Genomic DNA, 72089 nt, shown 5'->3' on the forward strand with positions numbered 1-72089 from the left:
TTCCCTCATCTTTACTTCCTGGCTTAAAAGCCTTCATTGGCTTCCCATTACCTTCAGGATAAGGATTCTAAATGTCTTCCCTCCTCTGTGCCCTGCCCAGGTCTGTCCAGCACTTAATACGCAATTCCAAACTTCTGGCATTTTTCCCACCTGCATTTTCTCTCCTGTCTTCCTATGTGTTACACAAGTAGGTACCATTTTTTGGATAGCTTTTTGCCATGTGTTGTGGCTCAGCCTTCTCTTGAGCCCAACTTCTTACCAGTTCCTGATACTTCTTCTTCTACCTTTCACAGCAGTCTAGGTATCCCTCTTGTGAGATCCTCTCTCAGAATTGGCTCTCACTCGTCCCGTCTGTCCCATTTAACAGGGAAGGCTTTGAGGATAGGGACTGCCTTTCATTTGTAAACGCTCAAAGCTCCAAGGATTGCCAGGCATATATGAGGCTCTCAGCATCTTTTCTGAATGAATAGAAGGAACATATGAATTGTTCTAACGAAGTGTGTAGATGTTCACAAGTGAAAAGACATTCATCTTTTAGAGAGGGGAGGGAACTGTCTGTCTCCTTACTTTTGGAGAAATCTTCAAGTCATCAAGCTTCAAATATTTCAGTGTAAGAGCTTTTAGGAGGAAATCTCTTATTGGAGCCCAGAAAGCTGCAAATGGTGATAGGGCTGCAAGAGAAAGATTGTCTTTTCAGATGATCATATGGGATGACCACTGCTCCTGGTAGAGGGGCACAAAATTACTGTCACTTTGATTCTTTTTCAGAGAAAATTCATTAATTTAATATATAATATTTTATATTTAAAATTTTTTAAACATTTATTCATTTTTGAGAGATGGAGAGACAGAGCACGAGCAGGGAAGGGGCAGAGAGGCAGAGGAAGACACAGAATCCGAAGCAGACTCCAGGCTCTGAGCTGTCAGCACAGAGCCTGATGCAGGGCTCGAACCCACGGACCGTGAGATCATGACCTGAGCCAAAGTCAGACACTTAACAGACTGAGCCCACCCAGGAGCCCCAACATATAATTTTCTGAGCACTGACTATGTGCTTGGCACCAGGGATTCGAGAATGAACAAGATATGTGTGATCTATTCTCACCAAATTAAAATGGGTCATAGGAGACAAACATAAACAAATCCACAAACAGGTGACGACTAAATCCCAGTCAGCTGAGCTAAAGACCATGAAGGGGACGCAGAGTGCTTTATGAGGCTGCACATTTTAGATTTTGTGGAAACATTAGCCACATTTGTTCATTCAAGGAAATGTTCGATGCAATTTAACTTGATCTGTGGAGGCAGTAAAAGCTTCCCCAGGAAGTCTAAGAGTTTAGGGATAGTGGGTAGGCAAAATGAATTCAGGAACTGCATGCACAGAAGCCTTGCAAGAGAGAAAAATGGAAAGAAGGCGATTATCGTCAGTCTGCGGTGAACAAGGAGTACTAGTAGCCGGAGGAGAGGGGGGCATGGTCTGGATGACACTCCTTGTAACCCCTTGCTGAACGAGTTCTGCTCTTTTGAACTTTTGTTGTCTTTGCAACAAAGTCTTACAAATTTAATCCATAGAGGAAATAGAAAGCCTCTGAAGATACCAGACAGGTGAGTTTGAAGTTCATATTTATGTTCATTTAGTAGTATCATTCTGTTGTGTGGAGAATAGTTTGAAATGGAGAAGCTGTGGATATGGGCAAGTCATGAGAGAAAATTTATCTAGGCAAAACCTGTGAACACTGCCATGGGCAAACAATGACAAACTTTCTGTCCTGGCTTCCTCAGTGATTTTCTGTATGGTTCTTACACTAGAGGCAATTCAATAGCTGGGTGCCAAACACCAGAGCCCTGTGGGGGCAGGTGGATACATCTTACAGTTGGGTTTTTTCGCTACATCCTTTATCTGCCAGGCCCTGGTATTGTTCAGAAGGGAGGATATCACAGGAGCAAGGGCCATGTCAGTGAGCTGACTCAGCCACACATAAACAGCCATTTGGAGATTCTTGAATTGATGGTATCTACAAATAAAAAGGTGTTAATAATCAAGTCAAATTCTACCTTGGACAATTAGATTGCGAGACAGGGAAACCAAAGGCACCCCATGAAATAAAAACATGTAAGGAGTGATTGGGCAGGGCTGTCATGAATGTTCTCCAAGACCACTGACTCCAAACACGTTAATGCCAAGCCCCTCATTCCAGGACACGAGTGACTTATGGAGGACACTGAGTGCTCGTCCTTGTTCAGCCAGTTCCTGATGCCTGAGAGGACATGGACAGCGGATCATCATCCTCAATTAAAACTCCAGATCCCAAGCAAAGATGAGACCCATGCTCCTTTTCCTTTCCAAGTCTCCCAGATGCTCTGTCTATGTCTGTTATCTCTAGTCTTCAATAAACTCTGTTCTCACTTCCTCCTGGCTCGCATTTGATTTACTTCCTGTGCAAAGCTAAGGGCCCTCCTGGCTGGTCCTGTGGGATCCCCTCTGGGTCCTTGGTCCTGGCTTGCCTACCGCAGTTTGACTTAAATAGCTCTCCTTACATTTAAGTGGCTGTCCCATCCTGCTAAAACCTTGGCAACTGAGTGGAAAGGAGTATCACTGAATGACCCCTGCTCATTGCAAACATCTAAGAGAGGAGTATAAGCTTTTTAATTTCCTGAATGACAGGGTCCTTATTCATCTTTGTGTTCCCAGCACCTAGAAATGCCTGGCACTTAGTAAGTCCTTAATAAATAGAAAGCCTTATAACATAGTTAAGAGCTTGGGTTTTACAGTCAAATGAGGGTTCAAGTCCTGAATCCACTGCTTCTCAGTAGTTTCTGGGGCAGGTTAATTAACCTTTCCAAACCTCAAATTTGTATCAGCAAGATAATAATTAAATGTTATATTCTTAGCTCATCACCTAGCAAATATGAAGGACCTAATATCTATTAGCTCTTGTTATTAATGTTTATTGAATGTAGGAATGAATTCATGATGAAACAATTAAACCATTCATGAACCTGATGATGTAAAGAGCAAAACGTGCTAAACTTAGGGGCTGACCATATTTACTAGGTTTTTCAATGTCCGCAGTTGTTCTGTTTCTGGAATAATATTTGATGTTTTTAACACGTTAATTTATATAATAATATCTTTTTTGTGGGCATCAGGATAGAGCATGGATGGAAACTCAAGCATGTGTCTACAGCCTTCTATAGTCTGGTTGAGGAGCCAAACTTCTGCTGCTTCAATCCAGATATGGGTTACTGGTGCAGCCCTGGCTTTGAGGCAATGGAGTGAGACCTAACCTGGTCTTGGTGGTCCAATCAGGTAGGAAAGGCATTCAGCCAGCATAAATTATGAATTGGGAGAGACACTGATGATGGGTCTGAGTGCACGTCTACCAGAAATGAAAGTATTTCAAAATTACATACAAATAGACTTATGTAACCTGGGTTATTTTCTACTTTGCAGAGAAGCAATTAAAGCTTAGAGTTCCTAAGAGATGAGCAAGCATTAAGTTAGAGATTACTACAAAATTTTTTACATCTAAATAGTTTCCAAGGATGGATTTTAGAGCACCTGTGTACATTGCATTATATTTTGTGTCTGATTTTCTATAGGTTTCTAAAACTGTACATTTTTAACAGACTAATGTAAATAAAATAAAGTGACCCATAATCCCATCATTTTAACATAACCTTGGCCAATATTGGCATTTTGGTATATTTCTCTTTTAAGTTTGTTTTCTAGCTACTCTTTTTATTTACTTGTAGGCAAGGCACACATAAATGTTTATATCCTATCTTTCTACTTAGCATTTATTACAAAGATTTCTCACACTATTTCACAGTAATAAGCATCATTTGATTTTGATTTTTATAAAAACTATTCCCACTAAAAATGTATATGGTGTCAAATAATTTTATTTATTTTTTCATTTTACTTATTTATTTTAGAGAGAGCGTGTGTAAGGAAAAGAGGCAGAAGGAAAGAGAGAGAGAGTCCCAAGCAGGCTCCGCACTGTCAGCACAGAGCCCAATGTGGGGCTTGATCCCATGACCCTGGGATCATGACCTGAGCTGAAATCAAGGGTCCGATCCTCAACCAACTGAGCCACCCAGGGGCCCACCAAGTATTTTTTAATTAGATTTATAGCTTACACAAGTTTAAGTTCTAAAGCCAGTATACAAGTAAAAAACTACGTTTAGATGAATTATTCTTGGAACTTACTTACAGGACTTCAAAGTGAGCATACTAAACACTAACTCTTCCTCAGTCAATACTTTTCAACAACCCTCAATTAATTCTTCAATTTCTTCCCCAAGGATGTTGACAAAATCACACCTCTTATTTATCTAATTATGGAAATATTTTAAGTTATATTCACAGGGAAAATCTTAAAAACATGCACATGTATTTTCCATAAGTTTCCATGCAACAACATTGATTATTTCAGGTGTGATTACATATATCGCCAGAAGCAAAGGATCACTGAGAGAAATGGCTGGTAAAACTTCCAGTGTTATTCAAATATCTTTGCCCTACCCCCTGCCCCTGGAAAGTTGCAGTCGATTTTATGTGACTTAAACAGAAGTAACTATGCAACTCCGTCATGGAAAATACTTCCTACCTTGCCACCTCCTCTCCCTATCCAAATCCCAGTAGTGACCTTCATTGAATCTTTTTTAATGTGTAGGCCTGTTATTTAAGGCCCCAACATTCATTTAATAGATATTCAAGGGTCTAACAACGAATTGAACAATTCAGTATGCCTTTCACATAGCATTTTCTGTACATGCAATGAATGGCTTCCATAATGAATAATAATAATGACTATAATAATAACACAAAACTCCTGAGGCATTATTCTGCATCAGGTTCTGGATTGATCACTTTACATGCATTATTTTCCACCTTCTTCACAATGACCACGTGAGGTAAATACTGTTATGAGAGGTTAGTAACTTGTTAAGTCAATACCATGGAGCTAATAGCTGATAGAGATGAGTTGATAATTCTGGGTCTGTATAACTTCCAAGAGCAGTATGCTGACCATTGTTATTAATATCACTTTACACTTTGATAATATGCTAATACTTCTAGTTCTTTTTAAAATCTTTTTTATTTTTTAGTGAGATATAATTGACATGTAATATAGTATTAATTTTAGTTGTACGATGTAATGATTGGACATATGTATATATTGTGAAATAATCACACAAGTTTAGTTAACATCCATAACCAAACCTAATTACAATTGTTTTCAGTTTTTTCCATGTGATGGGAACTTTTAAGATCTACTCTCTCAGCAACTTTCAAATATACAGTACAGTATTTTAACTCTAGTCCTCATTCTGCACATGATATCTCCAGAACTTCTTTGTCTTGTAACTGGAAGTTTGTACTTTTGACCACCTTCGCCCTTTTGCCCACCCATCTGGCGCCCACCTTTGGCAACCAACAATTTGCTCTATGTATGTATGAGTTCGTTTTTTTTAGATTCCACATATAAATGAGCTCACACAGTATTTGTCCTTCTCTGACTTATTTCACTTAGCATGATTGATCCATCCAATAGATACCTCCATTTCTTGATTCATTTTTTTTCTTTTTTTTTTGGTATGGACTCCTTGCTATTGAATCTGAAAAATTTAACTTGTTTATATTTCTAGGGTACCCAACTTGCCCAGGTTTGTCTGGGACTTTTTCATCATTCCAGGAAACTCATCAGTCCAGGGCAAACTGCCTCTTGGAATTATCTGGTCCACACTCTAAGTTATTTGAATAGTTCTTCTAATTGTAAACTTATGGTTACTAATTATTAACTAATAATTGTTTGGGTAAGAACTTAAAATATGCTTACCACCCTATTTTTCCATAAACATCAGACTGTACTTCTTGCTTTCTATGCAACATGAAAAAATTAGTACTCCTGCATTCCCCTTCTCTTTTCTTCTTCCCATCCATTTCCAGATTGCTGCCAGCTGTGTGGCATGTACTTTCTGTATCAGAGACCTGAAATTCAGTATATGTTCTTCATCCAGAAATTGAGTCAAAAAATTCAAAACTTGTAAAATGGCATTCGAGACCTTATGATTAAGTAAATAATACTCATTTTTATTCAAGTAGGTCATTGGACACCTAGAAAAGGAAATACCACTCCTGCTAAGTCTGTGTCATAACTGCTAAGTTATGGGAGTTTTTCCTTAAAGTGGTTTGTTTCTTGAAGCATCAAAATCAAGTGAAAAGTCATCTTCTCTGTGCGTCAATTTCTCAGTTTGAGCTACATTTCCATTTGTTTCATTTGGAAAATTATTTTATTGCTCAAAGTTTTGTTTTCGTTTTGTGTGGAATTCCTACATGTCTTTCTTGTTCTTTATTGGAAAAAGAAGCACAGACCTTTGTCCGGTTATCCCTAGTATCTTGCAGCTTCTCAAACAATCCATCTGCTGAACTGAATCCATCCTGTTCTTCCTTCCTGCGGGATCCTGCCGCCCCCCCCCTTCCTGTTCCCGTTGTGCCGGTTGTGCCCCTGGTGTGCCATCAGCTTCCTGGAAGCGTGTTTTGAAGTTCTTCTAGATTGGTTCCCACTGTTTGTTTCTTTACTTTGCATTTTGTCTGTACCATTTCATCTTTCATTTTGCTAAACTTTATCTTTAGGTAATATTTCAGAACATGTACACAGAGGTAAAAATCTCTCATTTCTTGACTAGCTTCAAATGTTTATTTTCACCCCTCCCTGTACTTGACAGTTTGAATAAGAATGAAATCTAAATTCAAAAACATTTTCCCCAAGATCTTCAAAGACTGTACTTCATCACTGCTGATATCATCAATATAATCATTCCTTTTAGAAGAGCTTTGTTTCTGCTGCCTTCTCACCCCGCCACCTGATCTTATTTTCATCTAATGTAATTTTCCTGTTTTATCTCACGATGTTTATGTTTTTTAATATTTTTAAATGTCACTTTGCTTAAAGAGCTTGAAGAGGATATACATACACACAGACATGCACACATGCTCACACATGTATGATTTCTTTCTGTCAACTAGGATAAAATGTTCGGTGAAGTTTTCCTTTAGCGAGATCTAGTTTCAGAAGACTATTCTCATGCATGGCTTCAGACAGTGTTCTAAATTTAATCTATGCCTCCATCTTCTATTCTCTCATCTATGCACCCTGTGGGTTTATCATATACTCGTATTTCAACACATATTTTATGACTGTAACACTACAACTGGCAAGGTGCTCTATTTTTCTTCCCTTTATGTACCATACTTTTTAAAAGCATTTGGAAGGATACTAATCATTCAACTTCTCATGACATTTTTGATGAGTGATATAAAGCAAGTAAAAAGAGATGTCTTTCAAATGGAGAGGTAGGAGATGTGTGTGTGTGTGTGTGTGTGTGTGTGTGTGAATGTTTTAATACGATTTCTCCCACACCCTTCCCCACAGCCTCACAATTTTCCTAGAGTAATGACATGGATATAAAGGCTCTCCTAGATGTAGCAATTTTAAGAGAATACTTACATTGTGAGATTGGAATGGCCTGGAGCAATGCCTTTATTTCCTTGTCAAATCTCATAAACTGAAAAGGTATTAAAGAAATGGTGTTGGGGACTTTGAGAGAAGAGTGTCTTCTTTTTTGATTCTCTTTCTTCCTATTCCCACAACGCTGTCCTGGTGGGCATGAGACTGCCAAAGGGATTGGTCTTTGAAGAGCCAAATAAGTGATATTCCCCTTGCAAAGACACGCTTGAGGTAGATGCTCTGAGAGAGTACACGGCTTTCTCACGGTCAGGAGGCTTGGCCATTCTGCTCTCTTAGAATTCAGGGTTAGCACACAATTTCTCTGAGAGAATGGGATAGAAAATGTGGCGGTAGCTCTCCTGATGTGAGGAGAAATCTGATACATTAAACAATGATAATAATAATAATAACTAACAGAAATAATAATAGTAATAATAATAATCCTTAACTCCATGGAACACTTCCTGTGTGCCAGAAACAATGCTAAGTACTTCACAGCTATCATTTTACATAACTTTTATAAGAATATTATGGGGTTAATGGCCATTATGGTCCCCACAGAAAAAATGTAGTTTAGAGACGTCAACTACTTGCCCAGGGCCACAGATAACAAGTAAGGTAGCAGTGATTCAAATGGAGTCACTGAACCACAGAACCTGAGCTCATAAGCCTACTGTGTCATTCACAAATACTTACTACTAATTATCCAATTAGTTCACAGGACACTTATGTTAGAAAAATATTTTTAATAAAAAGATTTACGCCAGGAATTAGAGGTCCAAGTCATAAGATTATGATCACTACTTTCCTCAGAAAGCCAACAAAACAAAACTTTCCTCAGAGTCATTTTGATGTAAAATCTAGCAATATCTGTTACTCCTCCAACCTTTGAATATCTTAAAAAGCAAGAGTGCTTTTAGGCATTTTTACTTTTGGAGATCTCCCCCCCACCCCCAATCATATTAAATGTATTCTAATGTATTCACATCCTAGGCTCAATTTAACTTCTATATAAAAAATAAGAAGTGAATCAAGGAAAAGTTGAACAACAAGCTGAGTAGTTGACATGTTACATTTCATAGACATTTAATTAATTTTCATTTTCTTCAGAGGGTTGTTTGGTTTTTTTTTTTTTTTAGCTATAATTTCCAACCAGTACATGGGTTTTTTTTAGATGCAAATACTTTTAGACACCTTTGCATAGCTCACAGGATTGAATCAATGAGAAGAGGCAAAAGCAAGCACTTTTATTGGAGCAGGGGACAGGGTTTGGGATTGAGCGGGACAGGTGATAGCCTGCTATCCTTACAAGGGCACCAGGCCTGTCCATTCCTAGCTAGAGCTTTAAGAAAGTCAACTTAATCTCTTAGGGGCTCAGTTCCTGTGCTTAAAGAAAAAGGCAGATACAGCACTCAGATTATTACAATGATAGTTACATTGATAATGTAAAAGTATTTTCCTATGCAAAAAAGTATGTAATGAGGGCTTATTATAACGCATCAGGTGCTGCTCTAATGTTGGGATGCACCAGCTCTCCATGGTGGCGAGTGGATGAGGACTACAAAGAGCCTGCCCTCTTGGACATTATCTTTGAGGGGAGGAAACATCAGTCAGCACTGTATGCACACTCAGGCGGTAATAAGGCTGAGGAATAAAAGTGAAGTCAATGAAAGGGATAGAGAATGAATGAATGAAGTCTTTCTTTCAGAGAGATGGTCATAGAAGTCTTCTTTAAGAAGGTGACATTTGAGTAGAGAATAGTTCGTCAAACCATGTGTGCCTGACATTTCCTAGAGGACAGGGAAGGACATTAAGATTGGAAGTAGTAAGAGGGGTATTGTGGCAGCATGACACAGACATGACACAGATGTTTCTAGAACTTCATGCCATTTTTCTAACTCCCCAGGCTGGCTCTGTTCTGAGTGCTTAGGAACTAAAATAGCACAGAATCCCATTTGGTGTCCATATTCTCCTCAAGAAATGTGTTAGAAAATTACAGAATTACAGTCCTGTGCAAAAGAGTTTTTTTTTTTAAAAGTTTACCTGATGCAAATTCAAGTCTGTGAATTTACAGTAAATGCCAATCTAAGTTTGCAGTAAATTATTACGGAAGCCATAAAGTAGCACATAATAAGACTAAAAAAAGACACGAAGCGATGATTTAATTTACCTCTACCATACAGTGGTGTCGTAGATAAGTGTCACCAACCCTATTTCATGGATGACGCCCAAGGCCACATGGATATTAACTGAAAGACACTGAGTTGTGATCTTGGCCCTACCCCAGCACAGAGTGTTCAACCTTGCACCTTAACTGCTTTTCAAAGCATACACTTTGGTTTTATATGCAGACTTTTAAAAAATTGAACACCATTATGAGTGTGGGTCACTTATCCCTAGAGGCAACCAGGATAAGGTTCCCTAAGAGAATCTAAAAAATGCGTCGGCTAATAAATGTCTGTGTGACAGCTCCAGCCAGTGAATGAACAGAGGGGCCAGAGATACAGGAAGAAAGGGCCTAGGTCCTTAAGGAGCCAAGAGAAGATGGAAAATCCAGCAACAACAAAAAGTCACACATGAATAAATATCCAGAGGATTTCTCTTCTCATGCCCCTTAGGGAAATTCTAGCTTTAACTCCTGAACTTTATCATGAGCTTTGGCACGGAAAGAAAAAGAGAAGCTAGATGGTTTACCCTGGAGAGAGGAGGGGAAGGGATAACCCGTGGTTCTTAACCCATGAGAATTACCCCGGGAACTGTGAAGGATCCTGATGTTCCTGCAACACTGTAGGCACGTCAGGACATCTGTGTGGGTCTAAGGAACCCGTATTTTTAAAGTACCTCCATATATTTCCAATTTGCAGCTATGTTGGGGAAAAACTGGACAAACAAAAGAAAAACAAACAGTATAAGAAAAGGGAAAGAGGGCAGATAGGTAGAGTGAAAGACCTTGTGGGTTAGGCTTAGGAAATTTTAAGGATTCAGCAAATACAGTGACCAAAAGAAAGAATTTAGGAAAGCATCTGTCATCCGTAAGGATGATCTTGAGAATTGCAGAGCTGGAGAGGAAGGAATTTGGAGATGTTTGGCTCTTCAGTAATAACATATTCCCTCTCCTGAATCCAAAACCTCCAGTAGTTTTTCAAGAATCTAAGTAAAAATCAAAATGGTTTTCAAGGTTTTTTTTTTCCCTAAAAGATTGCTTTTTTTTTTTCACACCATGCAGTATTAGAATACATGATGCCTCACTTATTTGGGGGTCTCAGTAGTTTGAGGGGGTGAATAACAATGCACTAAAAATAGTTATGTAGAGGTCCATTTGCCTCTGATTATATGAATATAAATGATTAAGAAGAAGAATGATAATCACAGATAGAATGATTGAGCAGTAAGCTTGCCAATATTCTTCTATTAAACGTATTAATATGTCCCGATAATGATATTATTTCTGCTTTCAAATGAGAAAATGAAGCAGAGAGAGATTAAAAAAAAATCTCCAGGTTATACAATTAGAAAGCAGTAGAGCCTAAATTCAAGTCCAGACAGTTTTATTCCCAGGAACTGCTTTTAAACACCAAGCTCTCTGCCATGAAAGAAAGAGAACCATGGTAACTCAGGAAGAGAGCATTATTGAGGGTGGATAGGAGCCATTTAAAAAAAACAAAGTTCAGAGGCCTGCAAGGGAATGGGTTTGAAGAGTAGGAGAATCAGGAGCTAGAAGGCAGCAAGGATCAGCAGAACAGAGAAGGGCAATACAACGGAAGGCTACATGCAGTGGCTGGGTCTCAGTCGTTTATAAATCAGGAGGAATTCATACACCAAACAAAGAAATTGAAAGTTGCTTTGCCACTATCATGAGTCATTCATTCCATCAATTTCTGATAATGAAATAGTGACCTCGGATCCAAGGAGTTTAGTAATTTAAAAAGAGAACATGGGAGGCCCCTGGGTGGCTCAGTCGGTTGAGCTCCTGACTCTTGATTTCGGCTCAGGTCATGATCTCACGGTTTGTGAGTTTGAGCCCCGTGTCCGACTCTACCCTGACAGCTTGGGTCCTGCTTGGTTTTCTCTCTCTTCCTCTCTCTCTGCCCCTCTCTTGATCATGTTCTCTCCCTCTCTCTCAAAAGAAATAAACAAAACAAAAATAAGTGAAAAAAAAAAAAAGAGAACATGAACTATAACATACTATAGAAATGAAGTGAGAGAGAAGTTTAGAGAATGCTGCTCAGGCTTCTTTAATAAAATGAACACAGCAGATAAAACCAGATGTGCCATATTATATTATCAGTAACACTCTTAGTTTATTAAAAAAGAAGATAAATGCTTTATTACAATCTTGAAATTATTTATAGGATAATTAAAAGTGTGCATTACATTGAGTTCCTTTTGAAATTAACTTAGGTATCATCTTATTTCCAAGTGGGTTAAGTCTCCAAATAAAATGAATAAAAAAATATATATTCATGTATATAATGAGCAATGAAAAATGAATAATGAAGTAAATTCTGACTCACGATATCAGTTACCGTGTTTGTAAAATCATGTGGCTGATAGTTCTTTTTCTGCTCTCAAATGCTATTAGTTTATGTTTGTTTTATCAGTATCTTTTCTCTTCATTATATACAACTTGAAATATCATGAGCCACAGATAAACAAAACATGAGCCAATAAGCAATCAGATGCCTTTTTATTTTAAGGAGGCAATGTTTGATTTCCAAATTTTATTCCAGGTGCTTCTGAGGTTTTGCACATTTTATATTTCATTTTCATTGTTTTAACACATAAGTACAAAATGCAATGAATAGCAACATGTGTACTTCAATAGCAACAAACTAACTTGCTCACCAGGTTAACCAGACAGTCGGCTGTCCTTGGCTAAATTGCCTCACCGCATTCTTGCACATGTATTTGAACTATTTGTTGAGTCACCGGTAGGCTGCTTACACTTCTGCCGGCCTCTGTCTCCTCAGGTAACGCTGTCCACAGGAGGGCGCCATTCAGCACTGTTCATCCCTGCTCTCAGAAATGCTCACGGGGCTCAGGTGCTTGGCCTCCATGCTGGTGCCTCTCCTCGCATGTGGCCTGGGCACAGTAAAAGTGAGAGCGCTGACCACCACAACACCACAATGCTGCCCTGTGGAGAGTTTCAGCACTTGTTCTTGTTTTAAGGGCTTCCTGTATGATTTTTATTGTACTAAACACAGGAGTCCATAAAGAATATTTGTTGTGACTGGGCGTTAGGAGCAGCGAGACCTGTAATTGAATTCCCACCTTCCTACAAATAGATTCTGTGACCTTGGGGAGCTTACATAACCTCTTCTGCACAACAGGGATAACAGCAATGTTTCAATATTTCCAAAGGCAGTTAAAGTACCTAGCACAGGGCTTGGCACATAGGGGGCATTGGAGAAATACAGTAAACAGCTGCATGTACTATTATTATGACTTAGGAGGTTAAATGGAGAGGTGAAAAATTAGGTATGATATCCTCATTATCCCCAAATCGAGTCAGAGGTGGCATTAGCTTCTAATGGTTGAGGAAGCTGTAAGATCAAGACTGTTTCCTTCTATGAGAAGGTACGACCATAAGGAGCCTCTTCTGTGATCAGCATTCATCAGGTTTTTATGGGAGCACAGGGTCCAATTTGAGGCCCTTTGTTGGAGGCAGGATGGAGAAAATTTGGGGAGAGCTCAAAAGAGAGTGACTAAAAATGATTAGTTTAGAAAATGGGTCCTTTGAGGAAAAGCTAAAGAGATTTTGGTTATTTCTCATGAAGAAAAGTATCATGGGAGGTGGGGAGAGGGGTGGGGAAAATATGAACACAGTGAATTTTATTTAAATTTTTATTTAAATCATTAGGCACAAAAACTGCACTTTAAAATGTAGTTCTTATGAAAAGCCAACTCCTGTAAACTCATGTTGTTTACAACGCAGAGAGATGCCTAAATGCCGAGTTTTTTTCTCAGAAGATATGCGTTATACATTTTAAAGCAGTAATTTTTTTTCACATTCCTCTTGCAGTTACAAAGAAAATGGGGTGGGTTTTTTTTTTCTTTTTTGAGAAATTATTAAAATCAACTGAAACAGAGACTTTTAAATTCTTTGGGAGGAAAGGCAAGTTATGTCTTAATTCAGAGGTAGTTTTCCCCTGGTATATTAAGATGTATTAACAGCCGTCTCCCAAAATAAGGCATCCAAAATATTTACTTAACCAAAAACAACAAGCTTTATATATTAGGTGTACATTTGTTTTTGTCAGCAAATGACTTCTTTAATTACTTTTTAGCAAAATAAGTTATGTATATTTATTATTTAAGTCACACTTGGGAATTATGCTTTTTAAGAAACAAAATAAAATAGACATCATTTAGTCAGGTCAGTGGAGAAAAAGTTGAAATATTCAGCTGCATGTTGTATTCTTGATTTCCTTTTTGTTTTTATTCCTGTCCTGGGAAAACAGGAGCCTCTTTGTTTTTTTAGTTCCTAAATGTTTTCTCAATTTAGAACAAATTAGTTCAATGAAAGTAAACATTCTTCCTACACCTGTGAAAGAGCTACTGCTGCTAAAAATTAGATCATTGCTTTAAAGATCTGGATTGAATTCAGGTGTTTAAACACCTTTTCCTAGTCGACTGTATAAGTTCCTTTCAAATCTGATCAACAAATGCTCGTCTCAAATGGTTCATTCTCAGTCGTGAGGCGCATTCTTCTTGATTTCGGAGACGTGTGTTCCATTTTCCTCTCCCAGTCAGTTCTGCTCACAAGAGAGCGTTAGCAAGAAAGAAAGGAGCTGGGGGTAGTGGGAGGCGCCTGAATACATATTAGAGTATTTTTCGTAAAAGGTATATAAATAAATGATACTTTGTAATTCCAGGTAGAAGAGAATAATCTGTTTTGACTCCTCTTACATAGAAACTGGTTTTGCATGGGTCTCAGTTATTTTTAAAGAAGAAAAATGGGGCACCTGGGTGGCTCAGTCAGTTAAGTGTCCCACTTTGGCTCAGGTCATGATTTCGCGGTTCATGAGTTGGAGCCCGGTGTCGGGCTCTGTGATAACACTTCAGAGCCTGGAGTCTGCTTAGGATTCTGTGTTTCCCTCTCTCTCTGCCCCTCCCCATCTACTGCTCTCTTTCTCAAAAGTAAATAAACATGAAAAAAATTTAAGAAATTAACAAGAAAAATCAACACAATCTCAAATCATTATATGATTTTTTAAAATCAACATTTTAATTCACCCCAAGCTTTAACAATATGATAGTAAGTTTTTGTTGAGTGGATTCCAGTGAAAATAAGAAAAATGGAAACTTACAATCAAAAGCTTAACTAGATCTTAGAGTCATCTTTTCATACCCTATAACATGTTAGAGGGAGGGACTGCCCTAAGCTCTCTGTGAGCAAGTGATCTGGCAAAGGTAAGGGTTCACAGTCTGTTGCAGCTACTTAGTGGGTAGGGCAGGTGTGATAGCTCAGAGTGGTGGCAATTCACTGAGCGTTATTATTCCTACACCCAACACCATTGCCCCGGAACAGACTGCAAGCTGTGTAATCATTTTCTCATTAGATTTGAAAGAAAATAAGGGATGCACTACCTTGTCTGCGACACCGGTAATGAATTTTTGTGGTTGACCAAAGGAGGCTTATACAAGCCCCTTGGTATTAACTTCTAAAAAGCTTAGGTGGTACTTTCTCCCAGAGACCCAAGATAGGGTCTAATTTGGGCCTGAATGTTCTGGTACTTTCGTCTCATCTCTGTGTTGGGGAGCTGAAACTGCTCTTTGAAGAACAAGCCTTAACTTCTTGTTAATGCTGCAAATGCCCATGGAGCTTTAAAACCACCTGCCACTGTAGATTCTTTTAGCAATTGAGTCAGGTGTTAAAAAAAAAAAGCAATTGAAGTCTGCCATTTCTGGTATCTACCCACACAGTGGAAGCTATTATAAATTCATAGAAACATAAATAAAACCATCCCCTTGAAGTAAATAATTAAAGGTGGATTATGATTTGAAACCTCCTAAACCATACAGGTGGCACATTTGCAAATTAATATATTGGGCTGACTATGGTAAATTCCACAAAATAAATGAGAACCAGATTTCCAATGAGGCAAGGCTGTGTAGTGTATTAGTTGGGGTTCCCCAGAGAAACAGAACCAGTAGGAGATTATAGATATAGATAGATATGGATATAGATAGATAGATACATGACATAGATTAGATATGTAGATATATAGATACAGAAAGATATAGATATAGGTTAGATATAGATACAGATATAGGTACATGTAGATATGGATAGATATAGATATAGATATAGATATAGATATAGATATAGATATAAAGAGAATTATGAGGAATTGGCTCACACAATCATGGGGATTGAGAAGTCCTACAATCTGCCATCTGCATGCTGGAGACCTAGGAAAGCAAGTGATGTCATTTAGTCCAAATTCAGAGGCCTGAGAACTAAGGAGACCAATGGTATGAATCCCAGTATAAGGACGAGAGACAGATGCCCCAGCTCGACAGGCAGAGAGGAAGCGAAAGGAGTAAATTCTTCCTTTCTCTGCTTTTTTGTTCTATTGAAGCCTTTGGCAGATTGGAATATGCCCACCCACACTGGGGGGGGGGGGGCAATCTACTTCACTGAGCCCACTTGTTCAAATGCTAATCTCATCAGGAAACACTGTCACAGACACACCCAGAAATAATGTTTACTATGGGCACCCGTTGGCTCAGTTGAGTTGACACCCCATATAGTAGGAAAATTAGTCACCTCATGTAGTAGGAAAACTGATGTTAAGGATGGAATCTTCAACAGGAGAGAAAAGAAGATTCCTACCTTAGTGTTTACAAGTGTTTCATAAAAATGTAGAGAATCTTCAAGGCAACTGAGTAAAGTCTCTAAGTGCAATGAGTGTTAATTATATTTTTTGCCATGTTAAATGTGGTTACATTTAAAATTAGAGTATTTATTATTAGGATAATTTATTATTAGCCTTATTTGATTTTACTGTCAGCCCTTCCCTTCCCCTAATTTCTCTCCTCACATGTACTATCCAATCAACGAACCTGTATTTACTGAATACTTGTACCTCTGCACATAAGGAATTTCTCATTTAAGTATTTGACGTTTAAGTCCATAAAAAGACCATTAAAAGTTCACCAATATTGTGATGTATTTGTGAGGCATATATTGTGGAGCACTTATCAGTAGTACATACATGTTTCCTCTAATTTCTCACAAATGAGTTATCATAGCCACGCAAAAGGAAGAAGATTCTTGAGTGTAAGGTTTTAGAAACTTTATCCTTTCCCAATGTTAATGAAGAAGACTGCTCTATAAGACAGGATCAAAATATGACAAATTTCTATTAGATTTTTATTTTAAAATTCTTTATATTTTTATTATACTTCAGATGATTTGAAAGAAATATTCCCCTTTCATACTTTTGTTTTCTTATTTGACGTTAAAGAATTTTTTCATCATTGATTCTATTGTTTCAAGCCTGGAGCCATTTAAATTAATTTTTATATACTGTACTCAGTTTAGTAAAATATTTAGTGTTTTTATAATGATGTAAACCATTAGGCTGTAATTACACTAACCTGGTACAGAGACTAATAGTTCCGTTGGAATACAACAGTGATGCATGATGGCCTTATTAATATAATAGTCCTGAAACACTAAGAATATTAAAAAAATTAATCATTGTTACAGTCTGTATTTAGTTACAGCTTATAAAGAAAACTACTTAGAATTTTACTGCTGTTCTTACAGCCTCTTGGAGAGGCCCTAAACAATTTCAGTAAAGGTTCAGAAAGTTTTGAGCATGGCTTCAAAACACCTTGATGATTGGGCTGCAATTTAGTGAATTTTAAAGCATCAATAATGTTACAAATAGGAGCCAGGCTACTTGAGAAATGACTTAGTGTTGATCTATTCATTCAAATATATCACCTCACGGCTGCTAGATGGCTATAATAAGGCAGATGGATATCAGTAGGAGCTGAAATCTACACCCTACCTTGTTCACTATCTCCCATTAGATTCTAAGCTTTGATGAGGTCAGGCTACTTTCTATGTCTCCCTTACCGGGAGCATGAAATACATGGAAGGGGCTTAATGAAACACGGGTTATATGAATAAATGTTCAGAATCCAATACATTAATCAGGCCATGCTTTTAGTATGAACACTGTATACTCACTGTCTTCCACTCCCTTTCTTGCTTCCTACCTCTTTGGCTCTGCTGACCCAGACACCTTAATTTTCCCCTTTCTCTTGACATCTTCCAAGCCAGAGGGTGAAAATGGTAAAACTCTGAGACTTACATTTTGGATATTGAGGGAGGTATGCACATCCATTTTACTTTATTAGAACTCTGTGCTGGAGTGCTAACATTCTTGAAGCTATTAATAAAGTGGAACTTTGGTTCTTAGTAGTAATTTTAAGTAGTTTTTGCAGGTGGCCAAATTCGACTCACTAGATAGCCTGCTATCTTGCTAAACTATCTGTCAATTGCATAGTTTTGGACTTGTTAGCACCAACACCTCAGTGCAGATGACCCACCTGCTTCTCTCAAAGTCTCCTTCTTCTTATCTAACCCTCTTGTCCTGCCTTCCTATTTGTGACTGAACTCACTATGTTTTAGTTTTGACAATTTTAGCCCACACGATTAGGGAGGATCTATTTTTCTTATTTCTCCCCTTTGCACTATTGTATACAGCAACTAGTGCCTTTTCTGATTTTAGCTCTTAGTGCTCAAAAATTTTGACTGACTGTGTCTCTGAGTTTTGACTAGGGTTCTAAATGGGAAAATTAGACCTTGAGGATTTGGAGTTTAAATAGCCTGGATCCACCAGCTATTGCATTGAGCATCTATCTAAATTAACTTCTCTAGAATCACTGTATAAAATCCACCTAGTAACTACTTGTAGCAAACAATAAATGTAAAATAAAACATCATAAGATAGCAAAAGCCTCATTATTACCTCAAAGACACCTGATAGGAGGGCGTTATTGGCAAGGATAGGTAGGCTGGATGATTTACTGGAGAATAGCCTGCTCATAGGTATATGAGAAACCTATGTTTAATTATTCAAACGCAGACTATTGAGTCACTGCTGTGAATAAGATGCAAATTTGCTGGTGATTAAAGATACATAATGATGAATCTGACAGTGATCTCATCATCAAGGACCCTCCATCTAGAGGAGGGAGGGGGTATATTCATTAGTATAAAAATGTGTACAGTGTGAGAAGTGAAGCCCATTAAATGATAGCAGTTGCCTTGAGGTAAAACAGAAATTCGGGACTGGACAGAATTTAAAATCTCCCCTTAACCTCCCCATCATGTGGCTATCCAGCCTTGACTTAAAAATCACAGGAGATAGGAAGTACGCTGCCTCCCCCAAGGCAGCCTCTTCCAATTTTAGGTCTTAGCGTTCATATCTGTCTTCCTACGATTTCCACTCCGGATCCTACTTTAATTTACAGGATCCATCCAAGGTTAAATCTAACTTACTCTTCTGACAGTTCCCAAAATGTTTGACAACAGTGATGATAATATGGCTAATATTGATTGAACAAAGAAAACAAAGACATTGTTTAAAGCCTTTATGTCTCCATTCATATAAGTTTCACAATAACTCATGAAATAAAAATAATTTTTACTGCCATTTCACAGATGAAGACATGGAGACACAAGGAGCTGTAAGTGACTTGCCCAGTATTGCCGCCCCCCCCCCCCCCCCAGTGAGTTCTGGGGCAGAGATTTGAAGCCAGGCATGTGGCTTCAGAGCTTACATTGCCTCCCTTCTTTCCAAGTTATTTTTCAAAAGAAATCTCCCTCATTTTTCTATGGCATGTTTTTAATTCCTGCATTATGCTATTCCCATTAACAAAGGTGTTTTTTTCCCCTATGTAATTTTAACTTTAAAGGTGTAGTTTAAAATTTAAAGACTAATCTTTACATAAGTTGCTTTAGAAAGTTCCACAATGTGTTTAAAATACAAAAGTTTCTCTTTGAAGCTATGATTAACTACATACCATACTTTTGGATGAAGCCAGGGTGCTGATCAATATTTAATAATGATTTCATGGTAAATGGGTGGGTATGCTCATTAGAACAGTGAGAAAAAGATGCATTTTAATGGCGAATTAACAAATGGAGCTGGAGGGCAGGGGATATTTGCTTTAGAGATTTGCTGAAATTTAAAATAAGGTGTCTTAAATATAGCATTCCATGCATTTCTTTTAAATGACAAATTGTGTCCTAGATCTAAAAGTGTTAACCATTATTATGATGGATGTGATCTGAGATGAGGGCTGAACAGCTTAAATAAATTAACATTGTGAAAACATGGCTCAAAACAATTTGGAATGGCTTCAGCTTTTAATTCATTCAGAAACAAGATGTATTTCCTATGTTCTTAAATTCAGTAGCATAATTAAAAGTCTAGAATTTTAAGTAAAACTTTTGGTAAGTCCTCTACTCTTTTTTTTCTCCTTTCTTTTCCATGGAATAAAGTTAGATCTCCTTCAAGATCTCCTTCCCCTTGGCTACAAATTCAACCTTGAAAAAATCTCCTTAGATCTAAAGAAGATCTCCATTGGTCAAAAAAAAAAGAAAAAAGTAACTACTGTAATACTGTGGCAAAGTGAAAAGAGCACGCTTGATCGGCCATCACTATACAGTACAGTAGCATGTGCTAATTAAACAACAGTTGATCTGAAAACGAAATTCACATTCCATGTTAAACCACAAAGACAGAAAAGGAGAGTTTCGAAGTTTACAGACCACCGAGAGCCTGAATTAGCATCTATTAATTTGCAGATAAGTACAACCTCATTAGAATAGAGAACTCTGAAGACAAAAGGAATCTAACTGGCCCTGAGCTGCAACCAGAAAGAAAATAGATCTTCACCCCAAGATTATATTTCTATTTTTAAATGCTGAAGTTTTATAATAGATGTGAAATGAAAGACGATTTACTTTATCTTCATTTTGTTCTAAGTGAAATAAAGTGAATAAATTACTTTCATGTGCTATATTTGTTGTGTCAAAACAAAAAATTAAAACATAGAGATTAACTTTCTAATAGCAAGTCATTCTAGAGATCACTTTTTAAAGTTTATGTTTTATTTTTGAGACAGAGAGAGAAGGAGAGGGAGGGGCAGATAGGGAGAGAGAGAATCCCAAGCAGGCTCCACACTGTCAGCACAGAGCCTGACGTGGCATTTGAACTCATGAACCTTGAGATCATGACTTTAGCAGAAATTGAGAGTTGGAAACTTAACGGACTGAGCCACCGAGAAGCCCCTAGGGATCGTTTTTTTTTTTTAAATCTAAGCATATATATCTACCAAGATCTTATAATCTGTTATTTTTAGTTATTTTATTTGTGCCAAGTTTATTTTATTTAAAGTACAATTATGGTTATTTTGTTTACAGTCAAATAAGTTTAGAAAGAACTACATGGCGGTTAGTATAATTCAATACAAAGGTTTAAGGACTTTCTGGGTGTCAAGGAAGTATGACATGTCAGAAAGAGTTCAGGGATTATGTGGACTGTGGTTCAAATAATACACTCATGAGTGTGCAGTCGTGGAAATCCACAATCCTCTGAAGCCTCAGTTTCTTTGTCTGTAAAATAGGGATAATCACATTAGCATAACATAGCTGTTGGAATAAATGTAAGATGATTCGTCACCTGGTGTTACCAATTTTACATGGTAACTATGCCAGAGGCTGGAATAGAATAAATAGGTGAAGATCTTATTTCATTTATATGGGAAGAAGAGTGAGAGGAGTGAAGAAACATCTTGGCCAAGGAAAATAAGTTGCAACTTCTCTCAGGCCGGAGAAGGTCACCAGTTCTTTCTCACCTCCCTAGCCTCTAACCATGATAGTGTGGAGAAAGAGGAATGGCAGACTTTTGCAGTGAGGGAGCAGGCTCTGGGATAAACCTTCCCTCCAGGCTTCTGGGAAGAAAAGAGGTCAAAGATTGATGAATCCCACTTGGACTCTGTTATGGGCTGATCATATCCCTTCAAAATTTGTATGTTGAAGCCCTAATTTCTAGTATCTTAGAATGTAACTGTATTTGGAGAGAGGGCCTTTAATAAGTGATTTCAGTTAAAATTGGGGTGGCCCTAACCTAATCTGATTGGTGTCCTGTTAGGACAAGGAAATAAAGACTCACAGTGACACCATGGGTGCATGTGCACAGAAGAAAGACCAGATGAGGACACAGTGGGAAGGCAGCCATCTGTAAGCTAAGGAAAGAAGCCTGGGAACCTCAGAACCAAGCTTTCCAACACTTTGATAGCAGACATCTAGCCTCTAGAACTGTGAAAAAACAATTTCTGTTGTTCAAGCCACGTAGTGTGTAGTGTAATGTTATGGCAGCCTGCCAAACAAAGACTCCAAGTATTGCTACCTCTCTTCAGCACACTTGAAACTTCACCCACTAGCATAATGCAACACAAAATAAATTTGATCCTTGACTCTGACCAATGCATGAGGAAGAGTGGAATGAGAGGGAATGGAGAAATGAAGAAACTGTCTACTAACCTAGGAAGTAAGGGAAGGTCTTCTGGAGGAAATCATGCCTCAATTAAGTCGTGATGGAAGAGTAAGTTTTAGCCCCATCAGTAACTATGGGAATGTCTTTATAGACAGAGCTACCTGAATGAACTCAGAAATAAAGGCAAGAAATAACATGATATTTGACTAACAAAACTATCTGTAATTTGATATTAATAGAGAGTATAGCATGAGACAGGAATGACAGGAGAGCCTGGAAAAAAGTAGAGGCAGTTGCTGTAGGGTTTTCTTCTAAGCTACAGGAGGCTGTATCTGCGTTTTCAGCCAGAGACACAAGTGGTCCAGGTGTCTTAGAGCTCTCTGGCTGCCATATTAGAATGGATTCAGAGTGGGCATGGTTAGAAGAGGATGAGTTAGGCATTCACTGCAATCAGGCGCACTAATGAGGCCTCAGTTGGGCAGTGATGACACCTGTGGACTGGAGGTCATGGATTTCAGCCACGTTTCCAGAGGAGACTGGAGAACCTGCTGATTCACTGGATGTAGTTCAGGAGCTGTGAGGCTGGATCCTGCCACTGACAGAAGAAAATGTTAAAAGGAGAAGTTGCTTCTTATTTTTGGAGCCAATACGCTGAGTTCTCCATTTCTTTCTTTCTTTTCATTTTGTTAAATTAGGTATGTTTTTTCCAGATATTTAAAACTTTATTCTGTCATGTAATATATCCAAATTTCCTTAAACTTTGTCATCTACAAACTTGATAAGCATGCTTTCTAGGTCTTCATTCAAATTATTGAGTGAGAGAAGGCTGCATACACACTGATCTGTTTCATATTGCCTTAGCCCTTTGGAGTTGATACTGATTCAATAGTATAAACTTTTTGGATATAAACCAATTAACTATAGTATTTTCCAGCCCATATTTTCCTTTCCTATCAATGTCTTGATGAAATCCAGGTAACTGTGCCTTTGGTAATCCTCTCTTCACCCCTCCAACTCCCACCATTCCTGAAAAACCTTAGTAATCTGATGATCTTATTTACAAAAGAAACTGTTCATATACTGTACTATATCTTATAAACAACTGTGAAAAACATATTTATGTCTAGTCTATATGTGAAAAGATTGTTAGGAATTATGTCCATTTAAGTAACTATAAACTGATGGAAAGGTATTTATATCTTTATGATTAGCGTTTAAACACACAGGGCAAGAGTTCCATTTGAAAAAATATCACAACTATCTCTATATGATTAATTCTGTAATTATGTGTGAAGTAGGTTTTCCATTGAATAGGTCAGGACTTCTTAAAAAACAGTCTAGTCTTGTGAACCAATAAAGTACAAAAGTTATTATGCCTTCATTTAGAATGTAATTTTTCTAAAAACCAAATGGCTTATAAATTTATAAAGTAGCAGAAACTAAAACAAGCCTACTAATTTCATGTTTTTATTTCAAATTTGTGTACCTACTAGATTCTTCATCACATATGAGAAGATATGTCTTCTTGGGCAAAGAGGTCACTTTAGAACAGTGATTTCCCTTCCATGGGACGTCTCGTAAGGTCTGGAGACATTTTGGTTGTCATGACTGGGTGGAGGTGGTACCGGTACCTGGTGGATAAAGCCTAGGGATGCTGCCTAACATCCTGTGATGCATACAATACCTTCCAACAATAAAGAACTACCTGACCTACAATGTCAATCTTGTGGATATTGAGAAACCCCACTTTAGAGGTGCCTGATTATTGTGCACTGCTTTCTGGGGCGTAGCACTAATAACCACATCTATGCTACCATAATATAAGTTTTCTTAAAATAAGTTACTAGAGGTGCCTGGGTGGCTCAGTCGGTTAAGTGTCTGACTGCAGCTCAGGTCATGTTCTTGCGGTTCATGGGTTTGAGCCCTGCAAGGGGCTCTGTGCTGACAGCTAGGATCATGGAGCCTGCTTCAGATTCTGTGTCTCCCTCTCTCTCTGCCCCTCCCCCACTCAGGCTCTCTCTCTCTCTCTCTCTCTCTCTCTCTCTCTCTCTCTCTCTCTCTCTCTCTCATAAACATTAAAAAAAAAAGTTACTGACCTATAGCCCAAAATACCTGCTACCCGATTGCTTTCCAATGGGAATGCCTATTAAATTAAAGGCTGTACTATAGTTTTCTACTAAGCCTTTTTAATTCAGTCTTACAATCATTTTTCTTAAAAATGCTTTAGTATCAATTCGATAAATTCCTCCATCCATTAGTTCTTCTTCAATTGATAATTTAAATTTTCCATTATTATTGTATTGTTAGAACTAACAAAACCCAACTGCTCTAATCCCACCCCAATCTGTGCTTTTTTTTTTTTTGGTTGTTGTTGTTTTTGTCCAAACTTAGTCTTAAATCAGGTTTCCCAGAAGCAACCCATGGAATGCAGATTCCTGTGCAAATGATTTATTGAGGAAGTGCTCTTTGGAGAAACTAGCAAAGTAGGTGTTGGAAAAGAACAGGGGAAAAGGGAAGTAGCCCAGAAAAGAGGCAATTTCAGGACAAGTGCTGCAGAGGGTTGCTTCTGTGTCTTCTGGTAGTGGCATCTCTGAAGTGGAAGCTATGCATTGGTCACCCTAGTGCAATGGCAGAGAGCTGGGCTCTCATCTGCCCTCACAGATTGGTCATTAGCTAAGAGCCTCCTTCGTGGTTATGAATTCCCAGCACTCCTGCTCTCTGTGCCTGTGGGCAATGCTACTCCCTTGGCATGAGAAGTCCCCTAAAAGAAGAAAGGGAAAACACAGGGAAGGTAGGAGGGAGGTTCCTAAAAATTGTAAGAAGGTACAGGGGAGATCTGGGAGGGCCACTGGCAGTGCTTCCTCCATCCTGAAGTAACCATATGGTGATAAGGCTGACCAACATGGGGGTGTCGAGTACTTTCCCTGTGGGACAGATATCTCTATAAAGGTTCAGACTCACAAGGGTAATAGTTTCCTAGAAAAGTTAGCTTAAATTTTACTGCATGACTCACTGTCACTTTATAATCATTGCATTTTGTATCCTAGTTTTAATATGAATGTCACATTTCCCATTTCTCTTCCTATATGTTCTTAATCACAATAACCATAACTTCTGTACTTCAGTGGGATTAGCATTCCCCCATGAACTAGAACTATTAAATCGTTAATAGTCCCTCTATGATTTTTCTACTTGACTTGTTATGACATGTTAGTAATTTCATCAGAGTTTAGGTATTGTGAAATGTTATAATTTATACTGCTGGGCTTCAAACACAATGCGTCGATAAAGCAAACTGTCCACCAAAAATAAAATATTAAATAAGTTAATACCACATGAATTATTCTATATTACTTATTTTTTCATTAAAAATTTTCCTTTTATTGATTGTGTAGAAATCATGAAGATATCCTAGATGCTTTTTGTAAGATATATTTCTGATTTTTATGTAAACGCTTCCTTATTGCTCTGACCAGTACTTGCTTCAAATATTACATAAGTCAAAAATTAACTTACAAGCCATGTACATTTCAACTTTGATTCTATCACTTGTAAGAGCTTACATCTGGGAAACATAAAGTGATTGGTTTTTGTAATCATGCAAAGCTCCAAATGGCTAGATTCCAAGTCCACTTCTATTTGAGACCATAGACAAAAAAGGGTTTTTCTTTTTTACCCAGAGTTCTCTTCTTCTCCATCTCTACTTGGAGACTGAATTGTTCTATCCTGGATTTCTCTCTCTTTTATAGAACTTCGCTGAGAGTGAGGAAAAAGAGTAACCACCACCATTTTGAATTTTCCCTACATTTATTCTTTTTGTTACTTCCTTAAGGATACTCTCTGCCTTCTAGGATACCACTGGCTGAGGTTGAAACAATTTTTTTAACAGCAAAAGATTCATCATTTTCTAAGTTCTGATATTTGAGACCTTCTGATCACCTTATATTCTAGGGTTTATTATGAGAGCTATCCCAGTACAGGTATCAAATTCTATAACAGGATATAGATTTGGCAGAAAATAGATATCCCAAATCACTGTAGTGTGGACAATAAAGAACTGTTTCTTTTTCCTGTCTCTCTCTTTCTCTCTCCCTGATAACAGTCTGGAGGTAGGAAGTCTAGGGCTAATATGATAGCTTTGTTCCACAAGAATGTACAAGGATCCAACCTCCTCCCATCTTGTTACTCTACTTTATGCTCAAACAATAGTATGTTAGAAAGGAGGAAATGAGGATATATTTTCTCTTTAAAGATAAAAGGGGCAGTTATGTTCACTTACATTCACACCCATTTGTCAATACTTTATCAAATGGCCACACCTAAATTGAAAAGAGGCTGGGAAATGCATTCTTTATTCTGGGCCATACACCAAATTAAACATTCTTTTACTGTGTTAGAAATGGTTCCACATTATGGTTCTTAGAGGATCTTTGTAAGTCCCCACCATGCTATAGCTATACTATAATGATATATAGTTCAATTAAACAGGAATATATAATAATTATAAACTATGCAATTAATCACATGGCTTCTAAATATATAATACAAAATTTAAGAGAACTCCAAGAATAGATAAATGAATACATCTTCATAATGGGAACAAATACAACCTCATAATGGGAATTGTTTTATTAACAGTTTTACTAAGGATTAACTTATACACAACAAATTGCACGTTTAAAGTGTACAATTTGATGTTTTGATACATATATATTACATGAAATCATCATCACTTTCAAGATAATAACATATCCATTGTCCCCTGAGTTTTCTTTACGCCCCTTACTGCCACCCCCTCCTAGCCATTAGCCACCTAACTCTGTCCAGGCAGTCACTGATCTGCTTTCATTTCCTAGAGTTTTATATGAATGAAAACATACAACATGCATTTTTAGAAATCTGACTCCTTATATTCAATGTGATTATTTTGAGTTTCATCTATATTGTTGCTTACATCAATGAGTTAATTTCACTTTATTGCTGAATAGCTTTTACCTTGGTGTGTTTACCCATTCATCTGTTGCTGGGACTTTGAGTTGTTTTAGTTCTTGGCTATTACAAGTAAAGCTGTTACAAACATTTGCAAACAAATCTTTGTATGGACATATGCTTTTTTTTCTCTTTAGTAAGTATCTAAAAAATAGAACAGGTGGCTATGTGGTAGGATATATGTTTAACTCTATAAGAAACTAAACAAACAAACAAATGTTTTTCAATTTTACATTCTCACCAGCAATGTAAGAGAGTTCCAGTTCCTCCATATCTTCACGAGTACTTGGTATGGTCAGCCTTTTTACTTTTAGTCATTCTAATGAGGGTGTAGTGGGATTTCACTGTGGTTTTAATTTAAATTTCTCCAATGACAAATGATGAATGTTTTTTCAAGTGCTTAGTAGCTAACATATCTCTTCCTTATTGAAGTGCCTGTCCACATTTTTATCCCAATTTTTTTAAGTTGTTTCTTTCTTCGTGAGTTTTGAGAATTCTTCATGTAATGTGAATATAAGTTCTTTATCAGACATCTAATTTGCCAATGTTTTCTCCAAGACTATGTTTTGTTTATTTATCTCTTTAACAGTGTCTTTTAGAGAACATATTTTAATTTTGATGAAATTCAATTTATCAATTTTTTTCTTTCATAGATCTTGCTTTTGGTATGCATCTAAGAAATCATCTACTCTGAAATCACAAAGATTGTCTCAATTTTTTTCTAGAAAGCTTACAGTTTTAGTTTTTACATTTATGTCTAAAATCCATTTTGAGTTCTTTTTTTATGTATGATGTGAGGTATAGATTGAACTTCTGCTCCTTCTTCTTGCGTATATATTATTCAATATTTTCAGGACCATTTATTGAAAAAACAATTATTTTTTCAACTGAATTGCCTTTCACTGTTGTAAAAAATCAATTGGCTTGATTGTGATTTTATTTCTGGATTCTATTTTGTTTTATCAGTCTGTTTGTCTGTCTTGACCCCATCACCATGCTGTCTTTACTAATGTTTGTAGCTTTATAAGTAAATAAACCAGTAAATAAACTTGATAAATACATAAGCTTCAAGATTTTGGATGAGTCTTGTAGTAAATTAGTATAAGTCCTCCAACTTTCTTGTTTTTCAATGTAGTTTTTGTCTTTTCTATTTCCTTTGTTTTTCCATGGAATTTTAAAAATCAGCTTGTCAATTTCTACCAAAAATTCTAGGTTTTTGATTGGGATTGCATTTAATCTATAGATAAATTTAGAGAAAACTAATATCTTAACAATACTAAATCTTTCAATCCATGAAAATAATGTATCTTTTATTCTAGGTCTTTAATATTGCTTAGCAATGTTTTTTTAAAAATGTTTATTTACTTTTGAGAGAGAGAGACAGAGTGCGAGCAGGGGAGGGTCAGAGAAAGAGAGAAACACAGAATCCAAAGTAGGCTCCAAGCTATCAGCACAAAGCCCAATGAGGGGCTTGAACTCATGAACCACGAGATCATGACCTGAGCTGAAGTCAGACGCTTGACCGACTGAGCCACCCAGGAGCCCCTCTTAGCAAAGTTTCATAATTCTTGTTGAACTTGTCTTTTATAATTTTACACTTAACCCTAAGTATTTAATTTTTAAAAAATCCAAAATGGATATAAATTTTGTCAAGTACATTTTCTGCATCTATTGAGATAGTTGGATCAATTTTCCCTTTTAGTTTGCTAATATGGTAAATTACATCGATTGATTTTCAAATGTTAAACGAACTTCTTATTCCTGGGAGTAATCCAACTTGGTCATGATGTAATATACTTTTTATGGATTGTTGGATTCAATATGCTAAAATTTTGTAAGAATGTATCTATAGTCATGAGAGATATTAGTCTTGTTTCTTTCTGTTGTCTTTGTCTGGTTTTGGTATGGGAGTAATGCCGGCCCTTGCAGAATGAGTTGAGAAGTGTTACCTCCTCTTTGATGGTCTTTCAGAGTTTTTGTAGAATTTGTATTATTTCTTCTTTATGTTTGGTAGGATTTACCAGTAAAGACATCTTCAGTTTTCTTTGACAGAAAATTTTTACTAAAAATTCACTTAAAAAATATGTACAGGGCTATTAAATGATTTATTCCTTCTTGAGTGAGTTTGGTAGTTTGTCTCTTTCAAGGAATTTGTCCATTTTGTCTAAGTTGTTGAATTTACTGGCACATTTATGATACTGGTAATTTTTGTCTTTTCTCTTTTTTCCTAATCATCTTGAGAAGAAATGTATTAATTTTATTGATTTTATTAAAAAAAAAACTACCAGTTTTTGGTTTCATTTATTTTCTCTATTGCCTTTTTTCTTCTGTTTTATTAATTTGTGATCTGATCTTTACACTGTCTTCAGCTTACCATGGGGCTCATTTGCCCCCTTTTTTTAGTCTTTTCAGGTGGAACTGAGGTCATTGCTTTTAGACCTTCCTTTTTGCTTAATATAGGCTTATAGTGCTAGAAGTTTCCCTCTTGGTATTACTTTAGCTGTATCTTACAAATTTTGATTTGTTGTTTTTCATTTTCATTCAGTTAAAGATATAAGAGTAAAAAGAAAGCAAGGGAGCAATGATAATAGGATTGAGATTAATGATTACTTTGGGGTAATGAGAGGCAAGGTATGAGATAAGGGGACTATTTTCTTTACATATAGGTATTGTAAGGAACTATCTTAAATTAACCAAATAGAAGCAGGGAGGCATGAACAAATCATAATGATGACAGTGTATCATCCAAGGATGTGATTAATCACATTCTATATAATATAGGTGGAGCCAAGAACTTCACTGTTAAGCATATATTTTAAAGAAATTCTTGAATATAAAAAAAGAAAGTAAATAGAAGAATGTTCAGAGCACTATTATTCATAATAGCAAGAAAAGAGAAACAAATTAAATATCGATAAACAATAGGTATAATATGCTATGTTTACATATGAGAATACTTTATACTAATGAATATACATTGCAGTTATAGAATCCACAATTATGATTTCCTGGAAAAACTGGTAGCTTAAGAATATATGACACCAAGAAGAGTATGACACCATTGATATAAAGTACAAAACTTTGCAAAAAATTGTATATATTTTTGAGCAATTAACTTGTATACAGTCAAAGGAAAATAAATTAATGTAAATGATAAACACCATAATTCAGAAGGGTGGTTATCTAGAAGAGAGAGAGAAATGAGAAGAGAAAGGAAAGTCAGAAGGCTTGAACTATATTAATAATAATTTATTTCTTAAACTTGCTGGTGTTTGCTCTATATCAATGGAAGGGCTAGAAGATTATTCCTAAAACCACTTTATCTTTCTACCACTGCCCATTCAAACCTGCACAGGAGAGTTCATTTTTTTGTGATCTTAGGTTAAAATCTAAACTGAATGGAATGACTTTTTTGGTAACCGATAAAAAATTTTCCAGTTACTTCTAGTCACTAAAAAAGCCTCCCTTTATTAATTGGTATATCTAGGTCAGTGCAGTAATAGAACGCTGACTTTATGTGGAGATAAAGTATCTTTCCTCCCCTACCTGGGGCCTGCTTCAGGTTAGCATTTCTGCATGGAGTGAGTGAGATGAGCTGGACTTCTCATTGCCTAAAAAGGTACAGGTTCCCTTCTTCCAGAGACCTGGTTGCTTCTGGATTCTGTAGGGTTGAATTGTTCTTGTGGATGGGAAGGAGGGGGGGGAAAGCAATAACTCACTGGAGTAAGACAGTTGCTATGATCTAATGTTGGAATTCCTTGGGCTTGAACTGTGATTGAAGGCCCTGACTTTCTTGAGGCCTTTTTGTGTTTCTGTTGGTTGGAGAGACTGCTCTTCAGTTCCACTACTGGGAACCTTTGACTTTCAATTACCCTGTGTAAAGGAATTCTCTTATCCCCTAGGCATCCAGTGGTACACACCCAGCCTCTTTCAATCCTGCTGTCATGGGTTTTGGTCAGGCTCTCAGGGTCTCTCAACTTCCCAGCTGGTCTCTCTGCCTTCACCTTGTCCAAGCTCCAATAATTCCTCCATATTTCCATCAGTGTTAGTGATTGTGCCATTTTTCTATTTCAAATTTGAAGGCCACTTCTTGCTATACAATATTGCCTATACTTTCTAGTATAACATACAGTGACATTCACAACCTACAAAGAATTTAACCTTTCCAATTTTATTTCTTACCCCTCTGTGCCATATACACTCCACTCTAGCCACACCAGCTTTTTACACATTTACTTTCATGAATGCATATGCTTATACATGCTGGGATTTAGTTGTCTTCTATCTTCTGTATTTCACACTTGAACTGCTGCCCTATATAACACACATTCATTAGCGTGCTCCTTACCTCAGAAATATATATTCATGCTTCTACATTCTTTGTATCTATCTATCTATCTATCTATCTATCTATCTATCTATCTAATGTATTAATATGATTGACGGTTAGTCTAGGCTCTTACCCAGTGAGCAATAAGGAGTGTTTCACAAGATGAATAAAAGTGGTACTACTGGAGGTACAGCAAATTTGCCAAGAAACTATACCATGAGGTCTTATATATTTTATGGCACACTCAAAGTAATAGTCAACTAATGAGAAAGCAAAGATCGGCAAAAAGTTAAAGATGAGGAGAAGTACTTTCACCTTATAAAAGGCATCGTACAGATCCCTACAGCTTGGAAGGATTTCTCTACTACTGTATGAACAGCATGTGAATAAAATTATGGCTTGAAATTTGTCATGTTTGAGGGCATTTAAAGAGAATTCCACAGCCGGTTTGTGTATGATGCTTGGTATGTCTTTCCATAGGGACCTTACCACAAAGACAGCTCATATTGCTTAATCATTCGTTAGTTCATTCATTTTTTAGAAACATGTACCCTGCACTAAACAGAGGTATACCCGTGTTATCTTACCAATTCTTTAAGGCCCCACTAAAAGCATACAAAGGTCTCTGCAACCTTTGTTCCTGACTAGCCTAGGCAAAGCTAACAATTGCATCTTTTCTATTACCATATCATCTATATATACCTTTCCTATAGCACTTACCATATTGAAATGTGTATTTGTGTCTCCCTAAATATATTTTGAGCCCCTTTGAGGCAGGGATCGTGGCTTATTCATCTTGTGTCTCTAACACCTAGCATAGAGCTTGACACATAGCAGATGCTTGATAAATATTTGTTGAAACAAAATAAAATATTTACTATCGTTCTTCATTGAAACTCATAAAATTTGCACTCCCTTCCTCCCCAGACACTTAACCATCAATGTGAAGGGTAAACTTGATTCAGAATAATGAATAGGCAATATTATACTATGTAAAGCTGGCCCTGAAATAAAAGCTTTCTGGCTTCCACTTTTTTCACTCCTCTCAATGGCTGTCATCAGAATCACCTAGGACCTAAATTCTGAATATAATGATAAAGATTTTTCAGCCCTGGTCTTACCTTCCCACTCTGCCATATTGACACAGTTAACTGCTTGTTCTTGCACTCCCTGTCTTGGGAAATTCTTTCCTGTCATGATTTCCTTAATGTTGTTCTGCTCTTTTTTTTCCCCCCTAACTCTCTCACTGCTCGTTCCTAGTTTCTTAGTCCCTGTCTTCTTACTGTCTTTCATTCTTTGGCATTCTTATCTTCCCATCTATACATGCTTTTCTGGGAAATCATTCCTACTTGGGTTTTAATTATCATGCATATATTGATCACTCCCAAATCCCTTTCTGTAGCCTAAATCTCTCTATTGAATTCAGAATTATATAATTACCACTTATCTGTACTTTCAACGAGAACTCCTTCTCCAAGTATAACACCTTCTCCAAGAAACAGACAAACTTCCTATAGTATTTTCTATTACTATTAGAGTTCTACCAAGGCAGAAATCTGGGAGGCAATGATGAATCCTTGCATCTCCCACATAGGGTCATTCTTACTTGGAAAACCCCCCTCTCTCTACCTTCACATCCATTGCCTCTGTGTGCCATAACTTCACTCTCTCCAAGCCCCGGCTCCACCATCTTGCCAGAACAATCCCTCCAAAATGTGAGCTGATGACATCACTCTCCTGTTTGCAGTCTGTTCATGGATCCTTGCTGCAATCATAAAGAAATCCAAATTTCTTGGTACAACATAAAGATTCTTCGTAATTCAGGCCATTTCCTGTCCAGCCTTACCTCTAAGCTTCCTCATATCTTGCTCTAAGTCCCTTCCAAGCTGAAACACTGGTGACTCCTTAAAGTGCTCCCCTCATCTTCTGCCTTTCCAGATGCTGCCTGTCCACTTGGAACATCCTTATCCTACTTGTGTTTCACTTGGCTAAAGTGCCCTTCTAAAGTTCATCAATCATTAACATTTATGCAACACAGATTCATCATGTGTTTGAGACACTGAGCTCCAGAGACAACTGCTGAACAGATTTAGTTTCTTCTCTCATGAAGCTTACGTTTTAACAGGGGAGACAGCAATTAAAAAGATAATTATACTAATAAATATGTAATTACAAACTTAGGTGAAGGTCATAAAGAAAAGCAAAGAGTATGCTGAAAAATGGCCACAGTAGAATTTTCTTTTCCACAATAGTTATCACATTGTATTGAAACTGTTTGTCAAGCTCCCTAACTAGGCTATGAGCTCCTTGAGTGCAGGATTTCATTATTATTTCTCTTTATATTTGCACTGCTCAAAAAGGATTTGGGATTTGGATCCCAGAAGGTGATGTGTAGCTAGCTATTTCTCAAACTAATGAAACCATACTTGTACCTGTTGAAATAAAAGTTGGCAGGGAGTTGGCTGTCTCTGGAAGTGTCATGAATTGTGGCATAGGTGGACAGTCTGTTGCTTATGATTCAATGAGATCAATTCCCATATTTTGGAAGACATGAATGAATTGATCTCTAAGATCTCTTCCAAATATCATGATAAGGTAACGACCCATGGGATTAAATAACTTATAGAAAGGAACTTCTCTTGTATATTTTACTGATACGATGTCCAGGGAAATGCTTCTATTGAGCAAAGCTTTACTCTGTAGGATATGAGATTACTGATGCCTGGTTTTTTAAGCTCCATTTTTAACTTCAGAATAATCCAGAATAGGAGGAGATAGTCCACAGATAGACTCAGGGGTGATGTCTTGGCAAGCTAAATAATAGCTGCAGGGCTTAGCAACTATTATTATTTTCAATGTAATATTTTCTCTGTTAATTATATTTACTCAGTTCATGGGTCTCAACCGTGCTTTTACATGATATAAAATATTAGAGCAAAAAAGAGGCAAATTGCAATTTTCTGGGCATACACTGAAGTGCAAAACTAGGTGACATTTAATAAGCCAACTCGTTTTTCTTCCTTTTCTGCTTCCTTCACCATGGAAGCACAGGCCTGCTTTCTGAAACTGACAAGAATTGAACACCCTTTGTTACAGCATGAGATGCCTGATCCTATTCCAAGATTTTCTGTCTTGATGCCATAATACCCACCCCTCTTTTCTTTGAATGGCACTTAACACAATGCATTTGTGACTTGCCATGTTCAGGCATGGAAATGACTATTGCCTGGTGGAGGAAAAAATGACTTTTCAGTGGTTTTTGTTTTTACTTGTTATGGCTCTGAATTTTTCCTGCTTTGCCATGACGGCTAAAATGTGCACAGCATTTCTGTGCCATCCGCAAACATATTTTCAGCATGCCTGTTTTCATGAAGAAAGTGAAGGAAGCATAAGCTTGGCACGACACTAAGTATGGGGTGTGTACATGGGGACCATCTGTTCCACATACACTCTGCTCTGCTCTGACATGCAGTAGAAAAGAAATCTGTGAAATAGGAAGGTGGATTTTTTAAGGTGTTAACCACCAAATAACTTGGGTAATGGGTTTGGGGGGCACCGCCCTTGCTATTTATCAGGAGCTCTTCCTCCCTGTCAACTTCAACCCCACGTCAGTTAGTCACGGTCAGACCAATATTCACTTATTAGGTCAATACTTCATAAGACAAAAGCTGTCATTATTTTTATGTTGCAATTGGAAGAGGGAGGGATGCAGAGTGCTAGTTAATAACCTATTTGTGTTCAAAAAAATGTGTCAGTTAGCCATTAGAGAGAGGTGTGGCTGCTTTTGCTATTCCTTTCCTGGGGCTAGATGCATATACCTGAGACTCTGGAACCCACCATGCTGCAGAGGCAACGCGATCAGTTTCTTTTTGGGGACCGGAATTCTGGGGCAGCTGCCAGATGCCACCAGAAGTGACCACTTCTTCTCACTGATTTCTTCCTATGGAAAATCCAGACTCATTCCGCAAAACTACAGTACTGGCCTCAGCCGGGTTAATGAAGATTTGTGTCCTACTTATCAATAGGAAACATGGTGAGGAGCCAACCCCGGGTATTCCCGAAACTGGTTTCTCTAAGCATTGGCTTAATATTAGTAGTCCCAACTTAATATTTTTGACTCAAATGAGCATCCTCATTCTCCTGGGCTACTTCTTGATCCTGATATAAAAATAGAACTGATGCTCAATGAAAGAAAGAGAGAAAATTGCACCCCCATGAGGATCCTGTGTGATGTAAATGGAGGCATAACGAAAACCTTTTTCCTTTTGTCTTTTGCAGAAAAGGAAATAGTGGGGCCAAAATCAAGCTGACTCTTACCAGGTTCCTTGATCACAGAAATGATGATCTGGTGACTGCATCAGTTTCCCTAGAGAGTCAGTGTTTAGGAAATGAGTAACTGGTGGATTTGCATGAAACAACCCTGAAGCAAGCAAACGTTTGGGCTGTCTTCTGTGGACAGTCAGATCCACTGGGCTGGACTTGACATTGCAGAACAGCGAATGATGTCTTAACATCTCTGTGAAGTAACAGGGCCACTCCCCTGAGATGCCTGGACAGTGTTCTCTTGCCTCATTTGGCAGCTTCCTTTTCTGACTGAGCTGGATTTTTGTTGCATTCCTGAGCCCAACCCACAGCTCTTTTATTGAGGAAAAATATGACTTAAATACAAATAGACAAACAGATAAGTTAGGGTCTGTCCCCAACAACCCATCATCTGGAAAACTGTACTAAACTATTATTATCAAAATCTATTTCTACAATCCTAATGCACATGGAGAACTCACCAAGTAAACGTCAGGGGTGAAGAATGGGCTCTATCAATTGGATTTAATCAACAAGCATTTTTTTTTCCTTTGGCTAAGAAGGGAACTGGTATGAAATATAACATAAAAAGAGCAAAAAAGCAACTCTTAGCTCAACTAAAAAAAAATGTATGTTTTGGAGCAACCTATTATGTATTGGCTGTTAAGGAAAAAAAATGAAAAATTAAGTTCTTATCTTTAAGTTACCATCTTTTGAATAATCATCTAGTAAGCCAATTTGTGGGATGGCTGAAATGAATGCATTCTCAAGACACTGAGGAAGCAGAGAGGAAAGAACACTGAAGTCTGCCTGGATGAGGGAAGTTTCCGGAGGAAAGAGTGCTGGGTCATGTCAGAAACCAGAAGTTTGGAGTGGCAGTGTGGTAGGTGAGAGGTAGGTTTTCTTAGGGACCAGTAAATGCCCACCACAGAAAAGATCCAGTGGACTTCAGAGGAAAGCAGGGTTTGGTATGTCTGAAACTCTGGAGGCTGATGATGGGGAGAAAAATGCAACTGACAAGAGATATCCAGTGGCCACACTATACTGGTCTCTCATGACTATTGAAGGCTCATATTCTCCTTACAAACGGAAATAACAAAGGTATGTCTCCATGAGGGGATGCTGGTCTGCCTGACTATGTACTCCTTGAGCCCATGGCTTTTCTCTTCTTCATTCAAAGATCTTGGACTGTTGCAAGAAAGCAGAAAGAATAGGAGAACTATGCCCCAATTCCTGTTTCCTCCACTTCTGACTGCTCCCCCTTGGGAACTAATCCTGAATGGCATTTCAATACTCTGAATTTTACATCAGAGCTTTGTTAAAAAACAAAATTCAGCTGAGTAAATTTGAAAATCTAATTGGCTTTATTCAAAGATTCATGAATCAGGCAGGATCTCATCTAGTAGGTAGAAAGAAGCTCTGAGGAGCTGAACAAAATGGAAGGCTTTTACAGGGAGAAGGGGGGAAAGAGTGGATTGTTTCAGGCATGGTCACCTTTCTTTAGGGGATGAAAGAAGTGTAGAAAGTGGATTACCTCACTGGCACTGACCAGGAAATTCGAGACTGATCAGTAAAGATTACATTCCTAGAGGAGCCTGAAACTTCAATTAGGTTAGGAAGTAAGTCTTGGTTTGGTGACATGGGCTTAGCATGAACGACTCCATTTTGGGCCTGTTGTATTTTTTTCACAGTTTCAATATACAGCAACTGTTATTGGGGAGAAGGAGAGATTGCATCTCTTGAGCAAATATCCTTAAGAATGTGAACCCACAGAAAGGGACATCCTAAAGGGTATATTTTAGGTCTGGCTACCAGGAATAATACAGTAATAATAGCTTTCCACAATCAATGCAAAACAGCCTGAGATATTCTCTATCCCTCTTATTAATACCTCTATCTCCTACTATCTACATTAGCGTTTCATCATTTGAGGATTTAGTGAAGGGCACAGATTCAAGACAAAATAAGTTTTTGCATTTCATTTTCCCAGTTGTTGTCTGACTGACATCCGGGATGCAGATCAAGTAAGAACGAGGGCCTCTCTTTCCCCCTCCTTCCTCTCTGTCAGCCTGCAATCCTATTATCTTTAAAGGAAAAGAAATGATTTCTTTGCCTAGGTACTCATCCCATATCTCTCCCACATGGGAGAAGTAGACCTTCTATTTTCTAGCAGATTAATGAAGAGGAAGCATCTTGTTCAGCAGGCGTCCATGATTGGAGGTTGGTTGCTGAATGTGCTTATTCACATTTTCACTGTGCTGGCTGGGCTGCCTGCTGTCCCACATTCTGTTTCTATCACTAGTTGCCTTTTGCCTTTAGCTCCTTCATTTGGCTTTATCTATCTGTTTTAGCTGCTATCTATTTCTCCTGTATATTCAGTATACAGACTGCAAATTGTATTTGTGATGAAGGGAGTTTTCATTTTGATGGTTTTGATTTTATTTCACAACAGAACTAAAGCAAAATAGCCTTTTCTGCACCCCCCCCTTCCTTTTTGGATTATTGATTCAAACTAATTTCAAAAGTAACCTGTTTGGTGTGATCTAGCCACATCACACATTCTAGCTTATCAGAATTCAAGTCTCATGACTAAATGCAATAAAAATGCTCAAATATATCCAAACAAGATAGGTTTCGAATTTAGATGAAAACCTTATGGTGTCAATCAAATATACATGACACATGTAACTTAAATTCTTAGCTATTGCAGTGACTCAGAGAAAAGAAATCAAGGACCAAGTTGGTTTCTCCTGACCTCTTCCTGGGGTGAGGTTTCTAAGCCCTATAATTGTATCACTCATGTCTCTATCATGAAATGGAAGAAAATAATTTTAATATTCGAACAAAGGCATTGGATCTATGATCTGGAATTATTTAGTAGGTTTCAACAGTCACAGAATATTGCCAGGGTTTCACATGGTTTCACACCATTTCTCTTGATGTGTGAGGTGGGGTTAATCATGTGTTAATATTCAATGAAAATTCACTGGTGGAAAGAAATCTTTACCAATTAATGACTAAGCTAACGATTTCCTAATCTCTACTGCGAATACAAGAAAGTCATGGAAAGAGTGCACAATTAGGCTTACAGGAGAACCTGTAATACTCCAAAGACAAGTTAATTGTATCTTACAGTATGTCTAAATTTTACTGACTATTTGATATTGATGTTTTAAGCTTTTGATATATGGATAACCTTTTCAGAAGCATTTCATCTTTATCACTCTAGAAAATTTTCTTTTGTTCATTCACCAAAGGTATAGACTGTAATCTTAAAGCATCTTTTGTTTCTTTGAATACAGTAAAAACTTAGACATTCACAATTTAGTTCAAGTATTAATGCTTTTATTTTCAAGTAATAAAAGTATTGGAGGATTTGATAGTGACAGATATTATATACTGATGATTTTGGTTACTGAGAATAACTAGACTGTAATGAGCTTAACCCGGGGACTCTGTGCCATGGTATATCTTGATTTTTCTTTTTGCCTGCTATAAAGTGCAATAGAGAGGCTTCTAAAAACTGTAGGTAACAGGGGACTGACTTAAGGAGGGGGTTATTTTTCAGACATAATTAGGAGCCTGGAAAGCAGGGTGCAGCTGGCATTGGTTGAGGGGTTTGATGATGGTAGAGCCACTGCCTCTGTATATCTCTTGGCCTTCTCCTCATGTGTCAACTCATGGTCACAAAAAAGGGCTGCTGCACTTCTGCTGATCATAATGGTATTTACATTCCATGCAGGGAGGATGGGTGTGGCTGCAGGGCATCTGACTCAGGAGAAGGACTAGGATAAGTGACCAATAGCATCTCTCACAGAATGTGCTCAGCATAATTACAGTGCTAGGTTTTATTTACTCATTTTTAATAATGCCTTAAACAACAGTTTTATGATAGAGAAAGGAAGTGGGAGCCATCTAGCTGGTCTTTCATATGTCCCCCTTCTGTGTGCTATATTTGTCAGCGTCTCCTATGATGGTTCTTTGGAATCTGGGTTGAGTTTAACTAAACATTCACTAAATTAAGTATAGAAACCAGCACAAGGTGTGCTACGTCGTGCAGCGTGACATGCTGTGACTATTGTCAACTACTGCTGCATGCCACAAACTTCCAAAACTCAGCAGATTAAGACCAGCATCACTTATTCTCAAGTGTTCGGGGGCAGCTGATTAGCCTGGGTTACCTTGGGAGCTCTGCCATGCCCCAGCCTCTCTCAGCCTCCTGCTGGGACCGGCCAGCAATCCCAGCCATATTCTTCCAGGGTGAGAGCTAGGCTCAAGCACCGAGTCCATCACAAAAGCACCCTCAGAACCTCTGCTTGCACCCTGCTTCCTAACATCTACCTGGCTGAAGCAAGCCCCACAGCCAGTACAGAATTAAGGAGGTTGAGAAATAAATTTACCCACAGAGTGAACGTTTTTGAAAACTAACCTTATCTGCCACCACCTTCAGGCACAATGACTGAAAACTAGTGATTGCTCTGGCATGTCCAGAACAGCATAGGCCTGTTTTCACCAAGTGTTTGAAAAACAGTAAGGATTGCTTCATATTCTAACCTTCTATTCTTAATAAATATATATTTTAAACACTGAGGGTGATAACACCTGCTCTCCTGCCCAGAGTCACTATCAGTGTTAATGGAGGGGCACCTGGGTGGCTCAGTCGGTTAAGCATCTGACTCTTGATCTCAGCCCAGGTTCTGATCTCAGGATCATGGGATCGAGCCCCTACCATCTGGCTCTGGGCTGATGGTGCGGAGCCTGCTTGGGATTCTCTCTCTCTGCTCCTTCCCCGTTTGTTTTCTCTCTTTTTCTCCCTCCCTCCCTCCCTCTCTCTCTCTCAAAAATAAATAAACATTTAAAAAATAGAAATAAATAAAATTCTTACTCTCCTATAATCATCAATCTCTTACACAGCCCACACCCCATTATTGCAGTTATGATGACCTGGATCTTTCTAGATCCTTCTTATTGTTTCCTCCTGCAAAGCAGGTCCACTATGCTTGGTAACACATTTCAGGATGTACAGCAACTGAGTGATAATAGTAAGAATAAAACTAATAGATAACAATTATGCAACATTTCAGACGTGTACTACATGGGATAAATGATATTGTTTCCCCCTTGTAATAGGTAAAGGAATGACCACTGTGTACATTTAAGCAACTTGCCTAAGGCCAGTTGGTGGGTTTTATTTACTTAAAACCTAAAAAGAGTCTATAGTTTTTAAGTTCAAGCTAGAAATAAAAGATAATTAATATGTTTTACTGTGTATTGAATAAAAAATATTAGCATTGAGGATGATGGACATGTTCTTTATTATGAATAGATTAACTACATCTGGTACACAATACCACCTACATAACATAAATAAAGGAAAAAATTATCATTGACCTTTGTGGTGCTTCATGAGAAATAGAAATGCCAGTGATGAGGTCTTCAATGTGATCTTGAAAGAAGATGAACAATTTTAGAAAGGAAATATAGCCCAGAAATACTTTCAAAACACTGCAATGCAAATCACAGCACTGGTTCATGCACTCATTTGAGGAGGAGGTGGTCTCTGAAAGATGATGGGATTGACCCGAAGAATTATGATAGAAAGAGTTCACAGTATTAAACTACTTTTGTAAGTGGAGGAGAGACAGAACTCCATTTTCTGGAGAATTGATGTGCACAGTGAGCAGAGTGAATATCATCCATAAAGTCAAGAGGAGCTGAGCTGGTTGAACGGATAGGGCACATATTAAATTGATAGTGATTAATTAGTTTTATGTCACTTTGGCGCTTTTAGACTTGTTCATGGTGTGGTTTTCAATTATTTTAGTATTATTGGAAGAGCCAAGATTAGACCATAGTTATTAGAATTAGATGAGTTACCTTATTTGCAGAGTAGGATAACCTTTGCTATTTTCCTTTCACGTGATCAGTGCCATTTGCAAAGAAAAAAAAGGAGGTGGTGTGAACATATACAAAGGCTTAACAGTGGGCTACATTTTTTTTTTTAAAACAGGATCAGATAAACCATGTGCTTAAGATTCAAAAGGATATTTAAGATAGTTGTTTAAATTCTCATTGTCACTTGCTGTCATTTGTAAGTTAGTCATATAAGATGCAAAAAGACAAACGGGAACTGAACATCTAAATTTTTGAGAAACAAGTAGAAAATGAAAACATTTTGAAATCCTCACATTCAATTCAGAAAATATTTTCCCTGTGAAGTCACACAAGAGACAATGCTTGCAGATCAATCTCTATCTCTATCTATCTATCTATCTACCTATCTATTCATCCATCCATCCATCCATCCATCCATCCATCCATCTAAGAGGCTCTTAATGAGACTCTCTGAATTACCACAGGGATCAAATGGAGTATAAAGCTGGAAGCCTTGTTTCTTACCAAGCTTTATTCTATTACATTGTCTGTTGAGGAGTGAGATCAAAAAGGTCAATAATCCTTTGGATGTTATTAGAAAATGTGACAAATAGTATCATGCTCCACAGACAGAAGGTCCAAGAGACTGTGTGCATATGTGTGTGGGGGGGTGGGGGGGGGGAGGCAGGAAGGGAGGGAAGGAGAGGGAGGTCCGGCAAGTAACTAGTATGGAAATCCTTCTTTCATAGTAAACTCCTGGTGAAGGACAATTCAATCTCCTGATATGAATTCTATTCCCTGTCACTTCTTCTGAACTCTCATTCCAGTAATTGACCTATTGTCTTCTGTATAGTGAAACTTGTTCCCCTTAACATACAAATGTTCTCTCTTATTTTAAAGCAAAATAAAGGCCTGCTGTTGATCTCACGACATATTTTCCTTCTTTTCAGAAACACTTTTCTGGAAAGAGTATTCTCTGCTTCCATGTTTTCATCCAGTGAAAAATGGCTATATGTTTTAGTCATGATGCTTGTTGGTTTCTAAATCCATCTTTTAACATCCTATATAACGTATTTACTATTTTTATTATCTGCCTTTCTCCCATTAGAATGTAAGCTCCAAGAGGGCAAGTACCTTTATTTGTTTTTCTTACTCTTGTATCTGCAGATTATAGAATGGTGCCTGGTGCATAGGATGCTCAAACCAAATCTACTGAATAAGTGATTAAATTAATGAGACGGGAGCTGTAGCCTGTAAGTTGTTATTGCCATTACTGTCTCTCTTTCCCATCTGATGTCCTCTGAGTGGCAAATATCCAATGGCTGGGTTTTTCTCTCATGGGGTGCTTTTGTATGTTCTTTACAGACCCCATTAGAACCGTCTATACTTCACCGTCTGCAGATGTGGATGATGCATTGTCTGGGGAACTGGGCACAATCCTTTATGACAGCTCTAATCTGCCTTCTTCTTAGACATGGGAGTTCATAAACCCTTGCATCTCTCATTCAAGTCAATAAAGGAAAAATAGAATTTTGCTAGAATAAAGACTACTTGGAAAGAAAACTGATGATTAAAAAGAACTGAGAAGTTGTGAGACTAAGTTTATCTTCTAAATATTCAGCTTTAAAACCTACGTGAGTCAGAGTAGAGATAAGCACTCACCTAACTCACAGGCCAGGGAATGAAGGTATTAACATATCTGAAAAAATAATAGGCTACAGAGTTATAGGAATGGAAATACAGGAAAAGTCACATGCAAAATTTGGCAATAAACATCCAAGAGTGAGCAATTTTATTTTCTTCCTTGATCAATGAACATATTCTACTGAAAGCTTAGTGCTTTTGAAATAAGAATAATACAGTGTAATTTCCTTTTAAGAAGTCAAAGAGCTTAAAACAAAAGGCATTTCTATGAACATCAGAAACAAACAAGGATAGATTGTGTGGCAGATCAATGAAAGTAAATGGAAATCACATGTGTTATTTCAGGTCTAACAATCCTCCCTTGGTCTTGTCTACTTTTTCTCTCTCTTCCCTCATCTGCCTCACCAGAAGAGGGCTCTGAAATACTGGGAAAGGTAAAAACTTCAGTCTTTGACTCATACCTTGGAAGCAAGCTAACTGTCCACAAACAGCCACATTACACCCTTTGCTATTGTGGTAAGTCACTTAAATTTTAGAGTTTTTCTTACAGCCCTTAGACAAACCTGGACACAGAAACTGTGACCCTGAAGTGGGGTATTAATGTAACTTAAGATTTGTAACATTGACAGCACTAGTCAGCAAAAAATAGTTGGAAAAGTTGAAAAGAGGGAAACTCACGTTATGCAATGGCGGAACATTTCATACTATCACCTATAATAAGTCAGAAGGCAGACCATGTACTTTCTACACCTGTAACGTGAGATCAGGATTTCTCAAGAGAAGCACAACTGACATTTTAGGCTAGGGAATTCTTTGCTGTGTGGTGGCTGTCCTGTTAATTGTGGGATGTTTAGCAGCATCTCTGGTGTCTACCACTAGATGCCATCACGTCTTCCTAGTCCTGATATTGCCAAATGCCCCCTGGAGGAGCAAATTGCCTTGGATTGAGAACCACTGCTTTAGAAGAAGTGACTGGAAATAATAAAGATTGTTTATATTGGCCCCTTCCCCTTTGGTGAAGTATTAAAATAGATCAGCTCAAGGAAGAACTGACTGGTTTATAAGCAGAAATAAGAGGGAATACAGAGACTATACATTTGGAGTTTCCAAGGCTAGGAAAGGTGAATTGTTCCTGGACTTCAGACAGTAAGAGATAAGTTTGAAAAATACTTTGAGCATCAAAGTCTCAGTAAAACTTCTCAGAGAACAAAGAGAGTTAGTCCTACAAAAGAGATCAGATAGAGTATGATCTTTCCACCTTTCATTTCAGATGGCCTAAAGGTATTCATCATTATACTAAAAGAGAGAGGAAGGGAGGCTAGAAGAAAATAAATCAATTTGGTTTCAGAATTATGTCTAAGAATAAACTTTGAGTGTGCTTCCTGGCACACAAAATTGACTGAAAGCAAATAGATCAGATACCTGCTGAGGTTTTTTTTCAGGCTTTATGAAGATTATATTCTAGGAAGAAAAAAGATAATAGGTTATCAAATAATAAATAAATAAAACATCACCAAAATTAAATACTATTTTATGCTTCCTTGCTTGGCAAAAATTAAGGAGTCTTATGATACCATTAGAGATGGTGTGGCCTGAAAGATTATCTTAAATATCGCTGCTTTGAGTGTAAATTGGAAGATAATTTGTGTTTGCTTTGTAAAGTTGAACATAACCTAAATCCCAGCAATTCTATTCCTACATACAGACTCAAGAGAAACTCTTGCATATTTGTACCTGGAAATGTATACAGAAATGTGCAAAACAATACTGTTAACAATAGCAGAAAGTTAGAATTTACCATAAAAAAGAGGGTAAAATTGGTATACTGACCCTATGAAATATTACACAGTATATGAAACATAACTACAGATACCTGTAACAACATGATTAGGTTGTACTTGAGTACCAGAAGTGGGCCACAGATTACATTTGGCATGAAGACCTTTTATAAAATTAAAAACAATTTCCATTAAAAAATCATTGTTCAAGCAGGTGTGTGTGTGTGTGTGTGTGTGTGTGTGTGTGTGTGTGTGTTTAGATAAGAAAGGGATAAACACAGAATTTAGGATAATGGCTAGCTGCCTCTGAGGAAGGCAGGAAGATGGAATGAGAAAGAGCATATTAGTGGAACTTCATTTTAATGTTTTAGATCTAGGGGTTGGATGTTAGGTTTGGGGGTGTTCTTTATATCTGGAAAGAAAGAAAGAAAGAAAGAAAGAAAGAAAGAAAGAAAGAAAGAAAGAAAGAAAGAAAGGAGAAAGAAGGAAGGAAGGAGGGAGGGAAGGGAGGAAGGAAGGAGGGAGGGAAGGGAGAAAGGAAGGAAGGGAGAAAGGAAGGAGGGAGGGAGGAAAGGGAGGAAGGAAGAGAGAGGGAGGGAGGGAGAAAGAAAGAAAGAGAGACAGAGAGAGGGAGGGAAGGAAGAAGGGAGGGAGGGAGAAAGGAAGGAAGGAAGGGAGAAGGAAGGAAGGAAGGAAGGAAGGAAGGAAGGAAGGAAGGAAGGAAGGAAGGAAGGAAGGAAGGGAGGAAGGGAGGAAGGAAAGAAGGAAGGAAGGAAGGAAAGAAAAGAAACGTACTAAGTTTTGATTGAATTGTATTGCAAAAAAACCCAAGTCCAGACTAAACAATCTGCTGGCTCTCAAGCTTGCTCCAGCAGAAAGCAGGCTGTATAAACTATTCTGTCCCCAGAGCAGGAATGCTCCCCAACATTCACTTCAGATGTAACAGAGGAGAATGACAGAGAAGAAAAGATAATAATAATGATAATCAAAGAAGAAGCTACAGCCAGGAACCATGAAGAATAATGGACAAGAACATCTAGATAGAGAAATAAGGGTTTAACTGAGAAGGTAATTCTTGTTCCACTTTTATATGAAGAACATTCCATTTCATATAAAAAATATACATACATATGTGAGACACATACACATACATGTGAACATACACACTCATTCATGCACTTCCATACCTATAAAATTTAAATTTAGCAAATTAAAAAGATAATAACTTTCAAAGATAATAACCATGATTCTTAAGAGTACTGATGTATCAGCCCTGCATGGATGACTTCAGTGGTCATGTATTGTCACTGTAAGTTCAGTCACGGTGCCATTTATTAGCATTACAGAATGTTTGTTCTGTTTGAAGCAGTTTTATTGTCAATTTGATTTTGATCAAAAGAAGAAAATTAACATGAAATATTTTTGAAAAAAACTTAGAATAGAAAGAAATGAGACAAATCAAAAGCACTGTCATCAAAATTTATGGTTCTTGTGAAATTTAATTTTATATGCATGTTTATACATTTGCATTTTGTACAATACCACTTTATTTCAGTGTATATTCATAAACACAAAACTGATATATGCACATTGAAACAAATGAAATGATATGAATAAATAAAAAGTTAAGATATTTCCCTCCCCAACCCCTCTTACATTCCAGTGTTTCTTGCTTAAATCAATGCCAATAATTTTCTAGTTTTCTAGTCATTTCTTCAGGTTCATAAAAGCATATTAATACAGATAAAACAGATGAGAGAGAGAGCATGCGTGAGAGAGATTTCTGGTGTTTGGTTTGCTTTGCTACGCTTTTGCTTTCTCTGTGTTACTTTTGTGTGTTGGTGTTGGACAGAGTGGTATCTGGGCGGATGATTTTACACTTGTCCCCATGCCTCTCACACATTCTTTCCCTTCTGTCCTCAGAGGCCTGGGAGGCTGTTCTGTGCAGATTGCACTGATCCCTTACCTAGGGTTTGGCTTGTGAGAAGTGCTGGAAGACTATCAGAAGAAGGGAGGAGAACTGATGCCCCTTTGTTCCCCTTCTCCTGACCACAGTCCCTTCCTCCACTGCTGCCAGGCTGGCTGAGGCTGTGTTCCTTGCCTTTTCCCTGTCACACAGAGAGGCGGCAGAGACTTTCTGCTGTTGCTACCCCACCGGCTCCATCATCCTTTGTTGACTTCCTTCCTTACCCTTGTTCCCCCTAGGTAAATAGCCCCTCATCACGTGCTCATCAGTCAAACCCTACCATTGTGTTATTTCTTGAGTCTTTCTGACTCAGACACATATCCACAATATGCTATGTAGTGGGTCACTTTTTTCCCCACTTAATCTAGCATGGTCATCTTTCCAAGTCAGTATTTGTATGTTCCGTTCATTGTTTATAACAGCTTTATTTTGTTAACACTTGTCTGTTATGTCTTACTCTGATTCCTCCTTTAAATGTTTCTGAAGCTTTTGGTTTTGGAAATGTCATTTTTAAATGACATGTAATGGATGTTTAAAACTTAATCTGACAATCTTTTGTTTTCCATTGGAGTATTTAGTGTGTTTACATTTATTTAATTTTTGGAAACACCTTGATTAAGGTATAATTTATAAGCAATACAATGCACATATTTTAAGTATACAGTTCAACAAAAGCAGACACCTATTTAACTACCACCACAATCACGATATAAATCATTTCCATCACCCCAAAAGATTCCTCTGTGTCCCTGCTTAGTCAATCTCCACCCCCACCCCAGCTCAAACTCAGAAACCACTGATCTGCTTTCTGTCACTGTATATTAGATTTCCCTTCGTTAGTATTTTATAGAAATGAAAATCATTATATTACGCACTCTTTTGTGTCTGGCTTATTTTGCTCAGCATAGTGTTTTTGAGATTCATTCATGGTTTTGGATGTATTAGCAACTTATTCTTTTTACGGTGAGTAAGACTCTGTTTTATAGATAAACTACAATTTATTTTTCTTTTCAAAGAAAAGAAAGTTGGATCATTTCCACTTTGGGCTAACATGAATAAATCTCCTGTCGAGCAGGAAGATCTAGCTACCCATCCCAAATGGGGATTCCCACGGTGTGGATGATGGCAGAGACTGTACCATGGCCCATCACCAGAAGTGGGCGTCCATAGACCTAATCCAATGCATCTTCTATGCATTGGGAGTCACCAGGAAGGACTCACACACCAAGCACTGATTGTAACACAATGTATTCACAGAAAGAAGAAACATGGTAATATTAGTGTCTGTAGGGTGCACTGGACTCCCATGGCCAACGAGTCCTTTCCAACAGCTGATGCAGGCAAAGACCTGGTTTCCTCCTGCAGGTGACAAATACACTGGTGGGAATGGGCAGGTGCCAGGTGACGCACATGCTTAAACAGTGCATGGAAGTTCACAGCATACCCAGAACAGAGAAAAGCTTTCTCCTAATAAAGAAGAATATGGGACCAAGCAACACCTTGCACATAGCTTCCATATAGATGACTGTTCCAAGCCCAGGGCAATGATGACCAGTCCCAAAGAAGGGTGACTGGTCCCACAATGGCTTCTTCCCCAACACCTCCCATGGACATTCTTGTACAACTCTTCGTGTCCACAAAGATTTTTTTTTATATTATTTATTTTTTAGAGACAGAGTGAGACAAAGTGAGAGTGGGGGAGGGGCAGAGAGAGAGGAGACACAGGATTGGAAACAGGCTCCAGGCTCTGAGCTGTCAGCACAGAGCCTGACGCGGGGCTCAAACCCACAGACTGTCAGATCATGACCTGAGCTGAAGTCGGATGCTCAACCGACTGAGCCACCCAGGCGCCCCCACAAAGATTTTTAATTTGTCCTAAGTATATACCTACAAGAATTGCAGGGTCATATGTTAAGTGCATATTTAACACCTTAATAAACTGCCAAACGGTTTTCCAAAGTAGTTGTGCTATGTACATTTCTCCCAAGATATGAGAATTCCCATTGCTCCACATCCTTACTGACAATGGTATAATCATTGTTCTACTTTTAGTCTTTTTTGTGTGTGTGGTTGTAGTTGTATCACATTGCAGTTTTAATTTGCATTGACCTAATGGTCAATGATGCTGATCATCTTTCCCAGTTTTTACTGACCTTTCATATATCTTATTTTGTGCAGTGTCTGTTCAAATTTTCTGTTCATTTTTTAGGTTGAAATACTCAGTTTTTAAGTTGTAAGAAATATATACTTAGAACCTATATCTTAGAACACACATACACACACGCGCGCACACACACACACACATATATGTATTGCTAATATTTTCTCTTTGACTGGCCCTTGCCTTTTCATTTCCTTCATGTAGTCTTTCAAAGAGCAGAAATTTTAAATTCAATGATTCCATTTTAAACTTTTTTCTTTTATAGATCATACTTTTAAAATATCTTATTTAAGAAAATTAGTCTTTCACTATGATGGCATATAGTTTATCTTATATTTTCTTTTAGTTTATAAGAAGTATTGCAGTTTATCTTTTACATTTAGGTCAATGGTCCATTTTGAATTAATTTTTGTGAACGGCATGAAGGTTCATAAAAATTAAGGTTCATAAGGTTAAAAATTATACGTTCATTTTTCTCCCTGTGGCTATCCAATCGATACAGCTTCATATGTTTTCCTCATGGAATTACCTTAGCCTCTTGTCAAAAATTCTCTCCTGGTTGAGCCCTGAAATGCCTGCAGACCTGGCTAACATCTTGCTTACAATTTTACAAGAGACTCTTGGAAGCCAGAAATACCCAGCTAAACTTTTCTTGAATTCCTGATTCACAGAAACTGTGAAATAATCAATATTTCTCCAGCCATTAAACTTCAGGGAAACTTGTTACGCAGCAACAGATACCTCATATACTGACCTCATAAAATGAATAGATAAGTATTCCCTTGATCTATTTTCTAAAAGAGTTTGCATAGGATTAAATGATAGAATTCACTAGTGAAGTCAATGAGCCTAGAGTTTCCTTAATGTAAAGATTTTTAATTGAAAATTCAATATTTTTAATAAATATAGCATTAGTTGGGTTTTCTATTTTTCTATTGTAGATTCAGCAATTTATATCAGTCAAAAATGTGTGTACTTTGTCTGAAATCCCCAATCTATTAACATACAGTTATTCATAATATCACTCTACTATTCTTTTAATGGTTATAGTTTCCGTAGTGATGATCCCTTGATGACCCCTATTGGAGCTATCGACTGAATTATTTTCCTCCAAAATTCATATCTAAAATCCCTAACTCCTAATGTGGTGATACTTAGAGATAGGGATTTGGGGAGGCATTTAGGTTTATTTAGATGATGTAATGGAGGTGGGGCCCTCATGATGAGATTAGTGCCCTTATAAGAAGAGACAGCAAAGAGTTTGATTACATTCTTTTTCTCCTCAATGTGGGGACATAGTGAGGAAGCAGCTGTCTGCAATCCAGGAAAAGGGTTCTCACCAGGAACTGACAATGACTATGCTGATACCCTGATCTCGGACTTTTCAGCCTCTGGAATGATGAAAAATAAATTCCTGTTGCTTAAACTATCCAGAGTATGATACAGGAGATGCCTTAGAGTGTGCATTAGTATTACCATGCTCTGTGGTTAAGGTCCATGGAAAACTACAAGAATCCAATTCAAATAGAGCTACTAATGGCCCAGATGTTTCAGGAATGAAGTTTTGGATCACTCCACTGGGTCCTTACCAGCTACAACCTGTTGATGTCCTTGCTGAAGGCAAAGAGAATACAGAACAAGTAAAGGAAGAAGGTAGTTATAAATATGGGACCATTTACAGAAACGAAGACTGTAATTTTTATGAATATCTCCTGCCTGTTTTGTTATGTTGGCTCATATGGCAAGAGCGAGTTCAGTTTCGTAAGACACTGCCATATATGGGTGTGTGTGTGTGTGTGTGTGTGTGTGTGTGTGTATCAGAAACTTTAATAATATTCAACATAAGTAAAAGGAAAGAATACAACAATTATAGGCTTTCTTGGCTCCTCATCCTAGGATCATGCCTTATGAAGGATATTTTATTTTTTTAGGAATTTATTGATCAAACTCACCTCTTATATTGAAGTCAACAATGTGTGCATGTGTTAATTGTGCAATTCTGGGTTAATGATATAATGTTTAATAAGTTTATGGCCCTATCTTTTTACAGGGCAATGGGCTTTGATACTTTAGCGATTTTGTTTGTTTGCTTTTTTTTTTAAGCATAGAGAATTTAGGAGGACAGTGTCTTTCTTCTCTCTCTTACAGGCAGAAACACATAATGATGTGATGGTAAGGTGCACTGTCAAAGAAAGGGGCTCAGCTTGCCTTTGATGTAAGCACAGCTCTTTTTGGAAGGTATTAGTCCCCTTAATACATAGAAAAAGAGAGCATGAAGAAGCAAAGTTTCATTTCTGGAGTAGAGTATAGTGAATTTAAGTTTCAAAGGGGAAATCTTAAACTCAGATGAGAAGAGGAAAGGCAGCAGGGAAGGCAAGTGGGGCCCGAGTACTTAGATATGACAGTCAGGGATAAATAGTTCAATGCTCTGAGAATTTTTCCCTTATGGTTTTTCTATATATAAACGTTAAAACCACAGTCAGCAGTGTCTGATAGAAAACCCACTGGACTTTAAGTTAGAAGACAGAATTCTAAGAGTGGCTCTATGACAAATTGTGTGATATGAAGGAAGTCAATTAGCTCGAATGTGTCTCTAAAACAGAGATACTGCCAATTGTCCCATTGCTGCCCCACCAGGTAGAGGAGAGTCTAAGAAGCAATGCTGCGAGTTGCTTCGAAAAAGTCAATATAGATGGCATTACTTTTCAATATTAGACTTTTCAATGGAACAATCATTTGAATTGTACCAAAAAAAGGTTTCTTCTGACTGAAACGTGACCATTATTTAAGGCTTTGAGAGCTTTGAGGAGTAAAGCGATGTCTGCTAAGCAATTTATTACTGGAAATTTATTATTAACCAAGAAACAATTTGTTACACTGGACTGCCAGGAAAACCTTAAGACTAAATATTGCCAAACCAATTCTGGCCTTTTGTAAGACCAGGGAAGCTGTCGAAAAAAGTTACTGAGGAGAAATATTATATTAAGACAGTATCTAGTCTGAATATTACCCTCTCAAAAATTCTATTTTCTCTCTTTGGATCTTAGATTTCACTTTGCTTTACTTGTTTATTGATTTCCTTTCTTCTGGTATCTGGATCATCTTTTTTTCTACGTTACAACCTATACAAAAAGTGTTGCAGTAAGTTTAGTAGAATTCGAACGGGAGATAGAATTTTGTGACAGCTTTGCAAAATGCACATTTATCCCACATAATGGTAAGGCTTATCATAGCAAATCTTTCATAGACCAATTTACTTATCTTTAATGTTGCAAAATGTAAGTAAAGCAGAAGTTAACTTCTTTTGTATGCCTCCACACCCTGTCCTCCCATTACACACATCTAAGCCCTAGCTATATGGTAAGTTCCACCTCAAGATCAACCTCTTTCTCTAAGCATTCCCTGATCTCTCCCTGGCCAGGCTGATCCCTAACCCCCAGGACGCTAACTGCAAATATGGCCTTTACCACTTTCTAAGTTGTATTTTGTTTATGTCACCCTTCCCTATCCAATCTTACAGGAAACACCACATTTTATCACTTTTTTCCATTTTCTGCCCCTAAATTTAGTGTTTGGCATATAGTGGGTGAGTGTTCACTAAATGATTTTTGAATAAATTAATATTTAATCCATCTATCATTTGAATTTATTGATACTTTTTTCTAAATAAAAAAACACTTCTCATCAACAACAAGTATTAGTTGAACATCTACTTTGGAATATAAGTTACTATCATAAATATTTGCTAACTGCCTAATAGTGTTTTCCTATTTATTTATTTATTTATTTATTGAGAGACAGACATTGAGAGAGAGAGAGAGAGAGAGAGAGAGTGTAAGAGAGAGGGAGAGAGAGAGAGAGAGAGAAAGCATGCATGTGTGCACGGGGAGGGGCAGTGGGAGACACAGAATATCTTAAGCAGGTTCCATGCCCAGCGTGGAGCTGGATGCGAGGCTCAGTCTCATGATCTTAAGATTATGACCTGAGCCGAAATCAAGAGTCGGACACTTAACCGACTGTGCCACCCAGGCGCCCCAATAGTGTTTTCCTTTAAAAAAAAACAACTTTACTGGTAATATAATTCATATGTCATAAAATTTACTCATTTACAGTGTACAATTCAAAGGTTTTGGTATATTCAGAGTTGTGTAATCACCACTATTTCAGTTTAAAATTTTTTTATCATCCCCAAAATCAGTACTCATTAGTTACTCTCCATTCTCCCCACACCCCTGCACACCCTCATCCCCCAAGCCCTAGTCAACCATTAATCTACTTTCTTTCTCCATAGATATGCCTGTTCTTGACATTTCATATAAATGAAATAAAAAATATATGTGGTTTGTGTAACTGCTTTCTTTCCATTAGCATAATGCTTTCATGGTTCATCTGTGTATCAGTGCTTCATTGTTTTATGGTTGAATAATATTCCTCTGTATGGACATATCACATTTTATGTGTCTCTTTCTCAGTTGATAAATATTTGTTTTGTTGTCAATTTAGGGCTTTGATAAATAATGCTGTTACGAACATTCATACAAGTTTCTGTGTAGGTGTATATTTTCATTTTTCTTAGGAATGGAAATGCTAGGTCATACGGGAGCTTTAGATTTTCACATTTGAGGAGCTGCTGACCTATTTTCTGAAACATTTGTACAGTTTTACATTCTCACCAGGAGTGTATGAGGATTCCAATTTTTCTACATCCTCATCGACATTTGTTATTATCTTTTTTAAATTTTATTTTAAATTTTTTAAAATTTACATCCAAATTAGTTAGCATATAGTGCAACAATTATTTCAGGAGTGGATTCCTTAGTGCCCCTTACCCATTTAGCCCATTCCCCCCCTCCCACAACCTCTCCTGTAACCCTCAGTTTGTTCTCCATATATTTATGAGTCTCTTCTGTTTTGTCTCCCTCCCTGTTTTTATATTATTTTTGCTTCTTTTCCCTATGTTCATCTGTTTTGTCTCTTAAAGTCCTCACATGAGTGAAGTCATATGATTTTTGTCTTTCTCTGACTAATTTCACTTAGCATAATACCCTCCAGTTCCATCCACGTATGTTATTATCTTTTTTATTTTAGCTATCTTAGTGGGTGTGAAGTGGTATCTCATGTCATTCTGATTTGCATTTCTTCAATGGCTAATGATGTTCAGCATTTTTCATATACTTATTGGCCATGTGTGTATCTGTTTTTGGAAAATGTCTATTCAAATCCTTTGCCCATTTTTAAAAATAGCTTTACTGAGGTATAATTGATAATACAAAAAAAGCTGTATTATGTTTAATGTATACAATTTGATGAGTTTGGATATATGCATACATCTGTGACATATCATCATGATCAGTGGATAATAAACATATCCATCACCTTTGACAGTTTCATTGTATCTTCTTTTTCCTTGTATCTCCCGTGGTAAGACTCTGAGGTCTACCCTCTCAACACATTTGTTAAGTGCACAATACTGTGTTGTTAATTGTAGGTCTTGTGTTGTACAGCATCTCTAGAATGCATTCATCTTGTATAACAGAAGATTTATACCTATTGGACAATAGCTCCCCATTTTCTCCTGTCTAGCCCTTGGTAACCACCATCCTATTATCTACTCCTATGAGTTTGAATATTTTAGATACCTCATAAATGTGGATCATACAATATTTGTCCTTCTGAAACTGGTTTATTTTACTTAGCATAATGTCCTCCAGATTCATCCATTTTGCCATAAATGGTAGGATTCTTTTCTTTTTAAGGCTGAATAATATTTCATTGTATGTATATACCACACTGTCTTTAACCTTATATCTACTGATAAACATTTACATTGTTTCTATATCTTGGTATTGCGAATAAGGCTGCAATGAACATAGAAGTGCAGATATTTCTTTAAGATCTTGATTTCAATTCTATCGGTTATATATCCAAAAGTGAAATTCCTGGATCTTATGGTAGTAACACTGTTAATTTTTTGAGGAACCAACATACTGTTTTCCATAGCAGCTGTACCATTTTACATTCTCACCAACAGTGTTTAAGGGTTCCAATCTCTCCTTATTCTCACCAATGTTTATCTTTATATATTTCTATATATATCTCTCTCTATATATATCTTATATATATACACATGTGTATATATATGATACATATAAATATAGATATATATACATATACGTATATATATATATATATATATGCATACACACACACATATACACATATGTAGTAGCCATCCTGACAAGTGTAAAGTGGTATTACATTGTGGCTTTGGTTTGCATTTCCCTAATAGTAAATAAAACCAAGGACCTTTTCCTATACCTGGAGGTGTGTTTTCTTTGGAAAAATGTTTATTCAGATCCTTTGCCTATTTAAAAAAATTTTTTTTAATCTTTATTTATTTTTGAGAGAGAGATAGCATGTGATCAGGGGAAGAGCAGAGAGAGAGACACACACAGAATCCGAAGCAGGTTCCAGGCTCTGAGCTGTCAGTACAGAGCCCAACATGGGGCTTGAACTCACGAATTGTGACATCATGACCTGAGCTGAAGTCAGACGCTCAAGCGACTGAGCTACCCAGGTGCCCCCCTTTGCCTATTTTTTTTTTAATTTTTTTTTCAACGTTTATTTATTTTTGGGACAGAGAGAGACAGAGCATGAACGGGGGAGGGGCAGAGAGAGAGGGAGACACAGAATCGGAAACAGGCTCCAGGCTCCGAGCCATCAGCCCAGAGCCTGACGCGGGGCTCGAACTCACGGACCGCGAGATCGTGACCTGGCTGAAGTCGGACGCTTAACCGACTGCGCCACCCAGGCGCCCCCCCTTTGCCTATTTTTAAATTGGTTACTTGTTTTGTCCCTCTGGGTTGTAGTAGTTTCTTATGTATTTGGGATATTAACCTTTCATAAGACAGATGTTTTGCAAACATTTTCTCCCATTCCATAGGTTTCCTTTTCACTATTTTCCCTTTGCTGTGCAAAACATTTTTTTGTGTTTATTTATTTTTGAGAAAGAGTGCACACACGAGCAGGGGAGGTGCAGAGAGAGAGAGAGGGAGACAGAGGATTCGAGGCCAGCTTTACACATGTACAACAGGTCCAAAAAGAATAAAATACTTAGGAACAGACCTAATCAAGGAGGTGAAAGACTGTACACTGAAGATTACAAAACATTTGATGAAAGAAATTAAAGAAGATGTAAAGAAATGGAATGATATCCAGTGTTCATGAATTGGAAGACTTACTATTAACATGTTCATACTTTCCCAAGAGATCTACAGATTCAATACTATCCCCATGAAATCCTAATGGTATGATTTAGAGATATAGAAAAAAACAAACCTGGGGCGCCTGGGTGGCTCAGTCGGTTGAGCGGCCGACTTCGGCTCAGGTCATGATCTCGCGTTCCGTGAGTTCAAGCCCCGCGTAGGGCTCTGTGCTGACAGCTCAGAGCCTGGAGCCCATTTCGGATTCTGTGTCTCCCTCTCTCTCTGCCCCTCCCCCATTCATGCTCTGTCTCTCTCTGTCTCAAAAATAAATAAACATTAAAAAAAATTTAATAAAAAAAAGAAAAAACAAACCTAAAATTAATATGGAACCTTAAAAGACCCAGAATAGCCAAAGTGACCTTGAGAAAAAAGAATAAAGCTAGAAGAATCACACTTGCTGATTTCAAATTATATTACAAATGTACAGTAATTAAAATAGTATGGTACTGTCATTAAGACTGACATACAGACCAGTGATACAAAATAGCCCAGAAATAAACCCACACATATATGGTCAACTAATCTTCAACATAGGTGCCAAGAACACACATGGGGAAAGGTCAATCTCTTCAACAGTGGTATTGGGAAAACTGGATATTCTTGGCGATTTTTAATTGGATTATTTGTCTTCTTATTGAATTGTGTCCTTATATGTTCTGAATACCAATCCTTTATGAGATATGAGATACATGAATAGTGCCTGTATGTAAGTAAGAATTATTTGCAGATATTTTCTTCCAATTTGTGGGTTGTACCATTTGCAGCAATTATGATTTTCTCAAACTACATTGAGACTGCTGTTCAGAAGATGATCAAGTTTTGATTGCATCCAACAAATATTTTTTAATTTACATTACTGACTTGCAACATAAAGCAAGACAGAAAAAGTCCTTACTTTGCAGAGTTTTCAATCTGAGGGAAAATCAGAAAATTACTTTTAGTAAATTTTTATTTAATAATAAGAGAATTTTAGGCTATAAATTTGTATTGGAATATGGCATTGTCAATATTATACTTACTAGTCTGTTTATTTGAAATGTAGTTTTAATTTCCCCAAAATAGCAGAAAGAATTAAATTAGGGGAATTTTTTGTCAAATGTAAGAAAAGAAAGAAAGAATGTGCAAATTGTAAAAAAGGAAGAAATAATTATGTTGATTTATTTGGAAAACTCAAAGATTAAACAAAAATTATTACCAAAAAAAATGAATTTGATAAATACTTGGGTACAAACTGAATAAGCAGTAATTAGTAGCCTCTATATGTATCAACACCAAGCAGTGAAAAGATTCGATGGGAAAAATGAGTCTGTTTACAATAGCAACGGGAAACCATAAAACATCTCTGACAAATTTAACCTGAAATGTACAAGCTATACGAAGAAACTATAAAACTGCCCTAAGTAGCACAAAAGAACATAACTTTTCTTCAGAAAGGACAACTCATACCATAATGATGTTGGATTTATTTAAGCTAATTTATAAATTTAGCATTATGCCAGTAAAAATATAAGCAGAATTTTTAGAAAACAGACATATGTAAAGTTCATAGATAAAAACAAAAAACCTATAAAATCCAGAGAAATAAAGAACAGTTAGAAAGGAAAAGCATTATGAAGTATTCAAATACATTATAAAGCTATATTAAAACATACTCAAAAATTCCAAGTAAAAAGTACTGAAAGTTCAGATCACACTGAAATAGTTTATTTGATGATGATGACATTTCAAGTCAGCAGAGGAAAGATGAAATCATTCAAAAAAAGTGGTGTTGGACCAACTGGACAGTCATTTGAGAATAAAGTTATGTTCCATTTTACATATCTTACTAAATGAAATTTTAGGTGTATCAAATAAATAAATGGCAAAAAAAATTGAAAATCTAAAGTCCTAGAAGCAACCATGGGAAATATTTTTAAAATCTCAGAGTAGGAAAAGCTCTTCTAGGAAGTATACCACAACCTGAAGTCATACCATTAAAGATGGATAAATTGCATCACATAAAAATATCTTGATTGTAAACACCATCAGAATCTAAATCAAAAGATGAATGGCCAGTATAAAAACATATGCAACACATCTCAGAAAAAGACATAAATAACTGGATACATAAATAGCACTTATACTTAAGTAAGGATAAAGTGAAGAATGCAACAAAAATATGTCCAAATAATTTGAACAGTTTTTTCAAGGATTCAAGAAAGCAAGTTCTCAAACTCCAAGATGACCAAACTTACTCATATTAGGAGTAATACAGGTTAAAATTAAGAGATATGTTTTGTCACTTAGATTGGCAAAGATCCAAAGTTTATGTTAGCCATAGAGTGGGAAAACAGGCAAATTCTAAATATAGGAGAGAATGAAAATTATTTCCAGATGTATGAAAAGCACATTGGAAATACTTATCAAAATTTAAATGCACATACCATTTTATCCAGCAACTGCATAGCTGGTTTTATATATTTTTGGTTAAGTTTATTTTTAGATACTTTAACTTTTTCCTTGCTACTTGAAAAAGTGACTTTTTCTATTGCATAATCTAACTCTTGATTTTATATAAGAGGGTGTATTTAAATCACTGGACACTTATCCATGTGAAATTATCCAATTATTTGTAATGGCAAAGTATTGGATACAAACTATATTTTCATAGTAGCAGATATTAATTATACATATTAGTAACCAACCACTAAAAAAGTGAAATATTTTTTTCATATACAGAACTAACATAAAGCAACCTCTAAAATACATTTTTTGTTAAAAATAAAGATGCAAAAGAGTAGTTACAAACTAGTAGCCACAGAATATTTCCGGAAAATTATCCCTCCCTAAAATGCTAAGAGATGTTCCTTCTGGGGTTACCACAAAATTCTGCACGTGTTCTGCCATATTTTAATCAATGTGTAAAGTTTACTTTTGTTACAACTGAATATGTATCCTGTTACAGAAACAAAAGTCAGTGTAGGGAGGTGATAGAGTGATAAGGATGTAGGTTTAAGATTATCTAGATTCAAATACTGCTTTGCCACTAACTACCTATGTGTCTTAGACTGTTGTGCAATAGTATTGTCATAACTAACATGAGAGAAAAAAGAACAAAACTCGTTGAATTCTAGTGAGAATACCTACAAAATCCTTTGGTAACTGACACACAGTAGGCATTCAATATATGCTGTTAGCTTTTATCATACTAGAAAACTGAACTGAGCAGATTAGACAGAGTAATAGACCATAGGTACAATTTGCTATGAATAAAGGTGATTTGGGGTTTGCTGGGATAGATAAAATTTTAATGTATGAGTATTAGAGAACACAGTGCTAATCAAAATGACACCAAGCTAAAGAGCAACAAAGTAAATTATGTGATGAAATGGCTGTTCCTACACACTGAGCTATAATTAGCCTTAGTCGCCTAAATATAAATGTAGTATGGTTTTGGAGACCCATCTTTTTTAGTCTCCAGTTTTGCAACAAATTCTAGTTTCAAACTGTGTATCTTGTGATACACAGTGGTGAAGGATTCTGACATAGAACTGATCCTTTTAATCCCATTCAATGATTTTTGCCTTCAATTCCTAATTTCATATTATTATTATAATCATAGCATTGTTCCCCATCTCATTTCCTTCTCCTTTTTCATGTTTTTTTCCTTCATTGATTTGTGTTTGTTTGATATATGTTTTCCCATATTTTCCTTTTATGTTTCTGTTTTATGCATTATTTTTACAGGACAGAGTAGTAGGATTTGGACTTTGCCTTTACCAAGTTAAACAACTTATATTTATTGCTTTTGCTCATTTATTTAATTCTTTTTTTTGTAATTTAATGTTTTCTAAAAAATATTTCCTTGCCATGTTCTGTTTTTCAAAATCTCCTGCAATGGGTTCTTATTTTTACTTAAGTTATTTATCTTGTTTTTAATTTTTTATGCTCTCATTTCATTTTTTAAAACATTTCCGTTTGGAAAAGGCAACCTACAGAATGGGAGAAGATATTTTCAAATGCCATATCTGATAAAGGGTTAGTATTCAAAACATATAAAGAACTTATCAAGCTCAACACCCCTCCCCCAAAATGAACAATCCAATTAAACAACGGGCAGAAGACATGAATAGACAATTCTCCAAAGAAGCCATCCACATGGCCAACAGACACATGAAAGATGTTCAACATCAATGATCATCAGGGAAATGCAAATCAAAACTACAATGATATTTGACTTCACACTTGTCAGAATGGCTAAAATAAACAACACAAGAAACAACTGGTATTGGCGAGCCCTCTTGCACTCTTGGTGGGAATGCAAACTGGTGCAACCACTCCACTGTAAAAACAGTATGGAATTTCCTCAAAAAGTTAAAAAAAGAACCACCCTATGATCCAGCTATCACACTACTAAGTATTTACCCAAAGAATACCAAAACTACTAATTAAAAGGATCCATGTTCCTGGATGTTTATAGCAGCATTATATACAATAGCCAAATTATAGAAATAGCCCAAGAGTCCATCAATTGATGAATGGATAAAGAAGTTGTGGTATATGTAGACAATGGGATATCATTCATCCATAAAAAATAATGAAATCTTGCCATTTGCAACGAATGACATGGATGGAGCTAGAGAGTACTGTGCTGTCAGAGAAACATCATATCATTTCACTCATATGTGGAATTTAAGAAACAAAACAGATAAGCAATGGGAAAAAAAGAGAAGCAAACCAAGAAACAGACTCTTAACTCAGAGAACAAGCTGATGGTTACCAGAAGGGAGGTGGGTGGGAGGAGGAGTTAAATACGTGAAGGGGATTAAGGAGTGTGCTTGTGACAAGCACCAGGTAATGTTAACAAAGTGATGAATCACTCATTATACTATACACCTGAAACAAATACCATACTGTGTATTAACTGGAATTTAAATGAAAACTTTAAAAAGTATAAAAAACAAATACAAAATTAATAGAATAACCATAAAAAGCCCATTTTAGTTTATACTTCCTTAATTATCACCATCAATAAAATAGCATATAAATATAAAATATATGCTAATATATATAATATAAAATAGCATATTTTTAGTCTCTTGGTGCTCCACACCCATACTTGATCCCACTATTTACATATTTAATTTACAAATTAGACCCATTAGCTTCTTCATTAAAATGCATATGAGATTTATTATTATTATTAATTTTGTATTTTTTCAATTTAGTTTAGACATTTGCATTCTTTGATTAAAGATTTTTTAGGGTTAACTATATTTAAATTACTACAAAATGAGAGACCATTATCATCCTATGATTTTTCTTTTTTTGATTTATTTATTTTGATTATTCCCTTGGTTGGCTAGGGCATGTTTTCAAGGAATTTATCTTTCTTTTTTCCCAGACAAAGCACAGCGGTGATAATTTCTCCATATCTAAGAATATCATTCTGTTGTCTTTATACATGAGGATAACTTGCATTTAATCTTAATTTGTTACTACCTTTTTTAATGCAAAGATTTGCAGATATTTTCCTTTATGTTCTGGCCACCAACATACGGACTATGGAGTACACAGAATTTCTCTAAGTGATTTGGCACTAACATAGTATCTTTGTGGAATACACTTTAGAAACATTGATCTAATTAATTCAATCCACTCTAGTCACAACTACATTTGAATCATCTGCAGTTTATGTGCGAACCAAGCTGGCTTAAGGACCATTATGGTTGATTCAGTCAAATAGTCATAATTATAAGTTTTAGACTGACTTGAATTGTTCTGTGTCTAATTCTTTAAGATAACTGAACAAACTGCAGAAGCATTTTCTAGTATTATTTTTTTTTTCTTTTTGAGGAGTTAGAGACTGGCTACATGTATAATAATGGAGAAATAAGAGCATCCAAATTAGAAGTAACTTGTGGATTAAGATGTGTATATGCTCACACATATGTACATATGTTTGTGTGTGTGTTTGTGTGTGTGTGTGTGTATCAACTTGTAATGCTCTCTTAATGAGATTTTAGAAATATTTGCCTTCATGTCTAGAAACATTAGCTGCCACTACCAAGAATATAATGTCTGTGAAATGTCTGTTCCAGACATGTCCCTGTGTATGAATATGACTAGAAATGTCTATAGGATATTAAAACCAAGAAAGAAATGGAAGAATTGATATTATCTTAATGAAGTTTATTTATAGGAATTCTCTTGTTTTCCACTCTTAATTCTTTTTTTTTTTTGTGTTGATAATGCATATTGGTTTACAAGTTAAAAATCTGAGTCCTGGGGCGCCTGGGTGGCGCAGTCGGTTAAGCGTCTGACTTCAGCCAGGTCACGATCTCGCGGTCAGTGAGTTCGAGCCCCGCGTCAGGCTCTGGGCTGATGGCTCAGAGCCTGGAGCCTGTTTCCGATTCTGTGTCTCCCTCTCTCTCTGCCCCTCCCCCGTTCATGCTCTGTCTCTCTCTGTCCCAAAAATAAATAAACGTTGAAAAAAAAAATTAAAAAAAAAAAATCTGAGTCCTGTCTTTGCTTTATTTCCCCCCACCCCCCATATTCTTGCTAAGACACAGCACAGAATCAGTCCTTATCAAGCACTCACCCAGTCTGGTAGTAAATGGCATAGAATTTGTTGGTTTAATTATTTGGTTACTTGTTTTCCTTTTGGAAGGTATAAACAGATGGTAGCTGCATACTATATATGACATGCTTATTATGCAAAAGATATTTCTAAATTTAGAGAAATGAAACATCACTCTAGGACAAAATACCTTTTATTCATTCTTCCTTGCAATTCTTTTCATTTTTTTCCAGCTATTATTTATTTATTTATTTATTTATTTATTTATTTATTTATTTATTTACTCACTCTCCCCGCGCCCATAGCTTTTCTGCTTCCTTTTCCTTCCCTTTCTTACTTTTATCCCTTCTATTCTCCCAACCAGTTTCCCCTCCCTCTGGCATTTTTTTGCAATTGTTTTCTAAGTATGAAATAAGGTCTCTCTCCTGCTGCACCTGCTACTCCATCCCCTGCTGCACTAAATTGACACTTGGGCAAAGCAATGGCTCTCGTCGTCAGTCACTCTGAAGCTGCTACTTCCAGAAGTGTCGATTTAGTACAGCGGGGGCTGAGGTGCCAGCTGCAGAAGTAGGGCACAGAAAAACTCAACAAAAAGCTCTGCCTTCCCTTACTGTATGTGATATTTAATATGAGGAAGAGGAGGAAAAGACCATCATTATCAGAGATTAAAAACTGGAATAATAATAAGGCACCAGAATAAACACCGGAATTAAAAACTGAGCAGCTTTGTAACCGTAGCTGATTTATGGAAGAAGGCAAAGACAAATCTAAATTGAGGTTAACTTCCTTTCACTGGGTTTTAAAACTAGCTGAAAATACTGAAAATCCGAATGTCTGATCCTTCGTAGATGGCATGTATTCATTGGTCATGGTGATTTCCTTAGACATCCCCAAAAGTAAACAAATACCCTATTGACTTGGTTGAGAAATGAACAGTTTGCAAAGGGAAACATGTGAAAGCTCTTAACTTTCTTGGCAAGTCTTGCTTTTCATTTCCTGTTGATATAAATACCTACTCTGCTTAATTAAAAGTCCTCTGTGAGCATTAACACTCCTGGCATCTCAGTTAACTGCAAGCTCCATAGGTAACCCTTCTACCACCTATAGTAAAAGTGTAGTTATATGTAAGTATACATATTCTAAAGACAGAGAAAGAGGCTCATCTTTCAGGAATATCCCCCCTCTATTTGTTCAGATAATTTTTTCTATTTGTGTGAATATAGTAGCTGCCCTACCATGACCAAAGATAGAATATAGAGGATGAATTCCAAAATGCTATGTGAAAGGTATTTTTATTGCATACATTGGGATTTTTTAAAGTAACCATTTTAAAGAAAGGCTTGTTTTAAAAGTGACACCATAGAAGCAAAAAATGCATGTGTTACTTGCGCTGGATTCTGACCATTGTATTCATTATGTACTCTTCGAGGTCAATTGCTATGGTAATTTGCTTTTCCTATGAAATGTAAGATGGAAGTGTTTTTTGTGTCATGGAGTTCTGATATAGCTCCTTTGGAAGGACCTCGTATCTAGGTCAGTTGGGTTTCTTAAACCTGAAATAAATGAGATCTTTGATAGTGTAGTATCACAACGGCAGGACATAGATTAAAAAAGAAAGGGACTTTTGCTGAGACAATTGGAAAAAAATTTTCTATAATGACTTATTTTTATCTTCTCATATTAGGAAAGATCCAGGATGATTTTATTGAGGTGCTCCTTTTCCTCTATTACCCCTTTATTTGTAAAATACATTTAAAATATATTTAAGTGGACATATATTAAGGGTCTATTTAAATAGACACAATCTCTCTTTACTACATACTAATAGAGAATATAAAAGAAAGTAGTGACAGATTTATTCACCAGTTTGGGAATGTATTAAGTGCATGATAAGTGAAGGGATAGGGTTAATTAGGAAATACTTTTTGGAACAGGTGGACTCTAGAGAATGCTTTAGACTTAAAAGAGCAGGGACGCCTGAGGCATTCAGACGCCCCTGCTCTTTTAAGAAATTCTTTTATTTCTTGATTGCAGCTCAAATCAGGACCTCACAGTTTGTGATATTGAGCCCCACTTCGGGTTCTGCACTGACAGTGTGAAGCCTGCTTGGGATTCTCTTTCTTCCTCTCTCTCTGCCCCTCCCTTGTGCTCTCTCTTTCTCTCTCAAAATAAATAAACACTAAAAAAAATAGACTTAAAAGAGCAACAAGAGTTGGCCTCTGGGGGGAAAAATGCAGGCTGTGGAAATGTTCAAAATCTAATGTCAGGGGACTGGCAAACTGTTTCACTTCCCAGAAGAGGAGAGACAGGAAAGATAAATATCTGGCTGACGTGAGGATAAGAAAAGACAGCTATACTGATATGGTCCCTAAAACTAGGCTATAGAGTTAATCGGCTATATTAGGTGGTGGGGAACTCTACTCAATAGGAGAGATGTGTATGAAATGGATGGAAATCCTAATCTAGGAGGACTTTCTCAATTTTTCTGCCTACTCATTATTATTGGGCTTCTTTAGGGATTCCTTTCTTGGTCTTCTTTTCTTCTTACTTGACATCAAAAGCACTTGCCTTCCACAGATGGATCCCAAAGGATCTATCAGCCTCTTGAATTGTCCTTGAATTTTATAATGAGTTTTCTTAGGAAAGAAAGTGAATGGCCTCCTTCAAATGCTCGAAGGGGTCTGTGATCCCTAAATTTAATGATAGTATTTAACATGTGTTAAAAGCTTATTACATGCTAGGCAAAGTTCTAAGTGATATGTAGTATTAACTCACTGAATCCTAAGAATGTTATATATGAGGCACTATTATTATTTCCATTTATAGACAAGACTACTAAGGCAAACATAGGTTACTTATGTCTGAAGTCAGAAGCTAATAACAGGTTGAATTAGAATTTGAACCCAAACACTATGGGTTCAGAGCCACACTGGATCATACCATATCATTTTGGTTTTACATGCTTTAGTTGCATTTACATTTCTCCATAGGTATGTATCACATTTATTTTAGGAGCCTCTTCTCTAAACAGACTTTCTAGACAATCTTATTCAGAATTAAAGTTTCAGTTACCACCACTTCCAGTCATTCTCACATTCATAACATCAATCTCATGTTTGTTTATTAACTTCAGAACATTAGTTCCAAAGTCTTACTGGACAGTCCTACCTAGCCATCCTATAGGTACGCCAAACTCAATCTGTTTAACATTAACGTGATTGTTCTCTTACCTTCTTCATAAAAAACAAAAGAAAAAACAAAACAACTCTTTCTGTCTTCTTGAGATTCTGAATTAATGGCAACAACACATGGACCAATAATCTGATTTAAAAGTTCTTTTCTCTCTTAGCACTCGTGTCCAAACAGTCATTGAATCCTGTTGAATCTATTTATTTAATAACTCCTCTCCATTCTCTTTTCCACTGTCAATACTGGTTTTTAGATCTTTCTTTCTTCCTTCCCTTTGTCCTTCCTTCCTTCCTTCTCTCTTTTCTCTTCTTTTCTCCCTTTCTTCCTCCCTTCCTTACTCAATGTACTCTCATTGTTCTTATTACACTAATCTTCTGTCTTGCATCAACAACACATCTCCTAATGTGTTATCCAAACTATCCCCGGGGTGATCCATCCCTACTTCCTTCTTTTCCTTCCTTTTTTTCCCCTCCTCCATTTTCTTCCTTCCTCTTTTCCATTGTCCCTCCTTGCCTCCCTTCCTCCTCCCTCTTTCATTCTGTCACTTCTTGAAATTTGAAAATTATAAAATAATCCAAAGGAAAAAAGCAATAACCCATACTTTCACCCCAGAATGAATTATTGTTAATATTTAGGCATATGTGCTTTTATTTCTTTTCTTTTTTTGCACAGACATAGCCTCCACTCGACTACTTCCTGCCATTCTGGCTATCTTCAGCCTTTCTCCAAACTTTGCCTGCTTTTATAATTTCCTTTTAAAAAATCCTCTTATTAACACATTAGTTTTTGTAACAGAATATTTTAGAACTTCCAAATGCATGAAGATTTCGCTAGCAGCTTAAAATGACACACATTTATTAGTTCACCATTTATATGGGTCATGAGTTGAGGCATGGCTTAGCAGGTCCTGTGCAAGATCACAAACTGAGGCTTGACTAGGAAGGAATGCCCTTCCAAACTGTTGTTGGCATCATTCAGTTCTCTGCAGGCTGTAGGACTGAGGGACTTAGTCCCTTGCTCGCTGTCAGCTGGAGGTCCCTTCAGTTATCTGTCATATGGCTCTCTCCATAGGGCAGTTTAAAATATGGCAGCTTGCTTCTTCAAAGCCAACAAGGGGGAGAGACTCAGTGTAAGGCCTTGGTTACAATCTTATGTAACATAATCATGTACAGCTTGTCATGTTTGCCATACTTTATTGGCCAGAAGCAAATCATTAAGTCTTACCCCCACTCAAGAGAAGGACACCACCAAGGGTATGCAGGAATCATGTGGGAGCACGTTAGAGTCCACTACACCATTTATATATTTATGCAAATAACAATACTTGTAAGCAAAACCTCCTCAGAATTTCTCTTCCCCTTCTTGCTTAAGAGAAGCCTGACTTTCCTCTGGGACACTGCTTCCCCTTCCCCCACCCAAGTAGTGGCAAATGTGTTTTCAACCATAAGCTTCTTAGACTGTGCCTGAAGGTGAGGTAAGTGCCCTCCCTACTCAACAGACTATTCTCCTCTCTCCTTACTAACCTGCGTCTTTTAAATCTTGTTATCCAGTACCCCTCATTGTTGCTCTTATTCCCCTTCATTTTTTTCACCATTTGCTCTTGTCAGTCACTCTAATACCATTCTGTCTTAATCCTAGGTGCTTACAATGCACATGTAGATGATCTTCCTAATACCCTGACCTCTCAGCTCCCTGACTTTGTCTCCAAGGATGTGGTCCTACCCGAACTCAACCACTAGCTCCCACGGGCATAATCACTGGAGACACATCAAACTTTTCAATGCATCATAATTAACAATATCAAACATCTCACACTCTGAACACCACCTCTTATTTCCCTATTTCCTTTTAGGACTCTGACTCCAGCAATTACTGAACCTACATATCTGCTCTCCCCCGTTCTTACCCAGCTTAAACCCCTGGCCAATCGTTATAATCACTGCCTGTACACACCCTCAACTCCCATACTCTCCTCCTCCTTTGTTGTACTTGCTGGGCAGAACAACAATCCTAATTCAGGCAAGCTGTCTACCTATTGCACACCAGCACCCACGTACCTGAATGTGGATAGGGGAAACACAGTCGTGCTGCTCAGTTTCAATTTATTTTCACAACTGTGAACCTCCACTGGGCCCTTAGTGCTGCCCAGGAATCCCATTTCCCTCCTCCTTATGGTTTCAGGTCACACATTTTCATCTTTAATCCATTTTTGAGTGTATTTTGTGTATAGTATAAGAAAGTGCTCCAGTTTCATTCTTTTGTATGTATTGTCTAGTTTTCCTAGTATCATTTGTTAAAGAGACTGTTTTTTTCCCTTGCATATTCTTGCCTTCTTTGTTGAAGATTGATAATATATTCATGGATTTATTTATGAGTTCTCCATTCTGTTCTATCGATCTATGTGTCTATTTTGTGCTAGGTCTATACTGTTTTGATTACTACAGCTTTGTAGTATATCTTAGAATCTGGGATTGTGATACCTACAGTTTTGTTCTTCCTTTTCAGGATTGCTTTGCTATTTGGGCTCTTCTGTGGTTCCATACAAATTTTAGGATTTCTAAATTTAGTATTTCTTCTAGTTCTGTGAAATATACTGTTGGTATTTTGATAGGGATTGTACTGAATCTATAGATTGCTTTGGGAATATGGACATTTTAACAATATTTGTTCTAATAGTCCATGAGCATGGAATGTCTTATCATTTGTTTGTTTTCAATTTCTTTCATCAATGTTTTATAGTTCTCAGAGTAGAGGTCTTTTACCTCCTTGGTTAAGTTTATTCCTAGGTATATTATTATTGTGCAATTGTAAATGAGACAATTTTCTTAATTTCTCTTTCTGATACATCATTATTAGTCTATAGAAATGGAATGGGCTTCTGTATATTTTGTATCCTGTAAACTTAGAGAATTCATTTATCGGTTATAATACTTTTTGGTGTAATCTATATAGTATAATGTCATCTGCAAATAGTGAAAGTTTTACTTTTTCCTCACCAATTTGGATGCATTTTATTTCTTTTTTAATCCAATTGCTATGCCTAGGACTTCCAGTACTATGTTGAACAAAAGTGGTAAGAGTGGACACCCTTGTCTTGTTCCTGATCTTAGGGGAAACGCTCTCAGTTTTTCCCCTTTGTGATGTTAGCTGTGGGTTTTTCATACACGGTCTTTATTATGTTGTGGTATGTTCTCTCCAAACCTACTTTGCTGAGGTTGATTTTTCTTTTTCTCTTCTTTTCTAATCATGAATGATGTTGTACTCTGTCAAATGCTTTTTATGCATCTATTGAAAGGATCCTATGGCTCTTATCTTTTCTCTTTTTGATGTGATGTATCATGTTGATTGATTTGCAAATATTGAACCCTCATTGTTGCCCTTATTCCCCTTCATTTTTTCACCATTTGCTCTTGTCAGTCAATCTAATACCATTCTGTCTTAATCCTAGGTGCTTTCCAGGAATAAATTCCACTTGATCATGGTGAATGATGTTTTTAATGTATTGTTGAAATTGGTTTGTTAATATTTTGTTGAGGACTTTGCATCTACATTTATCAGAGATAGTGTCCTGATGCATGATATGACTTTAATCTCTTTTTATTGTGGTGTTTTTATGTTTTGGGTATCAGGTAATGCTGGACTCATAGGATGAAATTGGAAAGGTTCTTTTCCTTCTATTTTTTGGAATAGTTTGAGAAGAATCAGTATTGACTCTTCTTTAAATGTTTGGTAGAATCCCTCTGTGAAACCCTCTGGTCCTGGACTTTTGTTTTGGGGTGTTTTTTTTTTTTAATTACTGATTCAATTTCATTGCTGGTAATCAGTCTGTTGAAATGTTCTATTTCTTCCTGATTCAGTTTTGGAAAGCTATATGTTTCTAGGAATTTATCCATTTATTCAAGGTTGTCTAACTCATTGGCATATAATTTTTCATAATATTCTTTTATAATCCTTTTTATTTCTGTGGTGTTAGTTGTCATTTTTCCTCTTTCTGATTTTGTCTATTTGAGTCCTCTCTTTATTTTTGATGAATTTGGCTAAAAGTTTATTAATTTTGTTGATCTTCTCAAAGAACCAGTTCCCAGTTTTCTTGATCTGTTCTATTGTTATTTTAGTTTGTATTTTGTTTATTTCTCTGCTAATCTTTATTATTTCCTTCCTTTTACTGGTTTGGGGCTTTGTTTGTCCATCCTTTTCTAGTTCTTGCCTTGTAGTCAGAAAAGATGCATGATATGACTTTAATCTGTTTGAATTTGTTGAGGTTTGTCTCGTGGCCTGACATGTGGTGTATTCTGGGGAATGTCCCATGTGCATTTGAAAAGAATGTATATTCTGCTGTTTTAGGATGTAACCTCCTGAATGTATCTGTTAGATCCATCTGTCTAATATGTCATTTAAAGCCATTGTTTCCTTGTTGATTTTGTTTGGATGGTCTTATCCATTGTTGTAAATGGGTGTTAAAGTTCCCTACTATTGTTGTATTGCTATTGATTACTTCCTTTATGTTAGTTATCAGCTGCTTTATGTATTTGGGTGCTCCCATGTTGGTTGCGTAAATATTTAGAATAGTTATATTTTGTTGTTGGACTGTCCCCTTAACGACACACTATATGTGTCCTTCTTTGTCTGTTGTTACAGTCTTTAATGGTTTATTTTGTCCTATGCAAGTATTGCTACCATGGGTTTTTTGTTGTTTTTTTTTTCACTGCCAGTTGCATGATAAATACTTTTCCATCCCTTTACTTTCAATCTGAAATGAGTCTCTTGTAGACAGCATATAGATGGGTCCTGCTTTTTCACCTATTCCATTACCCTATGTCTTTTGATCAGAGCAGTCAGTCCATTTACATTCAAAGTAATTATGGATAGGTATGTATGGATAGGTATGTCATTTTGTTACTTGTTTTATGGGCTTTTTTTTTTTAGTTCTTCTCTGTTCTTTTTTGCTCTGGCTCTCTTCTCTCATGGCTTGCTGGCTTTCTTTAGTGATATACTTGGATTCCTTTCTCTTTATTTTTTGCATTCTATTACCAGTTTTTGATTTGTGGTTACCATTAGATTTACATACATGTAACATCTTCTCCATATAGCAGTCTATATTAAATTGATGGTCACTTAAGTTTGAACTAATTTAGTATAAAAGCACTAAATTTTTATTCTTACTACCACCTTTTAGGTATATTGTGTCCTACTTTATATTGCTTAATTTTCTGAATCCCTTGACTTATTTTTATAGATATATTTACTGCTTTTATGCTTCCTACTTTTTTTTTTTACTCCTGTTTATGTTCTTCCCTTTCCACTAAAGGGTCCGTCCCCTTTAACATTTCTTATAGGACTAGTTTACTGGTCATGAATTCCTTTAACTTTTGCTTAGGAAACTCTTTATCTCTCCTCTATTCTGAATGATAGCCCCAATGGATAAAATATTCCTGGTTGCCATTTTTTCTTTTCTCTTTTTCCAGCACTTTGAATATATTATACCACTCCCTTCTTGCCTGCAAAGTTTCTGCTGAAAAATTAGCTGATAGCTCTATGGGGTTTCCCTTGTATATAAGTATTTTCTTTTCTCTGCTGCCTTTAATATTCTCTCTTTATCACTACTTTTTGCCATTTGAATTACTATCTGCCTTGGTACACTTGGTTTAACAATGCTGGGGGGAGGAGGGCTCTCATGCCTCCTACATCTAGATTTCAGTTTCCTTTCCCAGATATAGGAAGTCTTCAGCTATTATTTCTTCAAATAAATTTTATGCCCCCTTTCTCTCTCTTCTACCTTTAGGGTCCCTATAATGTGTATGTTATTATGATTGATGGTGTCATGAGTTCCTTAAGTCTATTTTCATATTTATTTATTTATTTATTTATTTATTTATTTATTTATTTTCTCTTTCAGTTTGATGACTTTCCACACTTTGTCCTCCAGGTCAGTGATCCATTCTTCTTGCTTCCTCTAGCCTACTATTTATTCCTTCTAGTGTATTTAA

The sequence above is a fragment of the Lynx canadensis genome, chromosome C1, assembly GCF_007474595.2.
Source record: "Lynx canadensis isolate LIC74 chromosome C1, mLynCan4.pri.v2, whole genome shotgun sequence".
Classification (NCBI taxonomy): domain Eukaryota; kingdom Metazoa; phylum Chordata; class Mammalia; order Carnivora; family Felidae; genus Lynx; species Lynx canadensis.